Here is a 72,089-nt window from a genome sequence, read left to right as displayed (position 1 = left end):
ATACCATTATGTCATTATTCACGATGCAGCATCATTCATTTATGCCACCTGTGAATACTAGTGTCCCATGACTCTTTCAAAGATTGTTACTTTGCTTCCTTGAAAATGACTACAAATGCAAGACATACCAAGAGTGTGCAGGAAGATGTGAAGCCTACCTAATTCATTCTCTGGAAATACTAAATTTATCTTTCAAAAGCTTTAAAATGAACATAAAACAATACATCTTTCAACTATGTCTTAACTTGAACGCTTTAGGGTGCTATCACTGCATTCCTAGAAAGTGATCTCTTGAGAGTGACCTCACCCCTGACTTCTGGGCACTCCTGTGTCCCCACAGTGCCTTCCATGGGAGGAGAGCTGAGGTGCTGAGAAGAGCAGTCCTGGATGTAAGGAATGTTCATCCCTCATCTGGAATGATTTAGGACTTGTAGGGGAAATCATGATGTCACCATGAGGGAAGGGGAAAAAAGAACACTAATGGAAGCACCTTACTGGTGTTAGCAAGCAATAGCTCAAAAAGTCTTCATTGGAGAGGGACACAGCTAACTGTGGTCAGGCCAAGGAGAGGTGAAGTTTATATCCTGCCACCATGGCAGATATGTGTGGGTACACGGTAAATAGTGCCTGCTATCACCCCCATCACCCTTGGGTGTTATGGACCGAGGCAGTGTTGTTGGAACACCAACCAGCAAAACAAGCTATGGGCAGTACGTATTGCTTTGCTCCAAGGGTTGGTATGGACAGGTGGCCCACATCCCCAGATTCATCCATAGTGATACCTGAGTGAGATACCCCTAATTGTGTCCTATAACAGTCAGTGAGAAGGATCCTGGAACTGGGCACTCCATGGGGACATGATATCACCCCAAAGCTTTTCTGTGACTCTGGTTAACTCCATGCCATAGAGGGGGGTCAGAGTCCCAAAAAACAGAAGCAGAGTCAGGGCCTCCACAGATCCCCATCCTATTCAGCTCTGGCATCCTGCTTTGACGGTACTACCTGGCTGAGCTACTCCCTGATACTGAAAGAGAACTTAGAAAATTTAAAGAAAGATATCCAAAGTTTTAGAACTTTGAGGCGATGGCTTGTGTGGATCTAAGGGGGTACTGGTTTTTAGTACCAGGGCAGTGATGGTCTATGTTTGGCAGTTGGTCAACCAGTTCCCCCTTCTTTTCACTTCTTTCAATTCATTTCTCTCTTCATGGATATTTTATCAGCACTGCCAATCCCTCCTTAAATTAGGGAGGTTTTGGACTAAGGTCCATGCAACATTTAAACTCTCCTCAACCCCCACCTGAAAAAAGCAAACAATTATTGTTTGACTTGGTAATAGCATTTTTTTCTATTGCAAATATGTCTTGTCATCTTTCTTCTGAGTACTCTAATGTATATTGTAATATTGTATTAAAAACGCAATTGTATAACATAGCTTTCTATTGCTGTTATAACAAATTACTAGAAATTTGGTGGCTTAAACAGTACAGATTTATTATTTTATAGTTTTCTAGGTTAGAAGTCTGACACAGGACACGCTGGGCTAAAAGGAGGAAGGTGCTGCAGGGCTGGCTCCTTTGGGAGGCTGTGGGTTAGAATCCACTTCCTTGCTTTTTTTACCTTCTGGAGGCTGCCTTCATTCCCTGGATAGTGGTGCCTTTCTCCATCTTCAAAGAACAACATTGCAGCTCACTAACTTCTTTTCCTTAGCCATACTCTAATTACAGCCTGGAAAGGTTCTTTGCTCTTAAAGACCCGTGTGAGGAGATTGGGCCCTCTTGGATAATCCAGGACAATCTCTCCAGCTCAAGGTCCTCAAACTTCATTACATTTGAACAATTTCTTTTGCCATATATGGTAAATACATATTTTCACAGGTTCCAGAGGATTATGGTGTGGGCATCTTTGGAGGGCTACTAGTATTTTGCCTACCACAGCAGTTTTAACAACAAAATAGGGTGGCAGGGTCTTTATGCTATTTAGAGTACTGCCCCTCTACTGACATATAAAAAATCATGCTTAAATCTTTTGATCATTCACAGGTAAAGAAATTTTTAAAAGCACCCATGCTATATGCTTACAATTTTTTAAAAGATTTTTTAATGTTTTTATTTTTAAGTAATCTCTGCATCCAATGTGGAGCTTGAACTTACAACCCTGAGATCAAGAATCACATGCTCTTCTGACTGAGCCAATCAGGTGTCTCACAATTTTTATATTAAAATATGTAAATACATATCAAATGGATCATTCTGTTTCATTTTTTAGTGCCTGAAGTATAATTTAAGTGATATAATATCAATAATTATTACTGACAATTTCCTTTTCATTCTGGGAACTGGAAAATGCCAGTGTTGACATTTATTTAATATTTAATTATGCGTACAGACAGATAGAGTCCTAAATCTACCACAACCCCCAAACCCAAAGGAAAATTTGGGCCTCTGACAAGGAACTATTCAACACCTAAGGCATGTTGTTAATTTGAATTTGGGATCAAGGAAGAGAGTAATGATAGCCTCAAGTGCCTCAAACCAGGGCTTCCTGGGCCTGGTTGATTGGAAATGTAGCTCAAAGAATGTGGGAATTTTTAGATTTTTAGCTAAGAAATAAAAAAAATGTCTTTCAGAGTCTTGAAAGCATATAAAGAAAATGATCTAATGTCATGAATGTTGGTACTATGATGGGATAGAATTAATAAAATACCCTCAGCACTGGACTAGAAATTAAGAGATTTTTGTCTTGACCCCATCACTAACTTGTGTAAAGAAAGTGTTTCACCTGAGCCTCTTTCTTCCTATGGGTAAATGAGATACTTGAGATAGATTATCTCCAAGGTCTTGCTTAGTTTTTAAATTTTATAATTCCCTATATTAATAAATTGCCTTGGAATATACTTTACATTGATTACCATTTTGAAAAAATTAGTCTCAACTCAAAATTCATCCTCCTTCAAATCTAGTAGATAAGTGCTTGATATTTCCATTTGTGCCTTACCATATCAACTTGCTCATATGTCTAGAGTAGTAGTCCGATTTACAGGTATCCCTGCCTTCCATTAGGTACTTTGTTTCTCTAGGGCAGCTACTCTACTCATTATTCCATGTCCCTGGAATTCATAATAGGGATTGTAATGTGGTAGGGCCTACAGAAATATTTTTTGGAATGAATGCATTAATGTACTATCTCTCAGTGTATGTTCTGTGTCCATAATAGTCTGCTGGGATACTCTGCAAAAGGAGTACCATATTATAATGCTTGTTGAATGTGACTTCTCTTTCTCCATATGAATATTTACAGTTAACTAAGGGTTTGAGAAATTCTGCAGGAAAGGAAAATAATTTTGTATATGCTGGAATTTTACACACATTGGACTATGAAATCATTTAAAATAAAATCCATGCAGGATGCTTTGTGAAGCAGTGCATTGGTCAATTAAGCATACAGTGCTGACAAATATGATCCTTGGTGATTCTGAAGGAATTCCATATTCTTAAGAAATGTGTTATATCAGTTATAATATGATCTCTATCTACCTCATCTCAAAATATTCTCTCCAGATATTATTACTCCAGTTTCACAGGCCTTCTTTTTTTTTTTTTTTTAAGATTTTATTTATTTGACAGAGAGACAGCAAGAGAACGAACACAAGCAAGGGAAGTGGGAGAGGAAGAAGCAGGCTTTCCGCCAAGCAGGGAGCCCAATGCGGGGCTTGATCCCAGGACCCTGGGATCATGACCTGAGCCGAAGGCAGAAGCTTAACGACTGAGCCACCCAAGCGCCCCTCACAGGCCTTCTCAAGTAAGCAAATAATTTTCTAGTAGCCTTTGCATCAACCTTCCCGTATTCTCAGGCTGAAAAAATTTGTTGTTCTCTCTTATTGAAACTTGTTAGTTTCCTTCATGGAATTTATCACTATTGGTGGCTTTATTTAAGGTTTATCTTCTTCATTAAGTCTAATGTGATATTAGACTTATTAAGTCTAATATGACAACATTGGTCATATGTATTTTGTTTGCCATTTTAACCCAGTTCCTAGTCCATAATGTGAGCTTAATAGTACTTTTTGAATGGAAAGAATAATCTAGTTGTTTATTCTACCAGTTTGAATAAACTATGCTGAATGATGAGGTTTCCCCCCCTAGCTTTACCAGGCATAACTGACAAATAAAATTATAAGATATTTAAAGTGTACAATGTGATAATTTGATACATGTATATGTTGGGAGAGGATTTCCCCCAACCAGTTGGCACATTCATCACCTCGTATATTTCCTTTTTTTTTTTTTCCCTGGTGGGAACACTTAAGTTCTAGTCTCTTAGCAAACTTGGATTATACGATACAGTGTTATCAATTATAGTCACCAAGTTATGCATTAGATCTTCAGACCTTATAACAGAAAAATTTGTACCCTTTTTCAACCTTTCCCTTTTTCCTTCACCCCCAAACTTCTGTACTTTGTTTCTCTGAGTTTGACTTTTTTTTTAAGGTTCCTCATATAAGTGATACCATGTGGTATTTGTCTTTCTTTGGCTTGTTTCACTTAGCATGATACCCTCCAGATTCATTTATGTTGTTGAAAATGACAGGATTTCTTTCTTGGTTCTGAAGTTTAATAATATTTCATTATACACACACACACGCACACACACATATAATAGAAAATACTTAATATATATAATATATATCTCCATCCCATTTTCTTTATGCATTCATCCATTGATGGACACTTACTTTGTTTCCTACCTTAGCTATTGTGAGTAATGCCACTATTAACATGGGATTATAGACATCTCTTTAAGATAATGGTTTCATTTCCTTTGGATGAATACCCAACAGTAGGATTTCTGGATCACATGGTAGCTCTATTTTTAATTTCTTGAGGACTGTCTATACTGTTTTCTATAGTGGCTGTACCAGTTTGCATTCCTACCAACAGTGCAAGAGGGTTCCCCTTTCCACACCCTCAGCAGCATTTCTTATCTCCAATGATGAAATTTAAATGATGAACTTTTGGTAATTTTTTATTCTTTAAAATATTTTTTCCTTAGAGCATTCTAACTGATAGGATACTAGAAAATAGAATTTCCATGGGAGCATGAGAAGAGGAAAATGAAACAAAAGGAATAGTTTGGTTTATAGCTTAGTAGAATGGAATTTCATCTCTAGAACAGAATATAAGGAGGAACCCAAATTTTAGAGACCTCTCTTAATGCTATTTCTATAATTAGAAATTCCTACACGAAGCTGAATGTGATTTGGAAAGTTGAAAATGTTTCAGAACTTTGAGAGCTTTATTATTTTATCAATTATTTATTGAGATGACCAGGAATTTTATAGTGTTCAGATAGACTGGGTATCAGAGCTACAAAGCATCACAGTTTATTTTGTACGGTTAACAGTGATAATAATAAAAACACCAAAATATCAAGAGACTGTGACAATTTTTTTCAAATAAAACTTTAGCAATTCACTGTCTCTGAGGCAGGTGGAAATGAACAATGGATTAGCTCCTTTGAGCAAGAAGAAAGCAGGGCTCAGTGGAGTTGGGACTTCGTCCTTGTCAGCAGTGCTTACGGGTACAGCTGGAAACAGTGCTGTATTTGCTGATTTGTTCTGCTCTACTGATGAGTTTCTGTCTCCCTCTCTTTCTTTCTCATCAGCTACTTTGGAAAACATTTTAGCCTAATATTTTAGTCAGGGTAGAAAGCTCAGGAGCTCTTATTTCAAGATTTATTTCTTGGAGGAAGAAAATGGAATCAGGGATAAATTTCTCTAGGAAAGTCCTCTTGAGGGAGCTGAGTGTTGGTAGGTGCAATGGATGCCATGCCGTGTGCTTTAGATGCAAATGAGTGCACTTCTACAATAATATGTTAAGCAGGTTCTAATACCCAAGATGAGGGAATTACAAAGAAAATGTAAAAAAATATATGCAAGAGAAAGATTAATTCTAATCTATTCCCCACTTCTGATATATATTTCTGGAAGCTTTTACATGTCTGGCAGTCCCAAAAGCTCTGTGGAAGAAGATATGATCTTTCTCTAGGGTTTCTTTTGTCTGAAGCATGAAGTGCAGAGAGCATATCATTATTTTGCTGCAAATTACACCTTCTTATCTGGGTTGTTTTCATTTAACTAGTTTTGGTTTAGAATGTACTTAATGCTTATGATCACAGCTGGTGTGTCATTATTGGTTGCTAGATGCTGACTCAAAGCTCTCTAGCAGGGTTTTCATTACTTAAAAACTTCATTCGTTTATTTAATAAACATTTCTTGAGCTCTGTGTGTCTTCTAGGCACTCACTGTTCTATGAGTTGGGTCACTGCACAGAAGAAGCAGGCAGAAAGCCCTGTTCTGGCAGAGGAAGAGAAAGAAAGTATACTGTGTGTTGGACAGCGATCGCTGCTAAGAATATAAATCATGGAAAGGAGGTATAAAATGTCAGGAGTGGCCAGTGAAGGGGTCACAGAGAAGTAGACTTTTATGTAAAGACCTAAAGCAAGTGAAGGGCTAGATATCTCTGGAAGACCAAGTGAAGAAGATGGAGGAGGAAGTGTAATGTCCAGGGGTAGAAGCTTGCCTATTGTACTCAGGGAACAGAAAGGAGGCCAGTGTATCTGGGTCAGTGTGAATGAGGAAGCATAGTAAGAGATAAATTTAGAGAGGGAACAGGGGCCTCATGGTGGGCCTTGAGATCATTGTAAGGCCCGGATGGTAGCATCATCTGGGAAGCTCAGGACACTCTGTGGACCAATGAAATCAAACTCTCCGGGGAATAAGCCCAGGCATTGACAGTTTTGAATCACTCAGTATACAGCCAAGATTGAGCAATATCACTATTAATGGTGGAATGATATGATCTGAATGACACGATGACATGTCCATTTACAGATATCCACCTTAGCTGGTACTTGGAGAATATTCTGAAGGGGCAGAAGAGCAAAGATTATTAGTTGGGAGGTCATTGTGAAATTCTAGGTGAGAGAGAGTAGCAATGAGGGATGGCAAGAAGTGGTAGCATTTTGGATATGTTTTGATGTATATCTTACATCCTCTAAAAATTCTGAATGCTGGTCTGCAATAAGTAGCTTCTATAACTGAAGTATGTGGAATATGCCGGCACTGACTCCCTTGTAGCCAGCCTTTGTATCATGGTTCAGAAGAAGGGGAAACCGGCATCGGAGGCGCTGCAGGTGTTCTGTTTCTTGATCTGGATAATGATCATTGGAGTGTTCAGCTTGTGAGTATTCATCTAGTCATACATTCATGATTTCAGCACTTCTTTGTATATATTTTATTCTCCTACATAACAAGGTGGAAGAGCCTATTTTAGGATAAAAAAAAACCTGAAGAGACTTAAAAATGCATTGGTAATGCCTCTCTCTTGTTGTAGCTGCAGGATGGTGCAGGTGATTATGAACATTTGGACATCCTTGCTTTCTAACTCCCTGACGAGCTATACCGTAATTCACGGGTACCAGTTGTCTATAGCGGCCTTTGTTGATCTTTGCCATAATAATGAACTTGTAAGATGTCTGTCCTGTTGTGATGAGGTTACTTACATGAAGCTCTTTCCCTCCTCGTTAGTATCAGACCTGGTGGGATTGAGGCCCTTGTGGAAGTGAGATGGATCTTTGACTTGGGTGGGGGGGAGAAGGGGCATGTCTAAGGTCACCAAAGAGCAGAGAAATCAGTTAATTTGAGAATCTTTGCTCTCTTTAATACTGACTTTGCTATGTGACCTTGAACTTTATGAATCCTGCTGTCTTAAAATGTGACTCTGTACTTTGAGGGAGTTTGGCGAAAGTTAATATTTGAAAAGGTTGAATGGACTCAAAGACAAGCTAGTGTAATTGGATCATATTCTGAAATGCACTAATGTGCTTTTTTTTTTTTTGAATAGACCTGAGCAAAGTTTACATTTGTAAACAAAAGTGAATAGAGTGAAAGATTCTTGTCTCGCAGGAAGGAATTGACATACCAACAGAATTCACTGGGATATTCATTTGTTGGCAAATCCAGTGCATTAAAAGAGAGCGTTTGCAAGAAGCCAAGTCTCAGTGAATATGTTGGCACTATTTCATGGATCTACACCTAGAAAGAGTAAGCTCGGAGGGAGCTGCCAGCATTTGCTTGGCACTGTGAGTAGGACACTTGAAGGGACGAGTCGGATGCTAGTGCTTTGTGTGACATTGAGGAGACCATCATTTGGATAACCACACTCGACTCTGTTCTCTATTCAAGTCATTTGAGTTAGTTTTGAAGATAGAGTTTCTGAGGACCTGAAAGGGATGGCTATATATGCCTTGCAACTTTCCAGGTCAATATCTGATGATCCTTACATGTCAGCTAATCAACTTAAAAGCAATCTCAAAGAGGATTCTTATGCTGGCTTTTTTTTTTTTTTTAACTCTGCCTTTAAAAGCTTGTGAGAAAGGAGAGAGGAAATCTTCTGTACTGAAAGAGATGCAAAGATACCAATCATTGGTTTTTGCTGGGCTGACGGTGCACTTAACTTCTACTGCAAATGCATTTTATTCTAAGAGGATGATGTGAAAAAGGATGTTTTGCCACATACATGCAGGCGAATATGGCACCACAGGGCTTGTATTAATTGCCATGTACACCATATGTTCTACTTAATCAAATGCGTCGCCTTGTGAATATCGCTTTTCTTGATAAGCCTGGTGTGGCCATCTTTCATTTATTTCCTTTTTAGGATTTAGTCTAGGCATTCAAACTAGTCAGTAATACTAAGACTTATTATTGAAAACATTGTCATTTCTTTACTTTTTCAAAAAATGTTTTCTAGACCTAAAACATATAATAAATAAAACATTGGATATTTTGAATATCGTTTATATTTTTGCTTAATTTAATTTTGTGGGCTTTAAGAATATGTTCAGTATCTATAACTTTGAAGTTTAAATTAATGTTTTCTTTTTTCTTTAACCTTTGCCTACTGAGTAGAATAGATCACTCTGAACAAAATTCAAAATGGAAGCAGGCTTTTCCCCTTTACTTTTCACACAGTGATGCCAAATGTGGCCTGTGCTTTTTTGAGCTTCCATAGGAACAGAACCTTGAGGATGGATCTTTCTATTGGTTCTGGATTATCTGGAAGTATTTTTCTGATCTCATAAAATTCACAGCACTAATGGCACTGTTGCCAAAAAGAAAAGGGACACTGTCGTCCATGATATGCTATGAGCAAAATGCTGATGCCATGATTTCCACCCCCCATTCAGTCTCATAAGAATGGGCCTTGGGCCTTGGATAGTTCCTTACCAGGAGTTAAAGAGCTCACACAGCTTGTGCCAGGCTTATCATCTCATGGGAGATAGCCTTCTCTTTCGTGAGCCCAAAGTATTCTCTTTTGTTCTGCTTAAGAGTCAGCATCATACGGACCTTGGCTAACCTCACTGCTGCATCTGTCGTCTGAGAGGAGGGGATGGGCTCCTTCCACTGAGGCACGAGGGGGGCATATGTGAACAAGTTGGCCTGTGTTGGCTGCCAGGAGTCACCCGTGAGAGACCAACACCCACTATTGAAGCAGAACTTGCTCTCTCTCTTCTGTACGTGAGTAAAGCATTGTTGCATCCAGGGCTTGACTGGTGGTATTTTCCATGGTGACTCGTAACTCAGATACCAAGATGCAATGGGCAGGAGTGTTTGGGGTCCTTCCCTGAAACTAGTAACTGTGACAGTGTTCTGCTAGATACTAGTCTGTTCCTAAGTGTATAGGAGAACTTGAAAAAAGAAAATGGTGATCTCTAGTCTCCAGATGGACTAGAATGCATCTGACTAACCTAAACAAACTTTTTTAAAACATAAACAGAGGGCCGAGATTTCCAAAAACCAAACCTAAAGTCTAGTCCTGAAGTTGCCTGGATTTCAGTGTAAATTGGATTCACCACCTTGCAGAATTTTTTATTTTGGTTACATGGAATTGGAAGAAGTGGAAACTAAAAAAATGAGATGGGGACATATAGACAAGTCCTGATAAAACTGAGGACATTGGCTTTCTTAATCCCACTGAGCTTCCTTTGCCAGAAGAGGCTCTTCATCCATTGTGTGTGGAGGTTGGTTTCGACCTCTCTGAAGAACATAAAGTTTCCTTTGAGATAAAAACCTTGCAGAGCACTGCTGACCCTTGTCAAGACCTACCTACATTCAATATTTTTTAGATCTATAACCAGGCTAAAATCCTGGGGCCAGCCCTGGGGGTTAGGTACAAAATGTGACACATGAAATAGTGCCATACACATAAAGATAACTGCAATATTTTACCAATCTTTATAAAGATTTATTTATCTTAGAGATAGAGAGCATGTGAGCATGAGCAGGGGGAGGGGCAGAAGGAGAGGGAGAAGGAGAGAATCTTAAGCAGACTCCCTGCTGAGTGTGGAGCCTGACATAGGACTTGATCCCATGACCCTGAGATCATGACCTGAGCTGAAATCAAGAGTCAGCTGCTCAACCAACTGAGCTGCCCAGGCACCCGGGTTTTACTAATTTTTATTGACAGAATCCTGGTGCAACTGTATAGGAATGAATCCTAAAGTAGAACAGTGTGAGAGAAATGCAATCATGGATTGGACTGAATTTGCCAATATGGATGAAATAAGCAGAGATTCTGGATTTCATGTTTTATTTATTTATATATTTTTAAAGATTTTATTTATTTATTTGACAGAGAGAAAGACAGCAAGAGAGAGAGGGAACACAGCAGGGGGAGTGGGAGAGGAAGAAGCAGGCTCCCAGCGGAGGAGCCCTATGTGGGGCTCAATCCCAGGGCTGGGATCATCCTCTGAGCCAAAGGCAGACGCTTAACAACTGAGCCACCCAGGTGCCCCGGATTTCACGTTTTAATTTAAGCAGCTAGTACGGCTCTAAGAGTACTTGGTTAGTTTATTGAAACATGGATCCAAAGATGACCTACACTAATTGAAGTTGAAATTTCAGGTGTTCTTTGATGTACTGTAGGTCTAGGAAAGGCTTGGGAAATTGTAATGAAAGACGTGGTATGTTATGGAAGATCTATGTACCCAACCCCAATCTGTGTTTACGAGGATGGGCCAGAGAACACTCTGCATTTATTTATTTATTTTTTAAAAGATTTATTTATTTATTTATTTATTTATTTATTTGAGAGAGAGAGAGCAGGGGGTGGGTAGGGGCAGAGGGAAAGGGAGAGAATCCCAAGCAGACTCTCCACTAAGCACGGATCTCTGTGCAGGGCTCAGTCTCACAACCCTGAGATCATGACCTGAGTTGAAATCAAGAGTTGAATGCTTAACCGACTGAGCCACCCAGGCACCCCCACTCTCTGCATTTAAAGTATAAGAAATACATTTGTAAAGGAGCCCAGTTTCTTTGAAGAGCTCAGTATTGGGCTATTATTTATAAGTCAGGACTGACAATGGGTATGTGTCATCAAAATGGGCTGTTAGAATTCAAAGGAGATGATGAGATCCTGGGTGGCAGGGACCAAAGGGTGGCCCTTAATTGTCAAAAGCAAGGTGGGCTTAGTTACTATATTAGACAGCAGAGTTGAAACAGTAATCAGAATTTGATCTGCAGAGAGAGAGAGATCTTTAATAATCATGGTGTCTGTTGAGCTGAAATATTTTTACAGACTCTTATAGTAATACTTGAATTGTTTAAGTGGCAAAGTCTAGGCCTGGGAATAAATGTCTGACTTGAATAACAACAATAGAGTCATGTCCTTTTGATTAATTCCCAGACATGAGCCAGTTTCCAGATCCAGAGTTCCTTGAATGAAAGGGAAGCCAGTTTCCCTTGAGGAGTGATCCTTTGACATAGCCGACATCTTATACTGGAAATCTCGATGTTCCTTAAAGGGACCTATTGTTATTTACCAGGGTAGTGAATTGAAGAAGGGGAAATAACCATTGTTTTTGGCAGTTACTGGATACTGATCTCATAACTGACACTTATTTCTAGAAACCCCAAATGCCATTATGGTATAGTCAGAGGAGGGGCTTATGGATACAAGGTAATCAATGGAATTTTGATTTAGATATGAGTGGACCAATGGGTCCTTGAGTCCATCCTGTGATTATTTCCCCAGTTTGGGAATGCATAGTTGGAATAGGCATCTTCAGCAATGGGTAGCATCCTTACATTAGTTCCCCAATCAATGGAATGGTGGTTATTTTAATAAGAAAGGCCATGTGGTAGCTTATAGAAATTTTTCTTGTTTACCAAAAGAGTAAGTCAAAGACAATAGTACACATTTGAAGCAATTGCAGAGAATACGGCAACCACTGGGCTCTTGCAAAATGGTAATTCACGTCTTCAGACAAGTTGCATATTGGCTTGTGCAGCAGACGGATGGATCTTAGAGAATGTCAGTGGATTAGCACACCCTTAATTGGGCATTAACTCCAATTCTAGCTGCTGTTCCAGATGTGGTTTTGTTTTTAGAGGAAACTGACATACCCTCATAACTTGGTATGTAGCTGTCTACCTGGAAAAAAAATTTTTTTAAAACCCTCTAGTAGAGACCAGATAGAGTGATGAAAACGATCTTCCGAAGACATTATTATAGCACCAGCTGTATGACAACACACTGCACAGTTGGGATAGTATTTTTAGGATGTGGGGATATATGCTTTAAAGATTTATTTATTTGAGGGAGAGAGAGAGAGAAAGCCCAGGATGGAGGTGCAGAGGGAGAGGGAAGCAAAGTCTTAAACAGACTCCATGCTGAGATTGAGCCCCGCGTCCAGCTGAACCTTGAGATCACAACCTGAGCTGAAATGGAGCGTTGGATGCTTAACCAATTGTGCCACCCAGGGGTCCCAGTGGTGGTGTGTGCTTTACATCACTGTTCAGTACATGGTCCTGTCTCCCCCAAATCCAGGATTCATGGGTTCTGGAATCAAGGAGTGACAATGGAGGGGATCCTTTCACAGTTCCCCTTGTGATCCGCTAGTGAAGTGTTGGCTCCCTGTCCTGGTGCCTTTAAGCTCTGCTGACTTAGAAGTCGGAGTTCCCAAGGGAGTGATGCTTCTACCAGGGACACAGTACTGGTTCCCTTAATTTGGAATTTGCCACTGGCCCCTTTGGGTTTCTCGTGCTAGTGAATCAGCAGGCACAGAAGGAGGTGCTATGGTGGCTGGGTTGTTTCTCTCGATTATTAAGAGCATAATTGTGTTGCTACTATGCTGTGTGGTATTGGGAAGAGTGTGTCTGGAATGCAGATATCCTTGGGGTGCCTCTTAGAAACATCCATGACCTGTGATAAGAGTTAATGAAAAAACCCACAATAATCTAATACAGATGGCCCAAACACTTTAAGAATGAAGGTTTGAGTCACCTCACCAGGTGAGGAAACTTGAGTAGCCAAATTGCTTCTGAGGCAAAGGGAATGTATGATGGGTAGTGGAAGAAGGAAGTTACACACACCAGCTACAACTATATGCGAAATTAGAAATAGGAACTGTGATAATTATGCTGATCTTACTTATTTTGATATGAATTTGTTTGCATATATGTTAGCAATTATATCATATATATTTAAATATTTATTTTAGCGAGAGAGAGGAAATGAGCACAGGTAGGGGGAGGAGCAGAGGGAGAAGAGAGAAAATCCGAAGCAGACTCCATGCTGAACACAGAGCCTGATGCAGGGCTCAGTCTTCACGACCCTGAGATCATGCCCTGAGCTGAAACCAAGGGCCAGTGCTTAACCCACTACGCCACACAGCATAGTTAATGTGTGTGTGTGTGTGTGTGTGTGTGTGTGTGTGTGTGTGTGTGTGTATCAGTTCCTTTCCATTCCTTCTTCTTCTATTCCTTTACTATCTAACATAGGATGTAGTCGTAGTGGTTAATCTCTACTGCAGAACAGCAAATAGGGAGTCTGATGCTGGCCTGCTGGCTCATCTTTTTGGATGGAGTAGAGCATCATCTGTGCTTGCAGCTTGTCCAGATCACCCTTTTTGCTTCTCTGGGTCTCAGGCCAGGCCTGAGTATAGCTCTGTGATGACAAGCACCTGCTTCTGTAGGTCACCAGTGTGATGGAGGTGATAAGTGTTGAGAGATAGACACACATTCCAGTGGTTTCATTGATTTAGCTTTATCTTTGCAGATTTCAGTCTATCTTGTTCTACTCCTTTTTATATTTAGCTTTTCCTCCTCACTCTAGGCCCTGCTGACCTATAGTGACTTTGGGTTCACCAACGAATGCAGAGCGAACAGTCATCCATGGGCTTCTTCATCAGGTCCCCTTCCCGTCTGGTGGGGTTGATCCCTCAACCCTTGCCTTCTGGACTTAGACTTTGTCTTATACTGGACTTACACTCCCACCATTGAATTAAGTCTAATATCTATAATAAATGCCTTAATTTGCAGCACTCAGATTGCTGGGATCCTGATACAGCACCCATCCTCATCATTAACGTTTACTGTATTGCAAATATTGTTCCGGTTTAATTTTTTCTAGGTCTGAAATTAAACTATAACAGTGGATGTTTTGAATATTATTATTAGGATTTTGCTTTAATTGAATAAAATGTTGCTGGCTTTAAGAAAATGTTTAACATTTGTAACTGTGAGGCTCAAATTGGGTTTTTACTGCTTTTTCATCCCTCACTTGCTGAACCAAAGCAGACCATTCTGAGCAAAATTCAAAATACAAACAGGATTTTTCTATTTAATTCTCACTCCCTGGGGCCAACTGTGGGTCGTGATTTTCTCTTTTAGTTATATTGTTGACTTCTGGGTGAACCTATGACTCCTGGGCGTGTATTTTTTGAAGGTTGACAGTAAGAGTCCAGTGTTACAGGATCATGGGGAGAAAGTGTCAGTCTTGCCGTGGTGGCTTTTTTGCCTAAATTGTTGTAACATATTTAAATGTTAGTGGTGCTCCCAAGCACGTGCATTTTGGTGTGCCTGGAGCGTAGTATTTTTGTTAGGTCACAGACACATTAGAAAAAGAAATGGTGAGAATTTCCTATGCTTTTATCCACTGTAGATTTGATATGTTACATTACATGCTTCTTAAATTTAACAGAGAGTAATGTTCCCCCTCACTGTATCTTTCACCTCGGAAGAAATCTAATAAATAAAACTACTTGGGTCCTGGACAGAGAAGCCCAGGTAGATTCATCACAGCAGAATGCACTTTTGACTTAAGACTAGTATATCCGCATTACATTGCAATGAAAGAATCAGGCTATGTAGAAGTTGTTAAATAAATGTTCTAACGCAGGCATCCTCATGGTGACCAAAATTACACGAAAGAAGCATATTATAATGACATATTTGCATAATACCCAGTGTTTTATGTTTTCTGGTTATCATTGTGAATCATTGCTGTTCATACGAATTTTTTTAGAAATTGCATTGTATTGCACGGGGCTTTATGTAATATTCCTTGGACTGCAGAAAAAAGATTAAAGATTTCTTATTTCTTAAAAGGTAAAAATTGAGACAATTTTTAAGAGGTCAGAGAATGCCTTATTTTTGCCATACTTATAGGAAAGGAAAACGTCTCCTTTTCACATTCAGAATGGAAGTCATTCAAAAGTCAGAAGTAAAGCAGAAAACCATTTCTTGAGCTTTGGCCTGATAGGATGCAACTATGATTTGGTGTGGCATTCAACCATTCACGAGTTGAACCCGGCTGGGATGTAACTCAGCTAAAAAACAGTAAAAGTTAAAAAAAAAAACCCCACATAATAATAGTTGTCTGTAATGTTTATTAAATTGGTCAAGGACTTGAAAGTAGTATCTTTGATAGGTCAGGTCATACATTCTCTAAATTTGACAGTCCACTCAAAGGGAAAATGCAGGCTTTCAGACAGCTGCCAACTGTTAAAGAATTTTGATCACTGACTAATCTTACCTTGTGATTTAGGAGATGTGAGGGATTACATGAGGCTCAAGTTAGGCCAGCTTCCATTACTTTATCTCCTGTATCCTCCTTTCAGTATTTTGCTGTCATCAAGAAGTTACATAAATATTCCCAGGGTATAATCAGTCAGGCAGCCCATCTTGTCCTTTCTGCTGACTGTCAGGTCATTCTGGGGAAAATGAAAGCTTTAGAGACAGGATAAGGTTATGCGTTGCAGGAAGCATAAAAAAAGTGTCTGCTCTGTGCTCAAATAGACTTTACTAACATGATAAAAATCATTTCTCAAATTGTAGATGTTGGACTTTATCCTATTTGGGCTTACTAAGATTTGGAAAACATAGTTGCATTTCTGGACAAATTCTTGCTTCCTGTTCATTTTTTCAAGCTCCAAAAAGATGAGAGGAAAAATAAATTCTTGTTCTGTTTTCTTTCCATTGCAATTTTAATAGTATATGAATCCATTTCTTTTAACTATATTTGCTTTCAAATAGCCTTTTTTTTTTTTTAATAGCAGACCAACTGAGGGGTGCCTGGGTGGCTCAGTCGGTTAAGCGTCTGACTCATGAGTTCGTCTCAGGTCGTGATCTCAGGGTGGTGAGATGGAGCCCCACATCAGGCTCACCATGGCATGGAGCTTGCTTAAGATTCTCTCTCACCCTCTGCCCCTCCCTACCTCGCTCATGCTCTCTCTCTCAAAAATATAAATAAGAATAAAATAGAATTCTCTAACAGTCCAATTTATTTTATAATAGCATTTACACCTGGATTTTCTTTGTTTTACACACACACACATATACACACAGACACACACACAGACATACTTCTTTTTCTCAAAAGCACACATTGGGAAATCTTTACATGTGCTATATCTTGAATATAAGATCAAATGTACATGGATTGAAAGCTAGTACAGTGTTTATTGTATCCTCTTTAAGGTGCAGATCACTCACAGGTGGAAAGAGGTGTTAATCTGAACGTTGAGAATCTATCCTTATTTCCTGAAGAAAGGGAGAACACAGAGGAGGAAACTGACAGGAAGTGTGTTGAGAGAGGAAAGAGAAGGTTTTGGAGTTGGAAAGCCCTGGACAGCATGGGTCATTGAAGTAAATACAATTGGGGGTTAGTGTACAATTTTTGATATTTGTTGCAGTAATAGATTATATTAGATATTGCATTTTAATAATACTAGAACTAGAACTTTGAGATTTATCTATAGTGCCCTTTAAACTTTGAGATCTAACACAGTGTTTTCTAGGATGTAGACATATAGGCATAAACAGACATATGGCTGGCCAGGTGGATGACACACCGACAGACCCACGAAGATAGGACGTGTGTTTATCATGGCCTCAGCAACTACTAGAAGCATGGCAGGTGCTCAGTATTATTCATTGATTTGTGGATGTTATTAGGGAAGGGGCCCTTATTTATATTCAGGGTGGCTATCATTTGCTGTTTCATTCTTATGAGGCCCTAAGACTTGTGACTTACTCAGAGTAACATAGAAGAGTCACTAGAATCCAGGTCTTCTAAAGTAAATGTGTAAACACTCACTTAAGTCTTCTTTCTACTATCATCCCTGTCTTGCAACAGCAAATTTGTGGCTCAGAAGTACATTAGACCATGTTACAAAACTACATTTGAATTTCTTTAATTTATAACATATGATAGTAAGTGAATAGTATGACATTTGTTACTGGCCATCGGGAGGAAAGAAATGTAATGGTATTAGTATTAGTTCATGTGTTCTATATTCTTGCATGTAGTAGCCAGGTCAAGCAAATGTTGTGCTCTGTTTCCCAAGCTCCATTTTTCTCCTAGTCTTTTAGTTCCCTTGGATTTTATCAACAAATAATTTTTTTAGATTAAAAATTGTGGTGTATTTTCCATTGCAGGTAAACCAAAATAAGAACCAATAATCTGAACCATCATAAAAAGAAAGTGTCATTAAAGGTAATCTTTCTTTTTACTTTTTGAGACCTACGATTTGGGCCAAATTGTAGTGAGAGTAAAAATGTGGCCTAAAGTGGCTCTCTGTTTCATTCTTTTCTGTATGCTGCAGATTGAATTTTGTCAGGGCCAGAGCCCAAGGAGCACATTTACTTTATTTAGCCCACAGGGAAACCAGTCACTAGTCCCTAGATAGGTATGCAATTTTGAATTTACTTACATTTCCTCTTTTGTTAGGCAGCAATAATATAAAATAGCAAGATGAATTGAATTAACGAGAGCAAGAAAAATGAGTCCTAGTAAAAATAAAGGAAGAAAAGTAAAGTGACTACAAGTAGGAGAGTTCATGAAACCTTTCCTCTTAAATCCTGCATGCAATAGTACCAATACTGAGCTAGACTTGTCTTTAAGATTTCTAGCAGTGAGTGAAAAAATACGGCAGTAGGGCCGGTCTTAGTTTCTGGGTCATAAATGTTGATCAGGGGGGCACAACCATGTATTATACTGAGAAAAGAGACACCGTGCACCAAAGTGAACAATGTCTTTGATAAAAGCAATGAGTTTCATTGAGCTCTTTCTTATAACCTTTCTCAGTCTAGGTCTTTAATGGTAATTCAGCCACAGCAATTTGCAGCAGCCACCGCAATGTTATACAGGGAGGCTGCTCTCTTGAATGGTCTAATTTAATAACTCAGGGATGAATTTTAAAGAATCCAGAGGAGAGAATAGATGGCACATGCATTAAGTAATCCTCCATAAATATTTTGTGCCACTGAAATCTTTTGCTAGGTTTTGGGCTGCACTGAATTTGGCATTATGCCCTGGAAGGGAAGTTGCATAATGTTCTTTGGCATGCTCTAGTACTCAACCATACTGGGGGCAAGGTAGAGATCTTATTGCAAAAAGTGACTTGCTTGCCTGGGGTGCAATTCTGAAGAGAAGGCCACACACTATTTGGGGGATGTTGGCTGAGATAAGATTATGCCAGCCAGGTTATTCTCCATCGGGTGCCTTGGGACTCTCTACCAAACAAATAGTCGGGCAGTAGAAGCCTAACATCTTTTGTCGTAAACAATGGCCAGAACAATTTAATCTTAATATATTTTAAACAGGTATAATTAAACTTCTGCTTTATAAGAAATAGTCTTAATAAAATGCATTAAGATAAACTTTCCGGTATACAGTCAGGTTCCGGTCAGGAGATAGGTACGATACCAGTAATTCGACTGGGGAAATTGGCATATTTTTTTTCATTTTATTTTAAATGGAGATATAATTTATATGCCGTAAGATAAATTACTCTTAGCATGCAGTTCTATGAGGTTTGATAAATGCATTCAGGCATGTAACCGCTCCACAATCAATACATAGAACAGTTTATCATAAAAAAAACCCAACCCCCTTCGTAGTTAATCCTTCTTCTCGTCCCTAGCCCGGCAACCACTGACTTGCTTTCTGTCCCCCACAATTTTGCCTTTTCTGGAATGTTATGGAAATGGTATCGGAGTATAATGTTTTGAGACTGGCATTGGCACTTAGCATAACGCATTTGAGCTTCATCCTTTTTGTTGTATGTATCGGGGGTTTGTTTCTCTTTACCGTTGAGTAGCGCCCGTGGTACAGACGTGCCGGTTTATCAGTTCTGCAGGGGAGGGGCATTTAGGTTACTCCTGTATTTTGAAGCTTATGAATAAAGTCACAAAAAGTATTTGTGTGCAGTCTTTGGTATGAACAAAAATTTTCATTTCTCTTGCTATGAAGTTTGTCATAGAGATTGTTTTTTTAATTAATTATGGCCTACCTTCAAATAGTATTATACCACTTCATGTGTAATGTAGGAATCTTCCAACAGAGTGTCTCCAATCTTCCCTCCCATCTTTCTTGCCAGTTTTGCTACACATTACACTTTTACCTAAGTTATGGTCCCATGAAACACTGCTACCATTTTTTGCTTTAGACAGTCAATAGACTATGAAAACACTTGAAACTTGACTTTCTATTCACTGTGTTTATGCCATTTTTGGTGGTTTTTATTTGTTTGTGTAGATCAAAGTTTCTTTCTGCTATTATTATTTTTATGTGAAGAATTTTAAAAAATCTTTCTTAGAATGCAGGTCTTCTAGTAACAAACTCTGTTTTTGTTTATCTGAAAAGTATTTCTCCTTCATTTTATAAGCTATATTCACTGCATATATGCTTTTGTGTTGACAGTATTTTTTTTTCCTTCAGCACTTTAAAGATGTCACTCCATTGAGCAGGAATATTTAATACAAAAACACATTCGTTTGTAAAAGTGGTTAATGGCTAAAATGAGTAGAAAAGGACCCTAAGGAATATGGGAGTTGTTCCTATAGGACTAAGGGAAGAGCATAGCCAAGGAAGGAACAAAGAATTTGGAAGATGTCCCTCCTACAACAATAGATTCCAACCTCATGGGACAGGGTGTGGCTATGGATTGCCAGATGGTGGAAGAGCTCTCTGTGTCATTGAGGGATGAAGCTGGGCTGTGGAAAGTTGCCTTCTGGAGGGTCACAGAAACTGGTTGGAGAGTGAGCACCCCTGGACTCCTGCACGCCACTAGCTGCCATCCCAGAGGAAGGGAAAAAAATCACCCCAGAACTGGGAAAAGAAGCCCCTTTCTGTGCTGTTTCTTCTAGTGCCCCTCTAACTCTCTCCTCTGACAAAGCCTAACATTGTCTCAGCTAACAAAGGAGGGGTATTTATGGGGTTTTGCTTTGCTCTAAAAATGCAGGACAAAAAAATGTAGATTTGAAGCTAAGAAGCAATAAATTGATAGCCAGCCTACGTGCCAAAATAAATGAGATGCAAAATGTACAAGGAGTCATATGAGACTTGCCCACATAAATGGCTAGAAAACTGTATATAGAATAACCTGCCCTGATGGCTTCAGCCAAGAATCTTTCCTTGCCTCTTCCAGTGTTTTCCAGTGTCTTGTGGCCCTAGCCATAACTCAAGCCTCTGCCTCCATCCTTATATCTTCTCTGTGTATCTCCTCTGTGTCCTTTCCTCTTCTTATAAGGGTACCAGTCATTATTTACCCATGTAAATCCAGGATGATTCTATCTTTAGATCCTTTCTGAATCATGTCTTCAAAGATCCTATATCCAAATGAGGTCACATTCTGAAGTTCTGAGCAGACACAGATTTTGGGGGAATATTTCTCAACCTATCACAATCATAGAAAATTCAGTTGCATTTATGTACATACTAACACTAAACATTTGGAAAATAAAATTTAGAAAACCCTTTATAATCACAATTAAGGATACATTCAGTAGCAGTTATGTAAGTCCTATGTACAAACATACCACACGTTGTTGGGAAAAATTAAAGAAGACCTAAATAAATGGAGAAATACACCATATTCTTTGATTGAGAAACTCATTAAGATGGCAGCTTTCCCCACATTGATCTATACATTTAATGCAATGTCAGTGGAAATTCTGGCAGGCTTTCAGGCAGAAATTCACAAGGTGAATCTTCAATTTACATAAAATGAGCAAAGAATTTGAACAGATACTTAACAAAAGAAGACACAAATGGTCAATTTGTACATGAAAGGATGCTCAACATCTTTAATTATTGTGGAAATGCAAAATAAAACCATAATGAGATACTGAAAGACAGCAAGTAGAATGGCTGAAATAAAAAATATTATAATATTAAGTGTTGGGCAGCAAGGGAAGCAATTGGAACTTTCATGTATTGTTGGTAGGGCTGTAAAACGGCACAGCGTTAGAAAGCCATTTAAGCAGTTTTTAAAAATGCAAACATACATTCACCATATGACCCAGAAATTTCACTCTTAGGTATTGATGAAGGAAAAATCAAAATGTACGTCCATATGATAATTTGTACATAAGAATGTCAAGAGCAGTTTTATTCCTAAACTCCAAAAGTAGAAAACCAACCACATGCTCCCATCATGTAAGTTGGTAAAGAAACTAGTACCTCCGTATAATGCAAACCTACGCAGCAATGAAAATAAGTGAAATATTGATAATAGATAAAAAATGACTCACAAAAACATTACGCTAAATTAGTCAGGCACACAGCAATGCCTACTCCATGATTTCCTTTTATATGATAGTCTACAGGAGGTAAAATTAATCTATAGAGATCGAAGTCACGTCAATGGTTGCTTGGGGTGAGCACTTCAACAGCTGGTAGGGGCATGAGGGAATTTTGGGGGCGGTGGTTAACGTTCCACAGTCTAGTTGGATGAATACGGTAGTTACATATACAATAACCATTTTCTTTCTTCTGTGCCCTTTAAAGGAGTACATTTTATTTATGTAAATTATACGACCAAATAGTTTATTGAAAAAAAATCCAAACAGCCTGAGAATAATTTCCACCTGTGTTGAGAATGAGTGCCAGATTACATGTTCTTCACCTGAGAAAGTGGAGAAAGAGACGTTTTTAATTCCTGATTAGTGGAGTGTGGCTTGAGATGACTAGGGCCCCAGCCTGGGTGATGCCTGTTTGAATTTGGTGACCGTAGGAAAGAAGCTAACAGGAAAGGCATAGATAGCTCCCAATTCTTCCCTCTTCAATTCAGTTTAAATTTGCTGGAAAAAATTTTAAGCAGGGCAGTTGGGTCCTGGTCCACTGTGCCTGAACCTGGACCTTCCTTCCCTCCAGAACAGTCTGACCTACTCTCTTCCTAGGGGAGAAGGGAGAAGAGCAAGAAGAAAAAAGACAGATGTGTGGGGCATCGTTCCAGCCACTTCACATTTGTCATCTCATTGCATTCTTAAAACCTCCCTGGTATGTAGTAATATCACATTTTCCTGAGTTTTAAAGAGGGAAAGCAATGCATGCACGGTCATACAGCACATAAGGGGCTCAGCCTGGATCTGAACCACCTTCTGTCTGCCTCCAAAGCCTATCTTGAGTACATAGCATTGTGGGTTACGCTCCCTCTTTTCCAGGCTGTTTCTTTCCTACACATCACCTTATAAGTGTTCACATCTGTGTCCTTAATAGACTGTGAAGAACTTTTTCATTTATCTTTTATTTTAGGCACCTGAAATGGTTGGCCCTAGGTCAATGTCTGCGAGTGAATCAGTTCACTGTACAGAAAGATCAGAATTGTGCTTAGAATTTCAGATTTACAACTGCAGGAGCGACTGGCTATAATACCACTGTGTTCTCATGATAGGGTTTGCAGCAGACCATTCAAATCAAGTTGAAATAAAAAAAGATCAGTAACAAAGGGTAAATTGTTTAAATCTCAAGCTGAGTTATTTTAGGTTCAGTTTTGCGTTCTAGGCAATGACGTTTATTAGTTCTTTGATATAATCTAGACTGGCCATTCCATTTTGGGCAACAATTGGTGTTTAACTTGTCAGCACGGAAATTCTTAGCCTCAGCTAACCTCACCTTTGATACCTCTTGATCAGATTATAGCAACGGGTTGCACTTAAGCTGGAAAACTGCTCAGCAGTAGAAGCAGTAACATGCATTTGTTCTGGTTAGCTGTATTTTTCACTCTAACTCGGTGTTCTAAAGTCTGCAGTAATTGCTTAATCCCACGTGGGGGGGTTCAGCGGGCTGACTTGAAGCTATGGAGCCTCACCTGACGGGGATCTAAACACCTCGGAAGCACACAAGCATCTTTCTCCTGGTGCTTTAATATGGAGGTCAGCAGGGAGCCGGATTGTAAAGTTGAAACTTTGTGTCACTTTGGGAAAAAAATTACTTTTCTTGAAACGTCCGGTTGAGCCAAATGTTTTGACCTCTAGTATAAAAAGCATGGTCTTGGCAGACACCCTCGCCTACCAACATTCTGTCTTCTTTGTTAACAGTACCCTGATTCTATTCAGGCTGCAACTAACCAGCCCCAGGTGAAGCCGGTTTGTCTAATACAATGTAGCTAGCCTGTTCCCTTAGCCATTGATTGGCCTAAGTGCGAGCATGTGCTTTACTTCTAACCAATGAGAAGTCACAGGGTATTTGTTGGGGGAGGATTTAAAGAGCCTGCTTTTTCTCCCAGAGAGAGGGAGTCCTGTAAGTGGGATTTTCTGCGTCTCTCTGGTTTTGGGTTTCAAACCAAGCACATTCCCCGTCTCCTGCTCCTTTAGGGAGCCCAGCTACTCACACCTCAACTTTCCGTGGGAGGTACTGCGTGGAGCTGGAAGTCAGCACTTTGAAGACTCTGAGGAGAAGACTCTCGGACCCAGTGATTTGGCATATTGTACTATTGAACCACTCCTGGAATTGCCTTTTCAAACTTTTTGTTACATGAAGAACCGGGATAACTCTATCACTTAAGTTTCCAATGATTAAGTATTTTGTCCCTTGCTGTGGAAGTGACATTCTGACACGTGTAACATTATGACCATTGATACATTGGTTAATACAGTTAATTGGTTTACATTTCTCCCTTCCTTCCACCTCGAAAACAGAACGTCAGTGTCACCATACTGCTCTCTTACAACTGAGTTTCAGTAGAGAGTTAAAACTGCTGCATTTTTGCTCTTTTAAAGTTTCTAATATTCTCGAGAGTCTTGAAAAGATGGAGTCAATCAGTGCAAAGTAATTATCTAATTATGCATTTTTTGGGTGTCTGTTGTCACTCAGTGAAGGTATGTTAAAATGATGAGGCCTTAAGCTATTGTCTGTTTTCAACACTTACTTTTAAACATTGCTTTTCACCGTGCTTAGTCTAAAGTGACAAGCGAGGACTAATTAGAATCATGTTTCATTTGGTGTTGGCAAGCCCGCGCTCCCACACGCACGCACGTGTGTGTTTACCAATCAAGGCAACCTGTACTACTTAGAATATATATATTTTTACTAAGCCCCTAGTTCATGTAATATTTGTTTCAGGATTTTTTCTTTTTTATTGTTCAGAAAATGCAGTAACTTTTCAGAGCATTTGGAGAGCACTATAAATAATTTACACCCTGACAAATGCCTGCCCAGTGAACAGAGAGCAGAACATGTGTGGGGTCGGGCCACTCATTACACTGACTTGCAGCCCAACTGCACCTGAAGGTCCAGGGGAAATTTTTTTCTCTCCCACTATGTACTCTTAAAACAGGACGTGTACTTTTTGAATATTCTGAAGATTTATCTTTCTGCAGGATGTAGATAGCCTCCACTGATATCTTAAACCCTAGCCGGAAGCTACATGGCCCTTGGTACTGCTATTAAGGCAGAGTTATTTATATAGAAATGCATTCTGTTTTATTTTTCTCCTCTTTCGTATGCGTGCTCTTTCTCCAGGTAGCTGGAGTATTTCTGCAATATGTAGTGTATTTATAAATACTCCATTACTGCAAACAAAAACACCTAGTGGTCTTTTTGTGGGTCAGGTTACCAGTGCCTTTGAATGGATTCCCCAAACCTCCCAAGGATCATTGGTATATGAGGGAGTCCAAACTGATGCTTCTTGGCTCGGGTTTTGTTTGGGGAGAGGACCCCCAGAATCATTTAATGTGTACTTTAGTCCTACTCTCTGACCACATAGACTTCTATATTAATTATGACTTAGAGGCATGTGCTTATAGATCTCATAGAGATGAAAAATACATCACATTTTTTTCTTGAGATAATTTTATTATTCAGTAAAAAATTCAGAGTAATGTTCTACACACACTTTGTTATATTTTATTTTTAGTCCCTTATCTTTAAAGAGTGACTTTATTACATTGTTTGCAATTTGAATTATCAGTCTCGTAAAGCTTTCATCGACTTTACATCTGAATATTACTTCTTTAGGGTAAAATAGATCGGTAGTCTTTATTTCGCGTGTCTAAGAATCTGTAATCACTTTTTCTTAAGGAAGGGCCATCAGTTTCCAAGGGAAGTGGCAGTAGAGATGAGATTATGGGTGAGGATCCCCAGTGACCTAAACATGATGAATAATGTCGTTTCTAAAGACGTTGGAGAGGCTGTGCCAGTAATTTTTTTTTTTTTTGAAGGAAAACAGAGTTAGGTTACACCAGGAAGCACTAAAGAATGTAGTAAAATGAGAAAGAAGTTCAGGGGATGAGATAATAGTGATTTAAACATTTGTACAAGTAACTTTATTCTTATAAATAATTTGGTGCTTAAAACAACATCCTGTCAGGAGGGGTTGGAATAGAGGCTATTTACTGGGTAGTACAGAAATATTTCAGTATTTCCGAAGTGTCGCTCGATGCTGACAGCTCAGAGCTTGGTGCCTGATAGAAAGGGTGTTGATGCTTCTGCTCTGCCTTTGTTTCTTTTGATTCCTGAGCCAATGAATGTTTTGCCTCCATTATTATTGTAGGTTTCTGTTGACCTTCTGGTCTACACAAAAATGTAGTTTGTTTTTTTGTCCTAGTTAAAATCAATTTTTTAAAAAAGCTGTTAAGGTAGTGGTGGGCAAGTGTACATTCAAAAATACCAAAAGAAATGGAAATCTCCTTGACTGTATCTTTTTATTATAAAAAACAATGCTTTTTCTATCAGTGCTATGTGTTTGGGGCACAAAGTTTTCCCAGCCTGGTGTCAGCTTAGCTGAAGTCTCATTCTCTCCTCAGACAACTCCTGTTTTGCTTCCATTCTCACTACTCCCCCAATATGGCAGATCACCCAAGACTGTCTCCAAACCCACCCAAAAATTTGAAATCTTCTTCTTTGTACTTCCAGCAGCATTTGGCCAGTTGACCGTCCATGCATCCACCAAATTCTCTTTTCTGTTGGCTTATGGACACCATGTTCACACTCTTCTGCCTACCTTTCTAGTCATTCCTTCTTAGCATTAATTGTTTCGCCTCCTGTTCTTGATTTCAAAATTTTGGAAGTCCTCATGACTACCCTTTTACTGCTCACGCTACATTTTTTTGTAGGTGATTCTAACTATTTCCTCAGCTTTCAACACTATATTCTGATATTTCCCAGATTCATAGAGAAGTCTTAGCTTCCTACCTTAAACTTAACTCTGAGACATCTTTCTTTAGATAATTTCAAATAATTTTGATCTTAGCATATCTGAAATTGAACCTGTAATCTTTTAGTTTTGGATTTACTCTTTTTCCAGTTTCCGTGAATTCCACCAGTATCCTTGCATTTGCCCTTGCTAGAAATTAAGGAATCCGTCTCGATGCCGATTTTCCCAAACCCTCACTTAAGTCTGTCACCAAGTTCCATTAAGTTTTGCTGCCAAAGTATATCTGGAATCTGACCGCTATATCTACTGCTACCGCTAGGATACTGCAAACAAGAAGCCTGGCTTCTTTAGCCACTGTGTGAGCTTCCTATTTGGTCTTTCTTCTTAAAATCTTATCAAATTTGAATCCACTCTCCACAAACCAGGTGAAGAAATCTATTTAAAATAGAAATCAGATTTTGTAATTCCCTTCTGGTTTACTCTGAGTTTTGCAAAGGGTAGACACCAAGGTACAATTAAATATGTGTGGATTTTATTAGGAGACCTCTAATGAAAAAAAAAAATGGGAAGGGATCTGGGGAATGTTGGAGAGCCATGAGACCAACATACAAGACTGATTGTAAGAGCAGGAGAGAGGGAAAGGTTGAGGGTCAACGTCCCAGATTGGTCAGCCTAAGGACATGTGGCAGGGCTGTGGAAGAGTCTTTGAGACAAAGTTGCCCATCAAAGGAGTGTGTGTCTCCCAGGAGTTGGTCTGCCCTGCATGTCTGCCACTGTAGGTCACTGTCTTGGACAGCCTGTGAGAAGTGTGGCCTTGAGGCAGTTGCCACTGTGGATATCAGAATGATGCAGCTGAATATTGGGACAGTTATGCCACCTGTAGTTGATGTGTGAGGCATATTCTCATGGCCATCTGTGTTAGTTTTCTAGGGCTGCCGTGACACATTACCACAACCTAGGTGTCTTGAAACTACAAAAATTTATTCTCTGATGGTTCAGGAGGCTGAAAGTCCAAGATCAAGATGTTAGCAAGGTTGGTTCCTTCTGGAGGCTCTGACGGGAAGACCATTCCATACCTCTCTCCTAACTTCTGGTGGTTGCTGTCAATATTTTGCATTCCTTGGCTTATAGGTACATGATTCTGATCTCTGGTCCTATTTTCACACTGCCTCTCCCTGTGTTTCTGTGTGCCCTCTCATCTTAAAAGGACAAAAGTCATTGGGTTTAGGCCTCACTAATACAGTGTGACCTCAACTAACGACATCTGCAAAGATCCTATTTCCAAATGGGTCTTATTCTGAGGTTCAGGATAGACATGAACTTCTGGGGGAAGCTGTCCAATGCCCTATATTGCCATACCTCTTTAATTCTTCAATAAATAGAACACAAATAGGTTAAAATGAGTAAGGTTTAATGAAAATGAGTAGTACATAAAAATGCAGTTGGGATGGAGTTAGGAAGGAAAAGGAATGCCTCAATCAGCAGGAACATCAGATAAGAGGATCTGGGAGTCTGAGAGATGGTGTGTGATATTATAAATGGAGAGGAAGGGAGAGTGGAAGAGGTGTTTCAAAGTGAAAATATAGAGAACCTGACAACTGACTACATAGAGGAAGTGAGGGAAAGAAAGTATAAATGGTTGATGTGACTGGGAGATAATAGTGGAAGAAGATAGGCTATTGAGAAAGACCACTGCTCTTGGTCAATGTTTAATTCCTTTGTTTGCTGTTACAAATTTATGGAGGTGGAAAGATAGGGGGAAATATCTAAGAATAGATAACATGGGTTAAGATGAAAGATGCTGAAATCCTTTTTTTTTTTTTTTTTTTTTTTTTTTTAAAGATTTTATTTATTTATTCGACAGAGATAGAGACAGCCAGCGAGAGAGGGAACACAAGCAGGGGGAGTGGGAGAGGAAGAAGCAGGCTCACAGCAGAGGAGCCTGACGTGGGGCTCGATCCCATAACGCCGGGATCACGCCCTGAGCTGAAGGCAGACGCTTAACCGCTGTGCCACCCAGGCGCCCCTGATGCTGAAATCCTAATGAAGGAGCTCCCCAAGTAAGAAAGGGTGGGAGAATACCATGCATTATGACTCCTATCAGTCTTGGATTAGAGAACAGTGTCCCTCTTCTCTAGACATAGAGGTGCATCTTTTGAATAGTGTGAACTCATCTTTGCCCTTCTGTTTGTAGCACAAAACTATGAAACAAGACAAAGCAGCAAATGCGAACCAGTCACTCAGCTGGGGATAGTGAAATGGTGTTCCCATTCCTAAAGAGCAAGATCTCTGGGCAGGGATCAGAGAAAGTAGAAACACAGGCATTTCGATTCCTTAAATTTCTGCATTACAGAATATGCAGACTGTATAATACAAGATCCTAAAATAGATCTGGTTAGTAGAATTCAAGTGAAGAAGAGCTTTGTTGCCCTTCATATGTGTATTTTGCATGAAACTGAGCTGTTTTCCAGCATTTTCTTCCACAGTGCTTCTCTATTTTCAACCAGAGCAAGGTCTAAGAGTTTCTTCACCTTGACACTATTAATATTTTGTTGTAAGGTGTGGTGATGGGGAGCTGTCTGTGCATTGTAGGATGGTTAACAGCATTCTTGACCTCTACCCACTAGACGCCATTAGCACGGTCCCCTGCCCACCGGTTGTGGTAGTCAGCATTATCTCCAGACCTTGCCAAATGTCCCATGGGGATGAGATCAACCCTGGTTGAGAAGCACTGGTTTAAATCATGGCTGTCACAGGTGAGATCTGTTTGGTCTGTAGAGTAAGAACTCTTAACACAATAACATAATGAAGGAAATGTGCTAAACCAATTACATATCCGGTAAAGAAGATTTGACTGAAAAGCTCTGAGCATCGCCAGCTTTGCTGACCGTTGTATTGTAGCCAGAGCGCCGAACGTACGCATGGGAAGTTTCTCAATCAGCCCTGAAGTTTTGGAAGAAAGATAGAACAAATGCTCAAATATTTTCTCATCTGCTGGCCCTTAGATCACATTACGAAACTGTGTAGGGAGGTGACCTGGGTATACTGATGACTACAAACGAATGCCTACGAATTGTCAAATTAGCCTATTTCACATAGCCTCTTGTTTGTAGTTTGCTAAATGTCTTGGATAAAATCTCTGAAGGTTGAAAAAGCCCAGAAAGGCTTTTTGATTTACTCAGCTCTTAATGCTCAGTCTCATTAATGTAAATGTAATTGATGTCTTCTACTTGTTATCTGTACAGAAGGTCGGGTTTTGAAAGCTTTTCTGAGATGCGGTTGGGATTTCTTGGTGAGATTTGTTGATCCTTCTTTTTTCTTAGAGTCTCAGCCCAGCAGGTCTTCTCTCCCTCCATTGTGAGTTCAGTGGAGTTTGCACCCTGCCAAAGCAGGCTTTCTCCTTCCTAATTCTCTTTAGCTTTTATTTGTAGCTTTGTTCTGTGGGGATCCTGAACCTACAGCGAATAAAATGTGGCAGATATCAAAACTGCTGACACTCTTTCAAAGCAGACTGAGCGAGCAGCCGAATTTCAGGGTTGTGCTTAATTTGAAAAATTGGTTAGGAAGTCTTGCATGCAGAGAAGCATCTGGGATGTTTGAAAAATGGCATTGGTGTTCCTAGCTGGAGAGAGGAGGCTGTTGACCAGTGTGGAATGAAGCAAGCATGTTGCTCTGCATTCTAGCACTTGGAAAAACTTTTCCTCATTTTAAAAGTATGCGCCTTTGCTCGTTTTATCATCGAGGGGCTTTAAACCCACCATACACCTTCCTGTCTCTCTGGACTCGATGGAAGGAGGGTAGCTAGAGTGGGTCAGATGTGAGGGGACCTGGCACAAGGTACCAGTCGTCCATCACACTTACTCCCCACCACCGTTACAAATGCTAAATGGCAGCCTCAGAAGAATTCTCCCCTTGGTGTCTCCAGCAGGAGTTTCCCTGACTATATAATAATCAGATCTGACCAGATGGTGATGAGTCTGGGAATGCTTTCTGAATGGATGCTTTTTAATCATTCCTGCTAGGCTTCCTAATTCTGAGTGGACCAATCAGCTTCAGGCTGTGCAAGTTATAAGAAGTCTCACAGTTTGGACTAGAAGATTGTTACCAATTGTGATTTCCCATAGTTCAATGGGAGGGCAATTTTCCCTGTCTGCAGTAATTTTAAGTGACTGAAGTGACAGATTGTGACAGATGGACAGTCGCCATGGAGAGGCCTGATGACATAGGCTTGGATCCTGTCAGTGCCTTTTTATGTATTTAGCCTGTAAGAAAGATCACTACTGGGGTCTCAGGTCTGCGTGATTCTCCTACAATCTGAGGTCTGAGCTGAGTGTCTGAACTTCATGATCTTGGCTTTTGTGGTGGGTGCTGTGGGGCCTCACCCAGTTCCCTCTTCAGTCATCTACTCAACAAAGTTTTGGCTGCTAGTGGCTCACAGCTGGGCCCTTCTCTACAAGGGAACTGCTTCAACCAAGATCCCTTTAGTCCCCTTCTCTCCTTGAGGAACGCACATCCAGTGATCGGGCTGGGGCACAAGGGGGCTTTGCTTCAGCCCTGGGCACATGTAAAGGACCATTCCCCATCAAGAGTTCTGTATGGGGTTAGCCAAGGCCCCTTGTCTCTCTGCTCAATCCTGCTGCCACAGTTAATGCTCCCCAGATAACTTCCTGCATGCAGATCTTCTTCTCTGAATCTGTTTCTGCAGCCACTTGGGGGGGGGGGGCAAAAAACAACAACAAAAAACAAACATAAAAACAGTGAATGTCCTGTCCTCTATTCAAGGAACTTTTTCAGTTGCAGCCTGAGAGTGGTATGTCAGAACATGATAATCTCTCTCTTAATGCTGGAAGTAATAAATTTTTCCCCCCCATCAAGTAAAAAGCTATGGTAATCATGCAGCAGACATTAATTGAGACTCTTGCCTATGGTAGGTATTGGGCCAGGTGACATAAAGATGATGGGGTCTCTGTTCCTGAGGAGCTTGTGGTCTAGGAAAAAGATTGTATCACCCCTTCCCCCCTTCAGAACCTGTAATGGCCTGTGACAAGAGGCAGCAGTAAAGCAGGGAAGACAGTACAGGAACACACATGTAGGACTACGTGCACAGATGACCACGTCCCAGCTTAAAGTCTGCCGCCTCCTCCCCGCGGACATCTCTGCCTCTCCCTCTTCTCTCTCTCAGAGCTGTTCAGGATAGCGGTGCTTCCCATGTTCTTCTAGTTCTTTTATTACTTAAAAATATACTAACTTTGTGCTTGTTGGTCTTAATTTACTTTAGATTATAAAAATGGCAATAGATATTCTACAGCTTTTTAGAAATTGTGCTCTCTGGTGGCATGAGCATTGCTTTCCATTTCAGCGCAAATGTTCCCGCACTTGGGTACTTCTATTTTAGTTGGGTAGAACGAAAATTCTTCAAATTCTTATTTCTTGTTGATTACGCACCATGTTCAAGTCTTTATGAAAATAGTTGTCTAAATTTGTGTTTAAGTTTTAAATTGAGTTTGGACATTTGGAAGATGTAATGTTTTGCAAAATTCTAGTTCTGTTCACACCTGTTTATCATCTATTTTACATCATTAACATGAGTATGTTTTCAGTGGGAGTGAGGCTTAAAAATACTAAAGGCTATTTAGGATGAAAACCGTTGAATCAAAGAAGTTAAAACTCCCCTCAGATTCAACGCAAGTCTATTCCTAAAGTAGTTTTATAAGTACATTTGAAAGGAAATTGTGTTTTTAGGACCTTTAATGTAGGTGACACATACGGTCTATTGGATTTGGCAATAAAGAAAAGTGGAAAAATATCATTATGTCAGAGATTAGCAAGAAAAGAAATGCAAATGAAATCCTTTAGATTTGCTTAAGTATTCTTTTCTTTTTCTTTTTTTGTTTTTTGCCAAATGTTTTGTTGATCACATAGTAGAATAAAAATCATTTTTGGGGGTGCCTGGGTGGCACAGCGGTTAAGCGTCTGCCTTCGGCTGAGGGCGTGATCCCGGCGTTATGGGATCGAGCCCCACATCAGGCTCTTCAGCTATGAACCTGCTTCTTCCTTTCCCACTCCCCCTGCTTGTGTTCCCTCTCTCTCTGGCTGTCTCTATCCCTGTCGAATAAATAAATAAGATCTTTAAAAAAAATCATTTTTGATCCCTTATTAAGAAGAGTCAGGTGTGCAAAACTGACTGGGTGGAAGATGATCAATCTCCTTTGCAATAGTAAAGGAAACTAACATGTTTTTTGCAAATGAATACTCTTAGCAGAGTCTGCATAGTAATTGAAGGTACTCAGTTTTTATCTGAAAGTAAGCAGAACTATTTGGGTCATAAGAAGTGAGAGAGAGAGAGAGAGAGTGTGTGTGTGTGTGTGTGTGTGAGTGAGAATTTTCCCCCCATGAGTTTTCATTGGCTTTGGCTTCTTCTTTTTTTTTTTTTTTTTTAAGATTTTATTTATTTATTCGACAGAGACAGAGACAGCCAGAGAGAGAGGGAACACAAGCAGGGGGAGTGGGAGAGGAAGAGGCAGGCTCATAGCGGAGGAGCCTGATGTGGGGCTCGATCCCAGAACGCCGGGATCACGCCCTGAGCTGAAGGCAGACGCTTAACCGCTGTGCCACCCAGGTGCCCCTGGCTTTTGGCTTCTTACGGCTGGGAGCTGGCCTGGGCGTGGAGCCTTTGCTTGCAGGAGACATTGGTGCTTGGGAGAATGTGGTCAGTGGCAAGTAGTCCCAGAAGGTAAGGGGTCTGAGCCCACACACTCGTGGTGCATTCCTTTACTAGAGCATTAAGCACAGCAAGAGGATGGTGGGCTTGGGGGGACAGGGAAGAGAGGATTTAATGTTGGAGGAGAGAGAATGCTCAGTCCAGGCTCAAATTAGTCACCTGCTGGGCAGCAACAACTATGAGATCTTGAAGCTTCACTCAATTCCTTTAGCTGTAACTCCGGAATGAGGGATTCTTCTTTCTTTGATAATCTCTACTCTTCAGGACCAACCTGAATGTGCCTGTGTGAAACCCAAAACTAACCTTTCTATACTTTTGACACTGTTCTGTGTAATTTCACACTGTTAATTCTGTGTCCACTGATTCCGTTCTCCGGCTTTACCGCAGTTCACCTGGGAACACATGTCTGGACCACTTCCTTTGTCTTTCCTATAAAGCATTTTCCCAAATCGTGGACCAAAGACAAAGGCAGCACATGAGATGACATGAGCTGACTCAAAGGGTATTAAGTAATAACCCATCACACTGTGAAAATTCATTTCTATCTCCTTTTTACTCGTAATTGGTATTATTTTAGATTGTGGCAAATTTGTCTTCCCAGTGTTGCTAGAAAAAAATATTTTCACAAAGAAAGAACAGCTCTCAGGAGCTGAAGCACATGCTGAATTATCCTAAGTAACACTGGCTTAAATGCAAACATTTAAAGTTGTATTTATTTTAAATACTTTATTTCCTTTTTTTTAAAGCAGCTTCAGATTTCTAGCATAATTGAGAAAAAAGTGGAGAGATTTTCCTTCTGTCTCCTGCTTGCTCATGTGCACAGCCTCCCCCACTATCAGCATCCCCCACCAGAGTGGTCCATTTCTTACAATTACTGAACTTACATAACACATCATTAAAATGCATCCGTATGGTAATTTTCCATTTATTATGCCAAATAATACTAGGTTTTGTATAGTAGAGATCTCATTTAAATATGCCAGTTCAAAGAAAAGTCTTACACAGTATTACAGTACATAGTAACAGTACTAACAGTACATGTTAGTAAACTAACATGGGAAAAATTCTGGAGGTGGTTCTTGAATAACTGAAGTTTGGAAAACACTCATCTTTTGTTTCCTTTTGCTTTTCTTTATTTTTCTTCATAGGGTTCTTGAGTGGGTCCCATTTGTTTCAGTGGCATAAATAGTGCCGGTATATTGAAGTCTCCCAAATACATGGCTGACTTCTGAGCTTCTGAGTCGTTATGGGGCTGTTAGAGTACCCACAGGCTCGCCTGGCCAAATGTGAACTCATTTTTTTAAATTATAAAACTGTGCTTCCTCAGGTGTTCCCAGTCGTGATTAATGGCATCTGCCCCCATCCCCCTGCCCCAAGTTAGCAACCCAAGAGATTGACTTACCTCACCCTCTCCCATCCCATTTCTTCCCATACAGAATCCTTCTCCAAATTCTGTGGCTTCTTTTTCTTCAATCTCCTTTGAGTCTGTTCTCTTTTATGTATATCAACAGTGCTGAAACTCCAGCCCTCACAATTGGTCTCTTGGACCAATATACTTGATTCTTAACTGAGTTCTCTGCCTCCTTTATTGATTTCCCCCTCTGTCCGTGGTGCTCACCACCACCTAAGTTATTTTTGTACAGTATATAAATCAACACATGCCATTCCATTGTTTAAAACCCTTTGGTGGTTTGCACTTGCTTTCTTGAAATGATGGACACTCCCTTACTTGATATGTGAAGCCCTTCACGGTCTGCCTTTTGACTACTTGTCCATTTTTCATTTCCTGACATACCCGTCGGATTTCCCACCTCACACCATATATTATGGCAACATTACAGTTTCCTAGTGTAGTGATTGTGTTAGACCTCTTTGCCTCTGTACACATGACTCCATCTACTAAAGAGGAAGTCCAGATAGTGTTTAAAAGTGAAGTGTTGGGTTTGATGCCTGTCATTGTTACTTTTAAGTATGTGATTTTGGTCAGATTACTTAACCTTCTTATGCCTCAATTACTTTATGTAAAATGGGGGTGTGTACTAAGAATAATACACCTCCCACAGGTTTGTTTTGAGAACACAGTGCTTAAATATGTGAGGTTCCTAGAACAGCGCTGGAAACATAGGAAGTGCTGTATGAGTTATTACTGTCACTCTGAATATCTTTTCTTCCATGTCCACTGAGTGAACTCATACAAATTTTTTTTCATTTTTGAAATTGCTCATTTTATTTTATATAGTATAATGTATAAAAATGTCAAATACAATGTTGGATAAAGGGCTAATAATTTATAAGATGTTCATGTTAATGATGCAAACATAATTCAAACATAGCAAATTTGAGAGGAAATTAAATAAAATGTATTTAAATTTTTGATAAATTATAATTAAATGTCAAAGTTAATTTTTTAGAAAGTATCTCTCTTAAATGACTCTTTTTTAATTAGTTAAAAATTCACGAATTTTTTGGAGTTATTGCTGGAATGAGACAGATTTCATCCTAAATCCTATTTTCTTTTCTATAGATGTAAATCATAAGAAACTTGTAGAAGAATGAATAAATAAAATAAATTGGATAAGTAGATAACTTGGAATGAAAACTTTTTTTTTAATTCTCCAGGCTCTATTAATCAACTCTTTTTTAATATTTAGCATTGTTTTATTTTTTTTATGATAAATCTTTCTTTCTTTTTTTAATAATTTTTATTTTGTTGTATTAGTCACCATACAGTACATCCCCAGTTTTTGATGCAATGTTCCATGATTCATTATTTGCGTATAACACCCAGTGCACGGGGGATTGGGATAGGCCGATGATGGGTATCAAGAAGGGCACATACAGCATTGTTTTATACATATGGTTTGAAAATTTTATGTAAATGACGTTGTGCTCTAGATCTCATTCTGTTTCCTACGTTTCTCATGTTACTATATGAGAATTTAATTCATTATCTCAGATTGTTACATAGCATTCTGTCATGTCTATAAACCATACAGAATGTATCTATTCACTTAGTGGTGGATACAGGTGGCTTCCATTTCTTTGCTACTCCCAAACAACTCTGTGATAAACAAATAAGCAGGTAGTTCCTTATGAATGTGTACAAGCTTTCTTCTGAGGTACATTTCCAGGGGCAAAATTGCTGAGTCATATGCATATGCTTCTAGATGGTCAACTTGGAAGGACAGCACATATATTTTTTTAAGTTTTTAATTTTAACCCCGGTATATTAGTTTCTTTATTATTATTATTTTTTTTATTTTTTTTCATTTTATTATTATATTATGTTAGTCACCATATAGTACATNTCACCATACAGTACATCCCCAGATTCCGATGTAAAGTTCGATGCTTCATTAGTTGCGTATAACACCCAGTGCACCATGCAATACGTGCCCTCCTTACTACCCATCACCAGTCTATCCCATTCCCCCACCCCCTCCCCTCTGAAGTCTTCAGTTTGCTTCTCATAGTCCATAGTCTCTCGTGTTTCACTCCCCCTTCTGATTACCCCCTTCTTTATCTCTTTCTTCCCCTACCGATCATCCTAGTTCTTATGTTCCATAGATGAGAGAAATATGATAATTGTCTTTCTCTGCGTGACTTATTTCACTTAACATTATCTCCTCCAGTGCCGTCCATGTTGCAGCAAATGTTGAGAATTCGTTCTGATAGCTGAGTAATATTCCATTGTATATATGGACCACAGCTTCTCAATCCAGTCATCTGTTGAAGGCCATCTCGGCTCCTTCCACGATTTAGCTATGGTGGACAATGCAGCTATGAACATTGGGGTGCATATGGCCCTTCACTTCACTATGTCTGTATCTTTGGGGTAAACACCCAGTAGTGCAATGGAGGGTCATAGGGTAGTTCAATTTTTAAATTTTTAAGGGACCTCCAGAGTTTTCCAGAGTGGCTGTACCAACTTGCATTCCCACCAACAATGTAGGAGGGATCCCCTTTCTCCACATCCTCTCCAACAATTGTTGTTTCTTGCCTTGTCTATCTTTGCCATTCTAACTGGCGTAAGGTGGTATCTCAGTGTGGTTTTGATTTGAATTTCCCTGATGGCTAATGATTTTGAACATTTTTTCATGTGTCTGTTAGCCATTTGTATGTCTTCATNCCATTTGTATGTCTTTATTGGAAAAGTGTCTGTTCATATCTTCTGCCCATTTTTTGATTTGTTTATTTGTTTCTCGAGTATTGAGTTTGAGAAGTTCTATGTAGATCTTGGATACCAGTCCTTTATCTGTGGTGTCCTTTGCAAATATATTCTCCCATTCCGTGGGCTGTCTCTTAGTTTTTTTGACTGTTTCCTTGGCTGTGCAGAAGCTCTTTATCCTGATAAAGTCCCATAAGTTCATTTTATCTTTTATTTCTCTTGCCTTTGGAGATGTGTCGTGAAAAAGGTTGCTCTGGCCGATGTCATAGAAGTTGTTGCCTATGTTCTCCTCTAGAATTTTGATGGATTCCTGTCTCACATTGAGGTCTTTCATCCATTTGGAGTTTATTTTTGTGTATGGTGTGAGAGAGTGGTCAAGTTTCATTCTTTTGCATGTAGCTGTCCAATTTTCCCAGCACCATTTATTGAAGAGACTGTCTTTTTTCCACCGGATGTTTTTTCCTGCTTTATCAAAGATTAGTTGCCCAAAGAGCCGAGGGTCCATTTCTGGGTTCTCTATTCTGTTCCATTGGTCGATGTGTCTGTTTTTGTGCCAGTACCATGCTGTCTTTGTGATCACAGCTTTGTAGTACAGCTCGAAATCCGGCATTGTGATGCCCCCAGCTTTGTTTTTCCTTTTCAACAGTTCCTTGGAGATTCGGGGCCTTTTCTGGTTCCATACAAATTTAAGGACTATTTGTTCCAGTTCTTTGAAAAATGTCCTCGGTATTTTGATCGGGATAGCATTGAAAGTGTAGATTGCTCTGGGTAGTATGGACATTTTAACTATGTTAATTCTTCCAATCCATGAGCATGGAATATTTTTCCATCTTTTTATGTCTTCCTCAATATCTTTCAAAAGTGATCTATAGTTTCTAGGATATAGGTCCTTTACGTCTCTGGTTAAGTTAATTCCAAGGTAACGTATGGTTTTTGGTGTTATTGTAAATGGGATGGATTCCCTAATTTCTCTTTCTTCAGTCTCGTTATTCGTGTATAGAAATGCAACTGATTTCTGGGCATTGATTTTGTATCCTGCCACCTTACTGAATTGTTCTATAACTTCTAATAGTTTGGGAGTGGATTCCTTTGGGTTTTCCATATAGAGTATCATGTCATCTGCAAAGAGAGACAGTTTGACTTCTTCTTTGCCGATTTGGATACCTTTGATCCCTTTTTGTCTTCTGATTGCTGTTGCAAGGACTTCTAGTACTATGTTGAATAATAGTGGCGAGAGTGGGCATCCTTGTCGTGTTCCTGATCTTAAGGGAAAGGCTTCCAGCTTTTCCCCATTGAGAATAATGCTTGCAGTAGGCTTTTCATAGATGGCTTTTATGAGATTGAGAAATGTACCCTCTATTCCTACACTCTGAAGGGTTTTAATCAGGAAAGGATGCTGTATTTTGTCAAATGCTTTTTCTGCATCAATTGAGAGGATCATATGGTTCTTGAGTCTTTTCTTGTTGATATGATGTATCACATTGATTGATTTGCGAGTGTTGAACCATGCTTGCATCCCAGGTATGAATCCCACTTGGTCATGATGGATAATCCTTTTAATGTACTGTTGGATTCTATTAGCAAGGATCTTGTTGAGGATTTTGGCATCCATATTCATTAGAGAAATCGGTCTGTAATTCTCCTTTTTGAGGGGGTCTTTGCCTGGTTTGGGGATCAAGGTAATATTAGCCTCATAGAATGAGTTTGGTAGCTTTCCTTCTGTTTCTATTTTTTGAAATAGCTTTAGGAGAATAGGTATTATTTCTTCTTTGAATGTTTGGTAGAATTCCCCAGGAAAACCGTCTGGGCCTGGAGTTTTATTATTTGGAAGGTTGTTTATCACTGACTCAATTTCTTCATAGTTAATTGGCCTATTTAAGAAATCTATTTCTTCCTGTTTCAGTCTTGGTAGTTTATAGGTTTCCAGGAAGGCCTCCATCTCTTCCAGATTGTTTAGTTTTTTGGCATATAGCTGTTGATAAAAGTTTCTAATAATCCTTGCAATTTCAATGGTGCTGGTCGTGACCTCTCCCTTTTCAGTCATAATTTTAATAATCTCAGTCCTTTCTCTTTGTTTTTGGACAAGTTTTGCCAGTGGTCTATCAATTTTATGGATTCTCTCAAAGAACCAGCTTCTAGTCCTGTTGATCTGCTCTACTGTGGTTCTGGTCTCTAATTCATTGATTTCTGCTCTAATCTTGGTCAACTCCTTCCTTGTCAGTGGGTTAGGCCTGTCCCTCTGTTGCTGTTCCAGTTTCTTGAGGTGAGAATATAGAAACTGCATTTTAGATTTTTCTATTCTTTTGAGTGAGGCTTGGATGGCTATGTATTTCCCCCTTAGGACTGCCTTTGCAGTATCCCATAGGTTTTGGACCGTTGTGTATTCATTCTCGTTGGTCTCCATAAATTGTTTAATTTGTTTTTTGATTTCCTGGTTTATCGAGTCATTCTTGAGCAGGATGGTTCTTAGCCTCCAAGTGTTTGAGTTTCTTCCAGGTTTTTCCTTGTGGTTGAGTTCCAATTTCAGAGCGTTGTGGTCTGAGAATATGCAGGGGATAATTTCAATCTTTTGGTATTGGCTGAGACCTGTTTTGTGTCCCAGAGCATGATCTATTCTTGAGAATGTTCCATGGGCATTTGAATAGAATGAGTATTCTTTGGTTCTGGGGTGTAGTGTTCTATATATATCTATGAGGTCCAACTCGTCGAGTATGGCATTCAAAGCCTTTGATTCTTTGCTTAGTTTTTGCCAGGGTGTTCTGTCTATTTCTGATAGTGGGGTGTTGAGGTCCCCTACTATTACTGTGTTCTTATCTATATGTCTCTTTATTTTGGTTAAGAGTTGGCTTGTGTATCTTGCTGCTCCCCTGTTGGGGGCATATATATTAATAATTGTCATATCCACTTGTTGAATACTTCCTTTAAGAATAATATAGTGCCCTTCTGTATCTCTCTCTATGGCCTCTAGTTTAAAATCCAGTCTATCTGATATGAGAATTGCTACTCCAGCTTTCTTTTGAGGTCCATTTGCGTGGAAGATGGTACTCCATCCCCTTACTCTAAGTCTGAATGCATCTTTGGGTTCAAAATGAGTCTCTTGTAGACAGCAAATGGATGGGTCATGTCTTTTTATCCAATCTGCAACCCTGTGGCGTTTTATGGGAGAGTTTAAGCCATTTAGATTGATAGAGATTATTGACAGATATGATTTTAATGATGCCATTTCTCTTTAAAGTCTTTGTATCGGTTGTGACTTGCTGCTCTGTATCACTCTTGGGGCCTTTTTACCTTTATAGAGCCCCCCTTAATATCTCCTGTAGGGCTGGTTTCGTGGTTACGAAATTGGTTAATGATTGGCGATTTTGGAACGTCTTTATTTCTCCATCAATTCTGAATGACAGCTTTGCTGGATAAAGGATCCTTGGCTGCATGTTTTTCTCTGAAAGAGCTTTAAAAATGCCCCCCCAAGCCTTTCTCTCATTCCAGGTCTCTGTAGACAGGTCTGACGTAATCCTGATACCTTTGCCTTGGTACGTGAGAAATTTCTTTGCCCTGGCCGCTTTCAATACTGTATCCTTGGATCTAATATTTGCGAATTGCACTATGACATGCCGTGGCGTAGGTTTGTCCTGGTTGAGCTTGGATGGGGTCCTCTCTGCCTCTTGGACACGAATGCTTGTTTCCCTTGCTAGATTAGGGAAGTTTTCAGCTACAATTTGTTCAAATATCTCTTCTAGACCTCTGTTTTTCTCCACCCCTTCAGGGATGCCGATGATTCTGACATTGGATCGTTTCATAGAGTCAGTAATCTCCCGTAATCTACATTCGTGGGCGTGGATTTTTTTAAGACCAGCTTCTATTTTCGTTTTTTCTTCTACTAACCCATCCTCCAATTCGCTAACGCGTTCCTCTGCCTCGGTGACCCTGGCCGTCAGAGCCTCTAGTTTTGACTGTATTTGGCCCACTGAGTTTTTAATTTCTGTCAGATTCGCTCTCATTTCTGCCCTTAGGGATTCTATATTCTCAGCAACGCTTTCTCTGATGCTTTTTTCAAGTTTACTCATCATCTTGACCATTGTTGCTCTGAATTCCATTTCTGATAATTGGGATACATCCATATGTATTAATTCTGTGGCCGAGGCCAATTCTGTGGCAGAGGCCACAGACTCATTATCTTTTCTTTGCTGGGGGGGACTTCTCCTTCTCGTCATTCTGATGAAGAGAGATTGCGGGGTTGTCCAGAGCCCAAAGTGTTGACTGGGACCCAGGCCGTGCGCCCTTGTTTTATAGAGATCTTAGGGATGTGGGCTTCTTCCTTAAAGATTTTATTTATTTATTTGAGAGAGAGAGACAGACAGTCAGCAAGAAAGGGAACCCAAGCAGGGGAGTGGGAGAGGAAGAAGCAGGCTTCCGGTGGAGAAGCCTGATGAGGGACTCCTTTCCGGAACGCTGTGATCACACCCTAATCCGAAGACAGGCGCTTAATGACTGTGCCCCTCAGGCGCTCCGGGTTGTGGGCTTCTTGATTTTTCAGCCTGCCTTCTGGGGGAGGGGCCTGCTGGCCGGTACTCAGAAAACCCTGTTTGGGTAGAGTCCACGTGTCCCCTGCGAGGGGGGATGGGGATGGGCACCCTGTGAGCCGGTATTTCTGGGCTTTTGTTCTCTGGCGGCTTTCCCTGGCGGTTTGCTGTGCCTCTTCTGAGAGTCAGAGCAGCAGCGGCTGAAATTCAGCCTCTGTCTCAGAACAGAGGGATCGCGGATCGTTCTCCACTGATGTTCTGGCCACTTAACTCTGTTTCTGTTGGAGCTGCTCAACCCTGCAGCATCCCAGGCTGTGCGCCCCACACCCGGCATCCCAGCCCCCGCTTCCAGGGCCGGCGCGTCTCTGACCTTTCTGTTTCCAACCCCGCCAGCCGCCAGTCGCCAGCCACCAGCCTCCAGCAGCCCCGCGCACGCTCCCAGAGCTCCCGGTCTCAGCCTGGGTCCAGTGAGCACACCGGAGCTCCGGAGCTCTGTGAGATGTTTGGTGGCATACGCTCCTGGCTCACGGACTCAGCCTGCTGTTTCCAGGATGCGGGTCCTCGGTCCGCCCGCTCTCCGGTGCAGGTGGCCCCCCCAGCTCTATTAATCAACTTTAAGTACATGTTTTTAAATTACCTGATCATTTAATTTTATTTTATTAATTACTTCAAATATATTTGTTTAGATGATTTTCAAATATTACTTTCATTTTGGATTATCTGCTTTTACAAGCTTAATATTTGTACTCTATTAAACCATATTTATGTATGTTATTTTCAAAAATACTTCTGTTAAAGTCATTAAAAGTCTATCATTTCATAATTATAATCTTACTACTTGCCAGCTTGTCTCATCTTTTCACTACAAATAGAATACAGCATGTTTTTTTTTTTTTTAATTTCCAGGTAACATACAGTATAATATTAGTTTCAGGTGTAGAATTGAGTGATTCATCACTTACTATAACACCCAGTTCTCATCCCAACAAGTGCCCTCCTTCATCCCCATTGCCTATGTAATCCACCCCTGGTCCAGCAACCCTCAGTTTATTCTTTATCATTGAGAGTCTGTTTTATGGTTTGCCTCTCTTCCCCCGCAACCCCCATGTTCATTTGTTTTGTTTCTTAAATTCTACATGTAAGTGAGATCATATGGTATTTGTCTTTCTCTGACTGACTTATTTCACTTAGCATAATACTCTCTAACTCCAACCACATCGTTGGAAATGGCAAGATTTCATTCATTTTTATGTCTGAGTAATATTCCACTGTACATATGTGTATGTATATCTACAGACATGAATGTATATATAGTATATAATACATACATACCGTATCTTTCTTATCCATTCATCAGTCAGTGGACATTTTGGCTCTTTCCATAATTTGGTTATTGTTGATAATGCTTCTATAAACATTGGGTGCATGTACCCCTTCAAAACAGTATTTTTTTTTAATCCTTTGGGTAAACCCCTCATAGTGGAATAGCTGGATTATGGGGTAGTACTATTTTTAACTTCTTGTGCAATCTCCATACTGTTTTCCAGAGTGGCTGTACCAGTTTGCATTCTCCCCCAACAGTATAAGTGGGTTCCCCTTTTTCCACATCCTTACCAACCTCTGTTGTTTCCTTTTGTTAATTTTAGCTATTCTGTCTGGTATGAGGTGATTTCATTGTAGTTTTCATTTGTATTTCCCTGATGATGAGTGATGTTGAGCACTTTTCATATGTCTGTTAGCTCTCTGGATGTGGAAAAGTGTCTTCCTATCTTCTGCCTATTTTTTAATGGGTATATTTGTTTTTTGGGTGTTGAGTTTGATAAGTTCTTTATATATGTCATTTGCAAATATCTTCTCCTGTTCTGAAGCTTGCCTTTTAATTTTGATTGTTTCCTTTACTGTGCAGAAGCTTTTGATCTTGAAGTCCCAATAGTTTATTTTTGCTTGCCTCAGGAGATGTGTCTAGTAAGAAGTTGCTACGGCCGAGGTAAAAAAGGTTACTACCTGTGTTCTCCTCTAGGATTTTGATGGTTTCCTGTCTCACATTCAGGTCTTAAATCCACTTTGAATTTATTTTTGTGTAATGGTACAAGAAAGTGGTCCAGTTTCATTCTTTTGCATGTTGCTGTCCAGTTCTCTCAACACCATTTGTTGAAGAGAGTATCTTTTTCCATTGGACGTTCTTTCCTGCTTTGTCAAAGACTAATTGACCATATAGTTATGGGTCCATTTTTGGGTTTTCTATTCTGTTCCATTGATCTCTGTGTCTGTTTTTGTGCCAGTACCATACTGTCTTGATCACCGCAGCTTTGTATGTAACTTGAAATCTGGAATTGTGATGCCTCTGGTTTTGATTTTCTTTTTCAAGACTGCTTTGGCTATTCAGGGTCTTTTGTGGTTCCATACACATTTTAGGGTTGTTTGTTCTAGCTCTGTGAAAAACACTGGCAGTATTTAGATAGGTATTACATTAAATGTACAGATTGCTTTGGATAGTAGAGACATTTTAATAATGTTTTTTATTCCAATCCATGAGCATGGAATGTTTTCCCATTTCTTTGTGTCATCTTCAATTTCTTTTATAAGTGTTTTATAATTTTTGGAGTATAGATCTTTTATGCCTTTGGTTAGGTTTATATCTTAGGGTTTTTGATATGATTGTAAATGGGATTGATTCTTTGATTTTCTTTTTCTGCTGCTTCATTGTAGGTGTATAGAGGTATAGCATGTTTCTGTATGTTGATTTTTGTATCCTGTGTCTTTACTGAATTTGTGTATTAGTTCTAACAACTGTTTTATTGGAGTCTTTTGGATTTTCTACATAGTATCATGTTGTCTGAAATACTGAACGTTTGACTTCTTCCTTGCTGGTTTGGATGCCTTTTACTTCTTTTTGTTGTCTGATTGCTGAGGCTGAACTCCTATAAGTTCTTTTTTTTAAATTTTTTAAAAATTTTATTATGTTATGTTAGTCACCATACAGTACATCCTTAGTTTTTGATGTAGTGTTCCATGATTCATTGTTTGTGTATAACACACAGTGCTCCATGCAATACGTGCCCTCCTTACCACGAATCACCAGCCTATCCCAATCCCCCACCCCCCTCCCCTCTGAAGCCCTCAGTTTGTTTCCCAGAGTCCATAGTCTCTCATGGTTCATTCCCCCTTCTGTTTACCCCCCCTTCATTCTTCCCTTCCTTCTCCTACCGATCTCCCTGCTATTTCTTACATTCCATAAATGAGTGAAACCATATGATAATTGTCTTTCTCTGCTTGACTTATTTCACTTAGTATGATCTCTTCTAGTCCCATCTGTGTTGCTGCAAATGTTGGGTAATCGTTCCTTCTGATGGCTGAGTAATATTCCATTGTATATATGGAGCATATCTTCTTTATCCATTTGTCTGTTGAGGGGCACCTCGGCTCCTTCCACAATTGTCCTATGAATTCTTAAAGACAGATGCAGTATCACCTCCTCTGAAATTTGTACTTATGTCTCTGGGGGCATATTGTTTCCCTTCCAGTGTGCCTACACTGGAAATACACTGTACTTATTTGAGCAAGTCTCATATTCCATTGTACTTCTTTTGTTTTCTATTTTTTCCAATATTAGATGGCGAGCTTCTGGAAAGAAAGGATTGTATTTTACTTATTTTGGCCTGCAAAGAGTATGTACTTAATTTGTCAAATGAATGAATAAATACAGAAAAGTACATGATCTTTAAAAAATGTTTTTTATCCTGGAAAATTTCAAAAACACAGAGACGCTCATACAATGAACTGTCATATACCCCAAATGTAGCTTCAACCATCAACATAGTACCATTTTTGTTTTTTCTATTCCTTTTTTGATAGAATATTTGAAAGCAAATCTCATTCATATTTTTATTTATAAATCTGTAGATACCAGTAATAGGTAAGGACTTAGTTTAAACAAAACCGCAATGAACTGGCAAGTGATTCCTTTATTATATAATATTCATTTTGTATTATTTAGTTTTCCCCATTTTTTCCCCAAATATCTTTGAATTGTTGGTTGCATTAGGATCCTTCCCTCCAAAGTCTATGTATTGCATTTACTTCGTGTCTCTAAACTCTTAATGTCAAAGAGCATTCCCTCTTATACCATTGAAATTTTAAATAAAATAGATCATTTGTCCTTGAGCTTTCCCCACATTTGGGGTTTGGATGACTGTATTACTATATTATTTAACATACTCCTCTTCTCCTATATCCTGTAAAAATTACATCTAGAGAATTGATTAAATTCACGTTCAATTTTTGTAAAAGAATATTTCATAGATCCTAGCATGTATCTTCTATTCCATGATATCAGTAGTAACATGATGCCAGATTGTTCAATTTTAGTGATTTCTCAGTGGGGTTTGGGTGGTATCAACCTCATCTGTCCATTTAAAAAAGTTCCTCATCATCCTTTAGCTTAATATTTTAGCAGCCCATGAATGATCATTGCCTTGACCCATTATTTCATTAGGAGTTGCAAAATGGTGATTTTCCCCCCTAATTCTAACATGTCTTCTGCATGTCTTAGCTGTGATTTTTATATAAAGAAGATTGTCCCCATTTATTTTTTTCAATTCCCTTTAGATACAGTTCATTGAAAAAAGTGAAGATAAATGCACCAACTTTCCTTTTGAAAATTTTACAATGATGGGATGTATGCTAGTAATGTCTAAAGGTGATCAGTGCAATTTTTTTCAGTCATGATTTTGACCTCATGGCATTTTATATATTTACTATGTTTCATTCAATTGCAATCAGTATTCTTTATGATACTCAGGTTGTTTTAGCTTTGGACTATGGGAGTTGTTCAAGGTACTCCTGAGTCCATTTTGATATGTCTTCAGACATCTTACCTAGTATCCTTGCTTTTAGGCACGGCAAGATACCCTCTTGTTCATTTCTTGCCCCAGATTTGGAATCATTCAATTGTCCCATTTTACTTACTTCCCTTATGTGTGAAATGGTATTTAGAGATGGTAATCTGAGTCCTAGAGTGAGATAGCATTGCTTCCAGTCTCTTTCATTGGACAGAAGTAGGAAATGGATATTTTATTGAAAGAAAAATCATGAGATCATACTTTTATTTTCAATTTAAATGAAAGATTACAGGGTTTTTTTTTAACCATTTTACTTTTCTTAATAACTCCAGTTGTTCATTTTTGCCTTTGTTTCCCTTGCCTTTGGAGACATGTCTAGCTAGAAGTGGCTGTGGCCAAGGTGAAAGAGGTTGTTGCCTGTGTTCTCTAGGATTTTGATGGATTTCTGTCTCACATTTAGGCCTTTCAACCATTTTTGAGTCTATTTTTGCTAATGGTGTAAGAAAATGGTCCAGTTTCATTCTTCTGCATGTGGCTGTCCAATTTTCCCAGCACCATTTGTTGAAGAGACTGTCTTTTTTTTTCCATTGTATATTCTTTCCTGCTTTGTGGAATATTAGTTGAGATAGAATTGACGGTCCAGTTCTGGGTTCTCTGTTCTGTTACATTGACCTATGTGTCTATTTTTGTGCTGGTACCATACTGTCTTGTTGATTACAGCATTGTAGTATAGCTTGAAGTCTGGAATTATGATGCCAGTACACTTTTTATCTTAAGATAATAATTGATTCACATGTATTTGTAAGAAAGCCTACAGAGTGATCCCATGTAGCCTTTATTCAGTTTCTATCAATGGGAACATCTAGTAAAACTATGTGACAAAACGACAACCAGAGTACTAGGATTAGTACAGAATGTTCCTGTCAATACAAAAATTCTTCACGTTGCCCTTTTACAGCCACACATAATTCCTACCTGCCCCTACCTTCATCCTTACACTCTGGCAGTCATTTATCTAATGTTATCTAAAGGAAATCCTGTGGTACATCAACTTTTGGGATTGGCACTTTTCCACTCACCATAATTCTCTGGAGATTCATCCTAGCTCTTGAACGTACAAATTTTTCATTCCTTTTTATTGTTGAGAGTAATCCATGACAGGGATATACTGTAGTTTGTTTAACCATTTACCCATTGGAGGACAACTGGGTTGTTGTCGGGTTGTTCAGGAATAATGCTTCTTTTTTTTTTTTTTTAAAGATTTTATTTATTTATTTGACAGAGATAGAGACAGCCAGCGAGAGAGGGAACACAAGCAGGAGGAGTGGGAGAGGAAGAAGCAGGCTCATAGCAGAGGAGCCTGATGTGGGGCTCAATCCCAGGACTCTGGGATCACGCCCTGAGCCGAAGGCAGACACTTAACCGCTGTGCCACCCAGGCTCCCCATGAATAATGCTTCTATAAACATTTATGTACAGGTTTTTATGTGAACCTAAATTTTCATTTCTCTAGGATGAATTTCCAGGAGTGCAATTGCTGGGTCAAACTGTAGTTGCATATTTAGTTTTGAAAGAAACAAAATGTTTTCCAGGATGGTTGTACCATTGTATATTCCCACCAGCAATATAAGAGTAATCCAGTTTCTCAGTATCCGCATTAGCATTTGGTGTTATCACTATTTTTTGTTGAAGCCATTTTGTGACTTCTCACTGTGGTGTCAACTTGCATTTCCCTAACGGCTAATGAATGTTGAACATCTATCTTTGCATGTGTGTACTTGGTGTGTTAGTCTGTATGGGCTGCTATAACAAAGTACCACAGACTAGGTAGCTTATAAACAACAAAAATTTATTTCTCATAATTCTGGAAGCTGGGAGTCCCAGGTCAAGGTGCCAGCATGGTCACATTCTGATAAGAGCCCTCTTCCTGGTTAATAGCTGGTACCTTATCACCGTGCACTCACATGGTAGAAAGGCTACAGTGCTCTGTGGGGTCTCTTTAATAATAACACTAATTTTGTTCTTGTGGGCTCCACTTTCATGATCTAAGCACGCCCAAAGTCTTCACTTTATAATACCAGCACATTGGGCATTAGGATTCCAGCTTTTGAGCTGAGGGGAACACAAACATTCAGATCATAGCACTTGACATCTGTTTCTATAATGATGTTATGTTTTTTGCCCATTTTTAAATTAGATTTTTTTTTACTGTTCAGTTTTGAACATTCTTTATAGATTGCAGATACTGGTCTTTTACTTTACAAGTATTTTATCCCACTCTGTAACTTGTCTTTTCATCCTCTTAACAGAATATTTTGCAGAGTAAAAGTTAACTTTGGTGAAGGCAAATTTATTTGCTTTTTCTTTTATGGATTGTACTTTTACTATTCCATCAAAGAACCCCTTGTCTAACCCTAGATCCCCCCAATTTTCTCCTCTTCCCAGACATTTTTACAGTTTCATAATTTAGATTTAAGTCTATGATCCATTTTGGGGTTTTGCTTATTTGTTTAAGGTGTGGGACTTAGGTAAAGGGTTGTTTTCTATAGATGTCTAATTGTACCAGAACCATTTGTTGAAAAAGCTATCTTTCTTCTACTGAATCACACCAATGCTCTTCTCAAAAGCAGTTGTTGATATTTGTTTGCATCTGTTTCTGGTTTCTTCTTTTCCATTGGTCTACGTGTTTATCCTTTGGTTAATACCATATCATCCTGGTTCCTTGTCTTGAAATCAGGTAGACCTACCGCTTTATTCTTTCTCAAAATTGTGTTAGCTATTCTAATTCTTTGTCATCTCATATAAAATTCAAAACTAATTTTGTCTGTATTTACAAAAAATCTTAGAGATTTTTATGCAAATTTCATTAAAGCATATATAAATTTGAGGAAGAATTCCCATCTATGCTCTGTTGAATCTTCCAACGCATAAACACATATGCTTCCCCATTTATTTAGCTCTTCTTGTTTTGTAGTTTTCGTCATACAAGTCCCAAATCTTTGGTTGTAATTAAATGTATTGTTATATTTAAATCTATTTTTTTAATAGAACATAAACCAGATGTGAGAGCATGAGTGGGAGGTGGGGTGCAGAGGGAGAGGAAGAGAGACAATCTTACACGGTCTCTATGCCCAACATGGAGCCCTACACCAGGCTCAATCTCATGACCCTGAGATCATGTTGTGAGTCAAAGTCAAGTTGGATGCTTAACCGACTGAGCCACCCAGGAGCCCCTCTACTTCATTTTTTTGGAAGGGGGTGATTATAAATGCTTTAGTATTTTTATTTCAGTTTCTATGTATACATTATTAATAGCACGACAATTGATTTTTGTACTTTGATCTTGTATATTTGACCTTAGTGAAGTCACTCATTTGTTACAGAAGTTTTTGTTGATCTTTTGGGATTTTCTTTTTTTTTTCCCCTTATGTAGATAGTCATGCCATTTACCAGGAGGGATAGTTTCCCCCACTGCTCACCTTTCTGATTTGTTATTTCATTTTCTACTTTCTAGGGCTGGCTAGGATTTCTACTACAATGTAAAATGTGAGCAGTGAGAGCGTACGTTCTTCATTGTTTGCAATGTGAACAAGGGAGAAAATATTCAGTCTATCACTATTGAGTGTACTGTTAGCAGTAGGCTTTTGTATATATTCCTCATCACATTGAGGGAGTTCCCCTTTGTACTTTTCAAAGCACTTTTGTCATGAATAGAAGTTGAAATTTGTTAAATGCCTTTTCTGCATTGACATGTTTTTCTTTTCACCCTGTAATTTGGTGCATTTTTTTTTCTTGTGGGGAATCTGTACGTCTCATAACAATTGTTAATTGAGTAAAGAAAGTAATGAAATTGTTAAGCTTAGATTTCCACAAATTAGAGTACGTGATAGAATCGTTGTGGTGGATTTCTGCTGGAAATTGAGGACTATAGATTTGGGGGTTAGAGTCAGGCCTTATTCTTCTTACAGTAAGTATGTAGGAGTATGTTTATTTCTGTATTTATTTTTATGTAACCAAAACACAGGAACATGTAGTAACAAACCTTTAATGCCTGCCTCTTTCTCTTTTTATTTTTCCTTTTCTCCCTCATCCAGTTATTCCTTTAATGAGTAAATGGTACCTGCCCTAAAACATTCCAGACCCTCACGCTAACTGCCCTGTTGCCACTTTCTCCTCTAGACCATGAGATTTCCCCCATCTTCCCACTTCTGCTACTTTATTGAAGGTGCTGGAAAGTAATTCTCATTTTTAGTACATAGATGTTCTGTAAGAACAGTTATCAGTGCTCATGTCTATTTTGTTCACTCTTGTATTGTGAAGTAATAGCTTAGTATTTGGTATATAATTGCTTAATACTTACTTGATGAATGGATCAATCAATCCAGTAGTAGCTAGATAGGAAGCACTGTGCTAGCCCCTAAAAGACCTTTATTATCGGAAAGGTTTTTTTTTTCTAGGAGCTTATGATTTTGTTATAGAGATAAAGTGTATTTTCTTAGATAGTATAATAGGTTATAAAAAACAAAATGACTGCTATAATTAGTGGGCTAGAATTCAAAGATGAGCCAGAGCCTGGGGGTTTTTCCATAGGGGGATGATAGAGCAGAATTTGATTGGGAGGAAAAGGAAAAATGTGGCCTTCTGCGATAGCTACATGCAGCTCAGCTCATGTGAGCTCAGCTCAGTAGGTTCATGTGAAAAAATAGTTGATAAGAAAATTTGGATTAGAGGGTTGACTTCTACCCTGCCCCCTCACCCCAAATATTGAACCAGACTTGCATACCTGGAATAAATCCCACTTGGTCATGGTATATAATAATTTTGATATTTTACTGAATCCAGTACATTAACAAAATTTTTTGCATGTATATTCTGGAAAGGTATTGGTCTATAGTTTTCTTAGTACTGTCTTTCTCTGGTTTTGGTTTTCAGAATAATGCTAACTTCGTAAAATGAAGTATTCTCTGTTTTCTGGAAGAGGTTGTATAGAATAGGTGCTAATACTTTTCCTTTTTCTTTAATTCTAGAAAAAGAAAAAAACAGATGGACCAGAATATCCTCTTCTGGGAAGTTATTAAATTATAAATTCAACTTCCTCTATCAATTCTTTTTAGGGTGGGTATGCTGGTAGCAAGTTCTTTTAGATTTCCTTCATCTGAGAATGTTTTGATTTCCCCTTAATTGCTGAGATCTGTTTTCATTTGATGTAGGATTCTGGGCTGACAGTTCATTTCTTTAAGCAGTTGAAAAATGTTGTGCCACTTATTTCTGGACTCCACGTTTTCTTGTAAGAAATATACTGTCATGCAAATGTTTTTCTCCTACAAGTAGGTGTCATTTCTGTCATGCAACTTTCCAGATCTCTTCTTTGTTCTTTTCAGAAGTTTCACTCTGATGCTTTGTGTTTGGATTTCATTGAGTCTGTCCAGTTTTTAGACCGCTTAGCTTCCTGAACATACAGGTTTATGATTTTTGCCAATTCAGAAAAGTTTTCAGCCATTATTTTTTTTCAAATAATTTTAGTATTTTCCTTAAGTCAATTAATTAATATATAGTGTATTACTAGTTTCAGAGGTAGAGTGGTTCATCAGTTGTTCAGCCCTTATTTGACTACATCTTTAGCCTTATTCTTTCTCCTGTAATTCTGGGACTAGACTTCTTGAATGTTAAATATTTTGTTATAACCCCACATCTATTTGAGTTTCTGAAAGAGAATTGTTTTTTCTTTTCTCTTCTCCATTTCACGGAATTATTGGGAGGACTAGAGATAGGAGCTATAGGGTAAGCTTCCAGAACCACTCCCAGATGCACACTGCTGATTTGTCCCATTCATGAAAGCATAGTTGTCCCTATGAGAAACCACACAGCCTTTGCTGCCCCTGGACTAGCAAAATGGATGCCCCATATCCAGCGTGTGTCCCTACATATCTTACTCCTGAATCAAAGTCTCATATTAGTGTATTAGACTAGTATACCCATGCATCTATCTGCCCCCCAAGCAGATAGTGCCCAAACAGCAAGGGGGGCTGGGAAATGTAGGCTTCCCCCCCCGACGAGCTTTATCAAGGTGTAATTGATATATAACAATATAAGTTTAAGGAGTACAACATGGTTGATTTCATAGACTTAAATATTGTGAAATGATTACCATAGTAGGGTTAGTTAACATCTCCAAAACCTCATATAATTATCACTTCATTTTTATGGTGAAAATATTTAAGATTTACTCTTTTAACTATAACTGCCATAAGTTACCAACTTACTCATCTTTTAACAGAAAGTTTGTGGTATTTGACCAACATCTCCCTGTTTCCCTCACACCCACCCTGCCCCAGCCTCTGGCAACCCAACCAACATTCTACCCTGAGTTCAGCTTTCTTAGATTTCACATATAAGTGATAGCATACAATATTTGTTTGTCTCTTTCTGACTTATTTCACTTAGGATAATGCCCTCAAGTTCCATCCATGTTGTTGCAAATGGCAGAATTTCCTTCTTTCTCTTGGCTGAATAACCTATCATTGTGTCACATGGTACTACATCCTTTTTAATCATTCATCCATAGACGGATAGGTAGGTTATTTCCATCTCTTGGCTATTATGAATAATGCTGCAGTGAGCTTGAGAGTGCAGATATGTCTTGAAGGTCCTCTGAAGATTTCTTTTGGATATATACCCAAAAGTGGGATTGTTAGACCATATGGTAATTCTATTTTTGAGTTTTTGAGGAACTTTCGTACTGTTCCCATAGTGACTGTATCAACTTAAATTTCAGCCAGCAGTGCACAAGGATTCCCTTTCTCCACATCCTTGCCAATACTTACTTTTGTCTTTTCTGTTATAGTCATTCAAACAGGTGTGAGGTTATATCTCCTATCCTTGTGGTTTTAATTTGAATTTAACTGTTGATTAGTGATTTTGAGAATCTTTTCATGTGGTTTTTGGCCATTGTCATCTTTGGAAAAAAATATCTATTTAGTTCCTCTGCTCATTGATTAATTGGATTGTGTTTTGCTTGTTATTCTTCTAAGCTGTAGCAGTTCCTTATGTATTATGGATGTTAGCTCTTTATCAGGTATACGGTTGGTAAATATATTCTCCCATTCCCTAGGTTCTTTTTTCATTTTGTCAATTTTTTTCGGTGGAGAACTTTTTAATTTGATATAGTCCCACTGTTAAATTTTTATTTATATTGCCTTTGCTGTGGTGTCCTATCCAAAAAATCATTTCCAATACCAATTTTAATGCATCCGAATTGGAAAGGCAGAAGTAAAATTGTCTCTGTTTGCAGATGATGTGGTCTTCTATAGAAAATCCTAAGGATTCCACCAAAAAAACTGCTAACTAATCAACAAATTCAGTAAAGTTACAGGATTCAACCTCAACATACAAAAATCCATTATGTTTCTCATATACTAACAAGAAGTATCTTAAAACAATCCCATTCACAAATAGCATCAAAAACAATGAAATATTTAGGAATAAACTTGACCAAGGAGGTGAAAGATCTGTACACTGAAAAGTGGAAGAAGTTGAAGACACAATAAAGTGGAAAGATCTCTTCTGTTTGTGGATTTGAAGAATGAATGTTGTTTCCATCTTAGATCTTGTTAAATTGTCCATACTATCAAAAGCCATTTATAGATGCAGTGTAATCCCTATAAAAATTCCAAAGGCATTTTTCAGAGAAAGAGAAAAAAAAACCTAATATTTGTGTAGAATCACAAAACACTTTAAACAGCCAAATCAATCTTAACAAAGAAAAACAAGGCTTAGAGGTACCATGCTTCATGTTCTCAAACTATACAAGGCTACAGTAATCAAATCTGTATGATACTGGCATAAAATAGACACATGGACCAATGGAACAGAATCAAGAGCCTTGAAATAAGTCCTTGTATATATGGCCAACTAATATTTGACTGAGGATACAAGAATACTTAATGAGAAAAGGATAAATGTGTTGGGAAAACTGGATAATTAAATGCAGAATAATGAAATAGGGCTCTTAATTGATACCACTCACAAAAATTAATTTGGAATAGATTTAAGACTTAAACACAAATATTTCTTTTTAACGTATTTTTCTCCCTGTTCAGATGAATAATTTCTGTTGTTCTATATCTCAGTTTACTGACTGTTCTTTTCCCTCCATCCTATTGTGGGATCCATCCATTAAGTGTTTGTTTGTTTGTTTTTTAGCTTTAGTGATATTTTTTTAAGAACTGAAAAACACAATTTTTTTTTCAAGTAGGCTCCACACTAGGTGTGGAACCCAATGGGCTTGAACTCATGACCATGAGATCAAGACCTGAGCTAAAATCAAGAGTCGGATGCTTAACTGACAGAGCTACCTAGGCACCCCAGTTTGAGAAATTATGTTTTAATCCCGTTAAGTGTTCTTTAAATATGTGAGTTCATTCTCTTTATTCCAGGAAAGTCTCCTTCCATTATAGTTGTCAGTATTTTGTTCCACTGATTGGATTTTCTTTTAAGAATTTCTTATGTATCTATGTTGCATGATTTTTGCCTGTTTTCCATAGTTATTACTTTCTACAATTTTTAAAATTCATTCCTTTTTTTTACATTCTTATTTTTTCCTCTTTATTTCTTTGGAGGTTCATTCTGTGGTATCTGTTTCTTCTTGTATGCCTTCTGGTTTAATCTACATTTCTCTCCATACATCTACATCTGTTGCTTAACCATCCTTAAATGCCTCAACATTTATGATGATGTAAAATTCAGATTTATGTTTCATTTGACAGCTTCTATAATTTTCTTTCTTTTGTAATAATCCAACTTTTTGTTCTCCAGCCATACTTTTTTCCTGATGTGATTTCATTTTCATAAGTATATAATTTAGATTCCATCTTAGATCTTGCAATATTTTTAATTGAGCTTAACTGCAATTTTTTCATTGTTTATATTAAGAAAGACAGTTTCCTGTATTTTAGGAGGAAGTGCCTGTTTAGCAGAAATTAAGATCAAGATTGCTTTTCCAGGTTCAAAACTAGGTTTCCTCTTTGGTTTCACTCTAATAAATTTTAGAAAATATTTATCTGCATAGCTGTATCTTTCTGATATCACATTTGCAGCTTTCTTCCTTTGGTTAGAATAGAAGTCTCTTCTTTTTATACCATATATATATGTGCATGTGTGCGCATGCGTGCGCATATGGGCGCGTGTGTATATGTGCCCGCGTGTATGTGTGCGTGTATGTGTGTGTGTGTGTGTGTGTGTGTGTATATATATATTTTAACCTTGAACAAATGGTGATCTGCTCTGACTGGTTTCTGTTCATTGTAGGGTTTTGACTGTTTTGACATCCTGGACGGTTCAGGCTGCCCCAACATCTTCAGAATTGTGCAGTCCTCTTATACACATCTACAAATAGGAACCTGTGAAGCTTCCAGTGCTTATGACTGTCCTATGTGTCCATTTGAGTCCCCCACTTTGAGTGGAGACCTTCTTTTTGAGAATGAATACCTGTTGGCAATTTCTGGCTTTCTTGGTTTTTAGGAGCCCACCAAGATTTCCTTTGCATTCCCTTTTGCTTGTTCAGCATAGCTGCTGTTTTCCCTAACTTGCTGCTGTTAGCGTTTTATAAATATACTTGCTCTTTTACTGGGACTTATGGGATAATTTATCATTTCATTTTGTAGTCTCTTCTGTTTATTACTGCCTAACAAATACATCCAAAGTATATTGTCTTAGAACAACAATTTATGGATACTTTCAGGTCATGGTTTGAGGCATGGCACAGTATGGGTGTTTTTGTTTCTGTTTCACACTGTTTGGGACTCCAGGTGAGATGACTGGAATGGTTGAGAGTTGGAATGTCGGGAAGCTTACCGAGCCTCTTTCTCTCTCCACATGGCTCTCTAGGCTTCTGCAAGCTAGAGTGGCCTCAAGGTATTTGAAGTTCTTGCATAGCAGCTAAAGTCTCCAGGAGATCAAGATGAAAGCATCCAGATCTCTTAAAAGCTAGGCCTGGAAATGGCACAGAGGTGGGTATTTTTTTTTGTGTGTGTGTGTGTGGTTTTTTTTTTTTTTTTTTTTTTTTTTGCCTACTGTTACTCAAAGGAGTCACAGGCCACAGTAAACTCAAGGGCAAGGCAAATAGATCTGTCTCCTGATGGCAGGAATGCCTAAGAACTGTGTCCTCCTTTAACTCACCATGATAACCTAGTTAGCCTTTTGAAAAATAACAGCTTTATTGAAATCTAATTCATATATTCTGTAATTCATCCATTTAAAATGTACAATGTAATGATTTTGGGTATGTGAACGGAGTTGTGCAATATGCACAATTTTAGAACATATTTATCACCCCCAAAAGAAAACCTGAACCAATTAACAGTGACTTGCATTTCTGTTGGTTTTTTTAAAAGGGATTGGGAGATTCAAAAAATATGGCACGGGACTGCCACCATTTTGTTCAAACTTGTGATAGGTTTTTATTTAAAGGGAATATTTCTGATTTGAGATATGTATTATTGAGACCAAGGCACAGATGCAATTTTAAAAATACATCAGTAATATGAGATTTTATCTTTCCTGTTTTCTACCAGATGTTATAGGGAACAAATGAAATGATGAAAATAAAAAAGGTTTAAAAAGTTGAAAATCCATTCTAAATATATTATTTATTATTCCTCAAATATTAAACAGAGGAAAATGAAGTATTTTGAGAACATATTACCATAGATTTTGTATATTTCTCAGTAGTTACAGTATCAATCTTCCTGTATTAAATTATGAATATACATATTCCTCACATTTAAAGCAGTGAATGCTAAAAATTTTCCAGTGAAGTGAATGTTCACCTTTATAGTTCTGTTTTTTCCTTGAGAACCAATTTAAAAACTGAACTTAAAAATGGAGAAAACACATAGGAACAGGAGTGGGGTGTGGGTTGTATAGCAGTGCCTTGGTAATAAGCACTCGTTCCTCCAGTGCTGCTCCTACCCTGCCCTTCCCCCACACCTCCTCCTTCTCCCAGCCTGGACCTCTGCGGCAAGGCTGCCTACGTGCCGCGGTTGGATGACTGTATGACTGACAATTTTCCTAAATTGGGGGCTCTTAAAAGGGAGAAACTGGATCTTCTCTCACTGAGGATTGGGGTGATCATGCGACAGATACTACCAAATTGTGATGCTTTTGTCTTGGAGACACGTTAAGCAGGACAGACCATTGGGATAGCAGGTATACATTGGGCTACTCCCGAGCAATCAAGGTGTATGGTCCCTATCGAAAGACACATCTTACTTTATCTTTTGAACTTTTTCTGAGTCACTTGGTACCTGAGGAATTGGGTACGTCTCTCGTTTGGTATAGTCTTTCAACAAAGACTAGTCTAGTTGAACAATGGCAGCGGGGAGGAGGATGGGTTTATAGTGAGGTACGCCTCCACCCATAGGTAATGGAAACACAACATACTCACTAATTTGAAGAGAAAGCATCAGTGACCTGCACCTTCCAAACCTGACTAATTGAAGGACTTCTTTTTTTTTCTTAATTGGATTCACATGTAAGTCATTTGGTTTTCTGTAAAATTATGCCAAAAAAAATCCCTAATACAACATGAGAGAGTGTCTACTATGAGCAGGCAGTTTAAATTCTCTCCCCAAACTTGATTCTTCATTTCTCTATTGCTGGAGATTATCTTGGGCTCAGTATGTGTCTAACCTTAGTTTCTTTTCTTATACATTAAGGATACTAGTCCCTGCCTCACAGGGTTGTGTGAAGGCATATCAAGGTGAAATATGCAAAATGCCTTCTATACTTAGTCTTATTTAAAGTCTTAAATTATATAGTAGGTCTTACTGTTCACTGGTAAAGCATTTGGGCTCCAAAATGAAGATTCTTGGTTCTATACTGCTGTTTTATAACTTATTTAGTGTGTAGCTTATATACTAACCTCACAAAACCTCTGTTCTATCTGTAAAATGAGGATGAAACCAATGCCTTCTTCGCAGGATTGTTTTAAGAATTGAAGGGTATGATATATGTAAATATTGTAGCCTAGCACCTAGAAAATGCTAAGCAATTATAGTTGTTAGTTATTATTAATAGGATCATTGTTCATGTTAATGCTGACAATAGAAAAGCAGATGAGAACATTTACTTCCCCAAGGTTTAATCAAGATTGTTCTTTGTTACTTGTTTTCTACAGAATTCTGACAAAGATTGGAGGGTTTTTTCCCCCCAGGCTCTGTGTCTGTTTTTCTCATGTACAAATATGGTTTTCTTTGGTACATTGGCATCTTAAATTCTGAGGTTGTAAGAGACAAGTTGGTGAGAAAAGGCTTACCTGTTCGTTGTTCTGTCAACCTGTCCATGAAGCCCTACTCTGTCAGGGCTCCGGGCTTGTTGGATATACTGGCATAGAGGGCAGTGTATCTCCTCTGTCTCCACTCCTGGACCCAGCACATTTTTTGCCACTGAATCCGCATAAGCCTGGACTCTTGGCCCAGACAGGATCTAATTCCCCGAAGGAAGAGGTACCACTGACCTAGAATTACGGCGTTGTGAAGTCCCGCCATTCCATCCTCTGATTTTTCTCAGCTGTGTTGTGAGCATCTCCTGTCTGACTGTCATGGCTGCAGTGCGGTTTCATCTGTTTCCTACCACTGACCTAGATCCTCTTCAAAACAGACCATAATGTCAGAACTCTGTTTTTAATTCAAGATTAGAGACTGCTATCATAGCTGGGGTGAGGCTAATCTGGACTCGCCTGTCTATAAAGGAATCTATAACTCTCTATAAAGAAACTTTCCTTTTTGTTTAAGCGCTCAGGGTATGTGTTACAGAGGTCTCTGCCTTCTGATGTATAAAGAAACAGCTTGTTCATTTCTTTTTTTTTTTTTTAAAGATTTTATTTATTTATTCATTCGACAGAGATAGAGACAGCCAGAGAGAGAGGGAACACAAGCAGGGGGAGTGGGAGAGGAAGAAGCAGGCTCATAGCAGAAGAGCCTGATGTGGGACTCGATCCCAGAATGCCGGGATCACGCCCTGAGCCGAAGGCAGACGCTTAACCGCTGTGCCACCCAGGCGCCCCAACAGCTTGTTCATTTCTGACAAGTGATCTGATCTTTGTCACAAGCTACTGGCTAGGTTAAAACAGTCCTCTTGAGGTGTATGTTCCGTTTTTCAGAATTCTACTTGCTTTTTCTATTTCTCCCCAAGATGGCGTCTGCATGTAAAAAGGAGCTCACGGTCTACCTTGGCTTCAGAGAAGGGGCTAGAGTTGTGTGTGTATTCTTATGCTACTCTCTAGATTTTTGCTGTGTTCTGCAGCAATTCTTCCCAGCCTGTCCTAGCTAGATTTGCTGGCATCCTCTGCTGGAGTTAGAGGCTGAAGAACATGGGATCTCTCCTTCTCTTGGCTTGGACAGAACCTGGGGTCCTATCTGCCGTCTTGACCCAACTTCAGTTCTTCCAAGTACAGTGGCTGCCACAGAGCCCTGGCTGTGATTCTCTTTTGCTTACTAGCCTACGTGCTCTGCTAGTGAGGTGTTAATAGGTGTTAACCCCAGCTGGTCATGCCATCAATTACCAGACATCTCATCAATTAACTTCCATGACCCTCCTTAGGGCATGTGAGAATTTCTGGATTCCTTCCATGACCTTATAGCCAAATTGGAGATCTCCACTGAGGCCCTGTCTCTCCCCAGCTCTGCCATGTCTCTGACTTCACACTGAAACCCTTCCCTAGATCGGCTGCTCTCCTTCCCAACTGCCAAAGCTAATGTGGAGAAAAAACCTTCCAGAGTTACCCTCTGGAGGGTAACCCTCTGTCCTTAGATAACTTTTCAGACCTTTTCTTTCCTCTAGAACCTTTATCACTTCTCTTACTCTCATTCTCTGCTAAAGATAATCAAAGAAAAGCAATCAGAAGACGGTTTGCCTTGGTTTACGCTTTCTTATGTTTCTACCTATGTATATCAAAGCTCATGTGTTTTCCCTTAACTCCTTTATATGAATGAACTGTGTAAATTCCTAGCAAAGGAAATGCCTCTATTTATGCACAAGGTCTCATGCCCTTATCCTTTTAAGAACTTGACGGTGATTCTCCTTTCTCATTCTTGCATCCTCCATTCTCTTTCTGTTGAACTTTTGCATGAGCATATTAGTGATTTCTCTTAACAAAACAAACTGCCTCTGTTTTTTTTTTCCAGCTACTCCCCTCATTTTGTTCATTTATAGGAAAGCTCCTAAAGATTTGGCTCTGTGCATTTACTCTAATTCTTTCTTCTCTTCTGGACTGAACCTACTCAAGTCAGATTTCACACCTGGAACTCTTAAGAATGCTTGTGGTCTTCACCAGTGATCTCCAGGTTGGCTAAATCCATTGCATTTATTCAAATATCTTAAAGATGATTCAGAATTAACATGTCTCAACCTGAACTCCTCATCTTGTCCTTCCCATCTCAAAATCAACATCCTCCTTTACTTCTTCAAAATAACTTTTCTATATGGTACTGGAGTGGTGGATACATGACTCTATCCATTTCATAAATCCATACAAAATGTTTGTTTTTAATTTCATAAGATAAAATACAAAGCAATAAAAATGCAATGATGGCACTTCTTTATTCAAACTCCAAAGTTTGAGCCAAAGTCCTTATAGTGGCCTACAGGTCCATTCTGCTTTAGTCCTACTGCACCATCTGTAGCTCAAACGTAGAAGACACACTCTCGTTTTAGGATCATTGTACAATAGTCAAACAATGTAGATTAATACTGTTAACTTCAAAAAAAAATTGTATTTTCCAGGCGCCTGGGTGGCTCAGTCATTAAGCGTCTGCCTTCGGCTCAGGGCGTGATCCCAGGGTCCTGGGATCGAGCCCTGCACCGGGCTCCCTGCTCTGCTGGGAGCCTGCTTCTCCCTCTCCCACTCCCCCCTGCTTGTGTTCCCTCTCTCTCTGGCTGTCTCTCTCTCTCTCTTTGTCAAATAAATCAATAAAATCTTTAAAAGAAATTGTATTTTCATAATTGGCCTAGTATGTGGCTAGTTTTTTTAAATGGCCAAGGGGCATTTTAAAAGTTTTATCTCTAGTATGAATTTCCAAAACCAAATTTATTATTAGTCATTCTCTCTATAGCATCATTTTACTTTTGACTACTTAATCTGTCAAATAATGAGAAAGGATATGAAAATATGTCACAACATCAAAAGTTTAGTATTTAACATGATCAACACTAGAATGAACCAATTAATCCAAAAGATCTGTTAAGGCTGGGGATAGAGTCTGATATAGAGAGGGAGCGGAGAGAGAGAGAGCCCTGAGCAGCCCCACTGCCCCCGCTGGCCTAGTTACCATCACACCTGGGGAGGCAGCTGCAGCTGCCACGGGCTCACATCCAGACGCCTGCTGGTGGGGACAAGAAGGTCATCACAAGGAAGGTTTTGGGAACAGTAAAATGGTTCAGTGTGAGAAACAGGTATGGCTTCATCAATAGGAATGACACCAAGGAAGATGCATTTGTACAGCAGACTGCCATCAAGAACAGTAGCCCGGGAAGCACCTTCACAGTGCTGAGATGGAGAGACTGTGGAGCTGGATGTTGGTGAAGGAGAAAATGGGCCAGAGGCAGCAACTGTGACCCGCCCTGCTGGAACTCCAGTGCAGGGCAGTAAATATGCAGCAGATCGGAACCATTCTAGAAACTCTCCGTGGTGCAGGGGTCCGCCACGCAATTCCCAGCAGAATTACCAGAATAGTGAGAGTGGGGAGAAGAGTGAGGGATTGGAAAGTGCCCGCAAAGTCCAGACCCAACAGCGCCAGCCCTTCCGTAGGCGACGGCTCCCACCTTACAACATGCGGAGACTGTCTGGGCATCGACCACAGTATGCCATCCGTCCTGTGCAGGGAGAAGTGATGGAAGGTGCTGACAACCAGGGTGCAGGAGAGCAGGGTAGGCCAGTGAGACAGAATATGTATTGGGGTTGTAGACCACCATTCCGTAGAGCCCTCCACCCCAAGGACAGCCTAGACAGGATGGCAATGAGGAAGGTGAGGAAAATCAAGGAGATGAGATCCAAGGTCAGCAGCCCCGTCACTGTCGGTACCGCCACAACTTCAACTGCCAACACAGACACCCAGAAAACCCTAAATCACAAGATTGCAAAGAGACAAAAGCAGCTGATCCACCAGCTGAGAATTCCTCCACTCCTGGGCTGAGTAGATGCTGGCTTACCATCCTTACCATCATCTGGTTTAGTCACAGCATGAAGAAATTAAGATGAAACTCCAGTAATAAGAAATGAACAGAAGGTTGGAGCTGAAGACCTTAAGTGCTTGCTTTTTTGCCCATTGACCAGATAAATAGAGCTATCTGCATTATCTGTGTAGCGTGGGATTTTTATTGTTTTTCCTAAAGATGTCTCTTCTTGGTAATGACAAAAGTGTTTTTAAAAAAGCCTGATTTTTCTCAATATACCTTAAAAGTTTTTAAATTGTTAAATATCTGGTCAAGTTGAGATTTTTAAGAACCTCATTTTTAATTCATAATAAAAGCTTACAATTTGATTTTTTTCAAAAAAGTCAATAAATGTCAAACACCCGTTAACAAAGATCTTAAATAATTAAAAAAAACAAAAAACAAAAAACCTAGGGATAAAGAGAAATAATGTATACATGTTGAAACTGTTCTTTTTTTTTCTTTCTTTTTTTTTTTTTGTTGAAAACATCACTTACATTTATTTGCTAATCTTTTGTTGCAGGGCCAAAGCCTTAGAGTGTGGGCCCTAACCTGGAGTTATATTATTTGTGTGGCTTAACCACACCTATTATGTAAGTTCTGTCATTTTAATTGGATTTTTAAAGTGGAGAGTTCAGAGACATTTTTGGAAGTGATCTGAGTATAGAGTAATATGTGTAGGTTTTTACAATATTTGATCTAATAATTTACATTTGTGTCCCCACACCTAATTTGATAGGAGTGTTTAGAGAGTCGCATTGATAGAGGCTTTACAAACTCATTAAATTTTAATTAAGTATAAACTACTTTTACATATAATTAATACATAGTATTTAATATACAATAGCAGGTTCAACATCAAGAACTACAGATGTAAGCATATCTGGGAACAAATATGACTGAGCCTTGGTAAGCATACAGTTCGATTTGTGGGTATAGAAGGATACGAGCATGCAGTGGGAGCAACCCATCAGTGGTTAGTGTTCGGAAAGCTATGTATAGGTCAGCATGTTATGCAGAGAAATAGGAGTTGTCTGTTAATCTAGGGAGTCAGTGAAGAGGACTCTTGCTGCATTACTGTGTTTCTGTTAATGTCAGCTTTTATTTTCAACACATTTTTTTGTTTTGTTTAATGCTTTATTTGATGCATAAAAGTTGATGACAGTTATAGCCTTTGAGCTTTGCTCTTTCATACATAAAAGTAACATTCTTTGTTCCTTTGAAGCTTTCACGTCAGATTTGAGTTTGTCTCTTATTGTTACTGCAACCTTTCTTTAATGCTCCTTATCTCTTTGCTTTGTTTTCTGTTATAGAGTTTCTTTGATATTTTTCCCTTTTGTAATTTGGAAGGCCTCCAAATTGCTAGAGATCGATTTTAAGAATTTAAAAAACTTTCTGGATTCTGGATTACTCAAATCAGCTTCAATAACTGTCAACTTTGCTCTTTTAGATGAAGTGTTGGCAAACTTCCAATTTTTTTCACTCTCCTAACTTATATTTTGTATTATGTTTTCCATAATCATGATTCTTTATATTTATATAAACATGCACACATTCATGTATGTGCACACTTAAACACACATGCACACACTCAAACATACTTAATGCCCACTAATAAATTCCTCTTTTATTCGCTACTTATTTGGGTTAATTTACTCATGTATGACTTCAGAAAGCTTCCTCCCCCTGCAGTGGCACATAAATAATGTACTTTTCACACCATGTTTTTATCTGAAAAATTTTCTTAAATTGCTTATTTTCCAGAATGGCAATGTAAATTTCATGTAAATTTCATGAACCAGAATCTTTTCCTTTTAATATTAACAAGTGCTAGTAGACATTAAATTTCATTTAATGTAGTCAAGGAGAAAAAAACCCTATGTGATCAAATTGCTTTTGTTTGTGGTGAATCCCCCCCACCACCCCAGATGCTTGGAGGCTTTTTTTAATTTGCTCTCAAAAATGACTAATTTCATTAGGTGTGGAGTGAATACTTTTAGATACAGATTTGATCATAAATATGTTCTTTCAGTACAGTTCTGTTTATTCCATCCCATCTGTTTTCTCCTGTAGGAAATCTTATTTCCAAATGTTGGATATCTGTTCTCTGTTCTCAATGTCTCTCATTTTTTTCCTTAGACTGTATTCTGGGTGATTCTTAAAGCCTCTCATCCAAAGCAGTGATTTGATGTTTAAAATTATTGATTCTACTTTGCCTTTCAATACCTTTTAAGCATATATATCATCTAATACCTTTTAAAACTCTTCAGAAAATAAAAAAAATATGGTATGACCGACATCATCATCTTCATCTTGATGTAAGTATATTTGCTTATCATTCATAGAGTCTGTTTCATTTAATTCTTTTTGAGAGAGAAGAGCACTTTTCACTTAAAGTTTTCTTTTGCAGAATGCCTGGGTGGCTCAGTTGGTTAAGCGTCTGCCTGTGGCTCAAGTCATGATCCCAGGGCTCATGGATCGAGTCCTGCATCAGGCTCTTGGCTCAGAGGGGAGCCTCTTCTCCCTCTGCCTGCAGCTCTTCCTGCTTGTGCTCATTCGCATGCTCTCTGACAATAAATAAATAAAATCTTTAAAAAATTTTTTTTTAAATTTTTTTTGATGATTTTTTGTTATATTATGTTAGTCACCATACAGTACATCCCCAGCTTCCGATGTAAAGCTCGATGATTCATTACTTGCGCATAACACCCAGTGCACCATGCAATACGTGCCCTCCTTACTACCCATCACTAGTCTATCCCATTCCCCCACCCCCCTCCCCTCTGAGGCCCCCAGTTTGTTTCTCATAGTCCATAGTTTCTCATGTTTCATTCCCCCTTCTGATTACACCCCCTTTTTTTATCCCTTTTTTCCCCTACCGATCATCCAGTTCTTATGTTCCACAGATGAGAGAAATCATATGATAATTGTCCTTCTCTGCTTGACTTATTTCACTTAGCATTATCTCCTCCAGTGCCGNAGTCCATAGTCTCTCATGTTTCATTCCCCCTTCTGATTACCCCCCTTTTCTTTATCCCTTTCTTCCCCTACCGATCCTCCTAGTTCTTATGTTCCATAGATGAGAGAAATCATATGATAATTGTCTTTCTCTGCTTGACTTATTTCACTTAGCATTATCTCCTCCAGTGCCGTCCATGTTGCAGCAAATGTTGAGAATTCGTTCTTTCTGATAGCTGAGTAATATTCCATTGTATATATGGACCACAGCTTCTTAATCCAGTCATCTGTTGAAGGGCTCCTTCCACGGCTCCTTCCACGATTTAGCTATTGTGGACATCGCTGCTATGAACTGGTGCATATGGCCCTTCTCTTTACTACGTCTGTATCTTTGGGGTAAACACCCAGTAGTGCAATGGCTGGGTCATAGGGTAGTTCAATTTTTAACTTTTTAAGGGACCTCCACACTGTTTTCCAGAGTGGCTGTACCAACTTGCATTCCCACCAACAATGTAGGAGGGATCCCCTTTCTCCACATCCTCTCCAACAATTGTTGTTTCTTGCCTTGTCTATCTTTGCCATTCTAACTGGCGTAAGGTGGTATCTCAGTGTGGTTTTGATTTGAATTTCCCTGATGGCTAATGATTTTGAACATTTTTTCATGTGTCTGTTAGCCATTTGTATGTCTTCATTGGAAAAGTGTCTGTTCATATCTTCTGCCCATTTTATGATTTGTTTATTTGTTTCTCGTGTATTGAGTTTGAGAAGTTCTTTGTAGATCTTGGATACCAGTCCTTTATCTGTGGTGTCCTTTGCAAATATATTCTCCCATTCCGTGGGCTGTCTCTTAGTTTTTTTGACTGTTTCCTTGGCTGTGCAGAAGCTCTTTATCCTGATAAAGTCCCATAAGTTCATTTTATCTTTTATTTCTCTTGCCTTTGGCGATGTGTCGTGAAAAAGGTTGCTCTGGCCGATGTCATAGAAGTTGTTGCCTATGTTCTCCTCTAGAATTTTGATGGATTCCTGTCTCACATTGAGGTCTTTCATCCATTTGGAGTTTATTTTTGCGTATGGTGTGAGAGAGTGGTCAAGTTTCATTCTTTTGCATGTAGCTGTCCAGTTTTCCCAACACCATTTTTTGAAGAGACTGTCTTTTTTCCACCGGATGTTTTTTCCTGCTTTATCAAAGATTAGTTGCCCAAAGAGCCGAGGGTCCATTTCTGGGTTCTCTATTCTGTTCCATTGGTCGATGTGTCTGTTTTTGTGCCAGTACCATGCTGTCTTTGTGATCACAGCTTTGTAGTACAGCTCGAAATCCGGCATTGTGATGCCCCCAGCTTTGTTTTTCCTTTTCAACAGTTCCTTGGAGATTCGGGGCCTTTTCTGGTTCCATACAAATTTAAGGACTATTTGTTCCAGTTCTTTGAAAAATGTCCTCGGTATTTTGATCGGGATAGCATTGAAAGTGTAGATTGCTCTGGGTAGTATGGACATTTTAACTATGTTAATTCTTCCAATCCATGAGCATGGAATATTTTTCCATCTTTTTATGTCTTCCTCAATATCTTTCAAAAGTGATCTATAGTTTCTAGCATATAGGTCCTTTACGTCTCTGGTTAAGTTAATTCCAAGGTAACGCATGGTTTTTGGTGTTATTGTAAATAGGATGGATTCCCTAATTTCTCTTTCTTCAGTCTCGTTATTCGTGTATAGAAATGCAACTGGCTTCTGAGCATTGATTTTGTATCCTGCCACATTACTGAATTGCTCTATAACTTCTAATNACAGCTATATGCCAAAAAACTAAACAATCTGGAAGAGATGGAGGCCTTCCTGGAAACCTATAAACTACCAAGACTGAAACAGGAAGAAATAGATTTCTTAAATAGGCCAATTAACTATGAAGAAATTGAGTCAGTGATAAACAACCTTCCAAATAATAAAACTCCAGGCCCAGACGGTTTTCCTGGGGAATTCTACCAAACATTCAAAGAAGAAATAATACCTATTCTCCTAAAGCTATTTCAAAAAATAGAAACAGAAGGAAAGCTACCAAACTCATTCTATGAGGCCAATATTACCTTGATCCCAAAACCAGGCAAAGACCCCACCAAAAAGGAGAATTACAGACCTTTTTCCCTAATGAGNGAAAGCTACCAAACTCATTCTATGAGGCCAATATTACCTTGATCCCAAAACCAGGCAAAGACCCCACCAAAAAGGAGAATTACAGACCTTTTTCCCTAATGAGTATGGAGGCCAAAATCCTCAACAAGATCCTTGCTAATAGAATCCAACAGTACATTAAAAGGATTATCCATCATGACCAAGTGGGATTCATACCTGGGATGCAAGAGTGGTTCAACATTCACAAATCGATCAGTGTGATACATCATATCAACAAGAAAAGACTCAGGAACCATATGATCCTCTCAATCAATGCGGAAAAAGCGTTTGACAAAATACAGTATCCTTTCCTGACTAAAACCCTTCAGAGTGTAGGAATAGAGGGTACATTTCTCAATCTATAAAGGCCATCTATAAAAGGCTATAGCAAATATTATTCTCAATGGGGAAAAGCTGGAAGCCTTTCCCTTAAGATCAGGAACACGACAAGGATGTCCACTCTTGCCACTATTATTCAACATAGTACTAGAAGTCCTTGCAACAGCAATCAGAAGACAAAAAGGGATCAAAGGTATCCAAATTGGCAGAGAAGAAGTCAAAATGTCTCTCTTCGCAGATGACATGATACTCTATATGGAAAACCCAAAAGAATCCACTCTTTTGTTATTTTAATACAGCTTCAAAAGCGTACTTTTGCATTAGTACTTTGCTATGTTACAGTTTCATTTTTATGTGGCGGATCTTTTTCATGAGTTTTTATAGGACTGAATGCATTGCAGCAGCTCTAAGTAGTTTGGCCATTTGTTCCAAAATAGTAGAGGTGGATTCTCCTTGGTTCTCCTGTATGTTTATCCAGCTCTTATAATTATGCCCTTCCAAATTTAACTAAAATGCTTGATTTCATAAATAAATGTTATGAGTTTAGTCATTCATTAGCCTGAGGAAGTTTGAGCATTTTCACCTTTGTGGTGATTTCTTTCTGGAAAGTTCATTCTTAATATCCATTAAAAGTATGAAACTAAGGGCTTTTCTTCCCTATTGAGTTTTCTCTTCAGTCTACCTTGAGTTCTAGAAAGTTTGACTCTATACAATCCTTTTAGTTTTCAGCTTGCTCCGTTGAGGGAATGCTGTATCCCTTATTCCTCTGGGGATTTGACTGAAAGTCTTTATTGTAAATCCTCCTTCACAACCTTGGAGTGGGGGTAGGAAAGAAACAGTGGAGTATTTCTTGTCTTTCCCATGGCAGCGCAATTCGTCTAGCCATTAATGCTTCACATTAAAGCATTTTGGACAAAATACTCTTGGTTTACTTCATGCAACACTACTGATTTCTTGTTAAAAGGATTTGTGTAGCAGCCCATAGTGTCTTTTATTCAGTCTGTATTATAACTTGCAGGCATTCCCGTGTTTGGTACCCTCCTTTGTTTTCAGTGTTCTGGAATCTCTTTGGTCATCATAATTGGTTTCTGGCACAGCGTGTTGGAATAGACCCATTGATTCCTAGTGTGTTATCTTTTCCAGAGGACACACTCAATGTTATTTTTGTTACTCTCTATCTATACATCATTTTATCCAGCTCTCCATCCTTCACCTGTTTCATGAAGTAGTTAGTCTACATGTTCTGTTTTCTCCTTAATACTAAACTCCCCTAGACTTTCCTAGTCTTGTAGAGAGTCATCTCAAGCAGCTGATGACTTCTTTTTAACTATTTAAAAAATATTTTATTTATTTGAGTGAGCGAGCGAGAGAGTGAGCACAAGTGGGGGAAGAAGCAGAAGGAAAGGGAGAAGCAGGCTCCCCACTGAGCAGGGAGCCTGATGCGGGTCTCCATCCCAGGACCCTGGGATCATAACCTGAGCATACACAGATGCTTAACCGACTGAGCCACCCAGGCACCCCAAGCTGATGACTTTCTATCTGTCTACTTTTGAACATAGCACGACTTCCAATCCATTGAATTGCCACTATTCGGGGAAATTAAGTCCTACAACTAAAGCATGAAGCACAGTGCTTGCCACGTGGGACTTAATAAATAAATGTGAGTTCCAGTCCCCTTGCCTTCCCAGGTGCTTTTATTGTCTAGTTCCTCTTCGGTTCTCTACATCCTGAAAATAATTGCTGAATAATTCTCTTTAAAAGATAGCTCTCTTGGTACTTGAATCTCATATTGGTTATAAACCACTAAGAAACTCTGTAGCTCTGTAGTCAGCCATTGTTTTATGTTTCATAAGCATTTGCTTGGGTTCTTTATACGTTCCTAGATGATATATACCTAGACCAGTTATAAGAACAGAGTAGATACTAAGGAATAGAATTCACTAATAAAATGGGAATATTCTTTGCTTTTTTTTTCTTCTTTTTTTCTTTATCATTACTTTTGGATTCCTTACCCTCATGGGCGCTTGCTTTCCTTCCACTTTTCCTCAAGTCTCAGTAGGGGTTGAGTCTCAAGCAATATTGAAACTGTAATTTTTTTCTTGAAAGAAAATCCCATGGAAAATAACATTTGCTTGACATTTTTTGGTTTCGGTGGAGGGTTTTGTTTTTGTTTAAATCTGAATAAAATATTTTCTGCCATTTTTGAGTTATATAGAAAGGAAAATACATTTATTTTTTCTTTAAAAGGCGTACTGAGCCTTCTAAAAATTCTGTATTTATGCTGAAGGCAATTAGATCTATATTTCAAATTTGTTTCAGGAAAGAAAGAATCTAGAGCTAAATAAAAATGTTGCATTATCTTATAAATGATTAATGTCTGTTACAAAAAAATGCATCTTTAGTATAATCTCAGTGCCTTAGTTAATGTTGAAAACATTGAAAGAATTCATAGGTTCAAATTAGATTAGAACAAATTACATAGTCAGAAAAGAGATCTTGTTTTGCTAGTGAGAGATGTACATACACCAAAATGTTCTTCCTTCCAAAGTCTTCCTTTCTAAAGTTTTCAGTGCAGAGGATTATCTTTTTAATGATTTCTTTGCTATCTAAGCTAAACTACTCTTACTGCAATTTTAACTTTTTCCTATACCATTATATTTCTGTGATATTGGAAACTTCATTTGACTCAAGGAGATGCTGTCTTCCCAATAAATGGGTTCATTTAAAGGAATCTGAGAAGAATACTTCACAAAATGCCTTTCTGTAAGACTTTCCTTCTTTTACAGTGGTTACAATTGGATATTACTCTATTTCTTCCCATACTCCTTCCCTTTTATTTTAGAGTCTTGTTTCTTAGGTAGCTTAATATAGATAATCAAATATATCTAAGGGAAAAGTTCAAGTTAGTTAAAGAATAACTTTTTTTAGAGATACAGACTTTGCAAAATCCTTACTGAAAATTGATCATAATTTTCATTTATTTTGAAGTATGCCTTTAGGTTTTTATAGTTTGTTTGTTTTCCTGAAAAGCAACTGTATGGACATGCTGGTAAAATTCTACACACTAATCTTTTCCTGCATTACCAAACATTTTAGAAAAGTAAGAAAAAGTTAATATCAGAAAAATTGAAAGCTAAACCATTACAGTGCTCCTTAATCAATATTGCTGCTTCTGAATTTGGAAACTTCAGACACTAGATACTGAACTCACAGGTCTGGTGATGGCAGTCAGGAGCAAATCTAAATTTCTGTTCACTGTATTTATATAATTGTAGAAAATATTAAAATACGTCTATGGATTTTGTGTAAAATACACTTGACAATATTGAAATGTGTTCAGGAAATTTGTAGTTATCATATACAACAGAATATATATTTTAAATAAGAGAATAATTTAAAATAGTTTGTATGGTTGGTACGTTTGCTGGAATCTTTCTAATGAAAGAA

General features: G+C 38.8%; 1 protein-coding gene across 1 annotated transcript; it reads left to right on the top strand.

The window, feature by feature from the left end:
* The first annotated feature begins 30,925 nt into the window (after positions 1–30,925).
* On the top strand, positions 30,926–63,225 carry LOC100470605 (Y-box-binding protein 1-like). Its single transcript, XM_034642191.1, is given in 4 exon segments — positions 30,926–30,958; positions 62,293–62,516; positions 62,518–62,942; positions 62,945–63,225. Coding segments are annotated over 4 exon segments (963 nt in total).
* Positions 63,226–72,089: the final 8,864 nt, after the last annotated feature.

Source organism: Ailuropoda melanoleuca, chromosome 1, assembly GCF_002007445.2.
Source record: "Ailuropoda melanoleuca isolate Jingjing chromosome 1, ASM200744v2, whole genome shotgun sequence".
In the NCBI taxonomy this organism is placed as follows: Eukaryota; Metazoa; Chordata; class Mammalia; order Carnivora; family Ursidae; genus Ailuropoda; species Ailuropoda melanoleuca.
This window is presented reverse-complemented; position numbering and strand designations above follow the sequence as displayed.